At 44.0% G+C, this 60,948-nt stretch overlaps 3 protein-coding genes across 5 annotated transcripts; 1 reads left to right on the top strand and 2 right to left on the bottom strand.

The window, feature by feature from the left end:
* Nucleotides 1-3,308: 3,308 nt before the first annotated feature.
* Nucleotides 3,309-40,775, bottom strand: LOC132779250 (protein KHNYN). Of its 2 annotated transcripts, none has more exons than XM_067469793.1 (8): nt 39,841-40,775; nt 21,003-21,295; nt 17,106-18,922; nt 11,862-11,992; nt 11,027-11,123; nt 7,683-7,790; nt 5,614-5,715; nt 3,309-4,424 (listed from the first exon to the last, which is right to left on the bottom strand). In XM_067469793.1, the coding sequence occupies exons 2-8, from the start codon at nt 21,219-21,221 to the stop codon at nt 4,097-4,099; spliced, it is 2,802 nt and encodes a 933-aa protein (XP_067325894.1). In that variant the 5' UTR covers nt 21,222-21,295; nt 39,841-40,775; the 3' UTR covers nt 3,309-4,096. The 2 variants fall into 2 exon arrangements, with proteins under 2 accessions (XP_067325894.1, XP_067325893.1); XM_067469792.1 differs by lacking the exon at nt 39,841-40,775 and adding an exon at nt 35,877-36,269.
* Nucleotides 40,776-40,977: 202 nt separating this feature from the next.
* Nucleotides 40,978-51,219, bottom strand: SDR39U1 (short chain dehydrogenase/reductase family 39U member 1). The gene is made up of 6 exons (XM_060780120.2): nt 51,117-51,219; nt 48,921-49,027; nt 48,121-48,203; nt 47,709-47,830; nt 44,159-44,302; nt 40,978-41,474 (listed from the first exon to the last, which is right to left on the bottom strand). Exons 1-6 carry the CDS (start codon nt 51,130-51,132, stop codon nt 41,059-41,061), a joined length of 888 nt encoding a protein of 295 aa, XP_060636103.2. The 5' UTR covers nt 51,133-51,219; the 3' UTR covers nt 40,978-41,058.
* A 326-nt stretch (nt 51,220-51,545) lies between these two features.
* EMC4 (ER membrane protein complex subunit 4) lies at nt 51,546-60,432 on the top strand. 2 transcript variants are annotated; one of them, XM_060780121.2, is made up of 6 exons: nt 51,546-51,620; nt 55,412-55,503; nt 57,050-57,164; nt 57,496-57,649; nt 58,692-58,852; nt 60,144-60,432. In XM_060780121.2, the coding sequence occupies exons 2-6, from the start codon at nt 55,418-55,420 to the stop codon at nt 60,177-60,179; spliced, it is 552 nt and encodes a 183-aa protein (XP_060636104.1). In that variant the 5' UTR covers nt 51,546-51,620; nt 55,412-55,417; the 3' UTR covers nt 60,180-60,432. The 2 variants fall into 2 exon arrangements, with proteins under 2 accessions (XP_060636104.1, XP_060636105.1); XM_060780122.2 differs by having other exon boundaries at nt 51,555-51,620; nt 55,388-55,503.
* The last annotated feature ends 516 nt before the right edge of the window (nt 60,433-60,948 follow it).

Consider the following 60,948-nt stretch of genomic DNA (forward strand, 5'->3'; position numbering starts at 1 on the left):
TTTAAAAATAGTTCCTTGTCTCTTCTGGCTAACCTCTGGAATTGCGCATTTAACTGGGTATATCTCCCCTTATCCCTGTTTCCTTTTGCTTTCCTCCTTTCTTGGGCTACTTCCAGTGTCTCAGCAGACAACCATTTTGCCTTCTTGGTTTTCTTTTTCTTTGGGACGTACTTTGTTGCCGCCTCCTGAACAATGTCGCGGACTTCTGTCCATAGTTCTTCTGGGACTCTGTTTACTAAATCTAGCCCTTCAAATCTATTCTTCACTTCCACTGTATATTCGCTAGGAATGTTAGTGAGATCATATCTAACTGGTCTGTGTATTTTCCCTGATCTCTTTAGTTTTATTCTAAATTGAGCAATAAGAAGTTCGTGATCTGAGCTACAGTCAGCCCCAGGTCTTGTTTTCACCGACTGGATGGATGTCCGCCACCTTTGGCTGCAAAGGATCTAGTCAATCTGATTTCGGTGTTGACCGTCTGGTGAGGTCCATGTGTAAAGCCGTCTTTTAGGTTGCGGGAAGAGAGTATTCGTTATACACAGCGAGTTTTCCTGGCAAAATTCTATCAGCCTGCGTCCCGCTTCATTTTGTTCTCCCAGACCATGCTTGCCTGTGATCCCAGTTGTCATTTGACTTCCCACCTTGGCATTCCAGTCTCCTGTAATGAAAATAATGTCTCTTTTTGGTGTATTATCCAGTAGGTCCTGCAGATCCTCATAGAACTGATCTACTTCTGCTTCTTCAGCAGCTGTGGTTGGGGCATATATTTGGATCACTGTAATGTTGAAAGGCTTTCCTTGCACTCGAATTGAGATCATTCTGTCATTTTTTGGGTTGTATCCAAGCACCGCTTTAGCGAATTTCTTATTAATTATGAAGGCTACTCCATTTCTTCGATGTTCCTCTTGTCCGCAGTAGTAGATCTGGTGGTCATCTGATGTGAAGTGGCCCATTCCAGTCCATTTCAGTTCGCTGACCCCCAGAATGTCTATCTTTAGTCTTGACATCTCACCAATAACAACATCCAATTTGCCCTGGCTCATAGATCTTACATTCCAGGTTCCTATGGTGTGTTGATCTTTAGAGCATCGGATTCGTCGTTCACCTCCAGTACCGTCGGCCGCTAGCCTTCCTTTCGGCTTTGAGCTAGCTGCGTCATCACATCTGGGGCTAGTTGAACTTATCCTCTGCTCCTCCCCAGTAGCATTTTGGCCATCTTCCGACCTGGGAGTCCCATCTTCCAATGGCATACCGACATATCTCTGGTTGTACTGGTCCATTTAGTTTTCTTGGCAAGGATACTGGGGTGGTTTGCCGTTGCCTTCCCCAGGGATCACGCTTGGTCTGACCTCTCTGCCACGACCGTCCCGTCTTGGGTGGCCCTTCACGGTTTCGCTCATGACATCATTGAGGTGCTCAAGCTCCAGCGCCACAACAAGGCGGTGACCCTTTGCTGGAGATGGTCCTTTACCATGGTCTAAAATCAAATTCCTGTATTTGATTACTGCACTTTAAAGTTAAAATGGCCCTGTTACAACTGCTCTTTTCCTATGTTGCTATATGTTCTATCCACCTTATTGACTAGCCTATTCTTCACTTGTTTGCACACCAGCCCCCCCCCCCCCCCCAAATCCCCCGGGCGACATCCTTGCAGACAGCCAATTCTCTCACATCAGAAGCATTTTGCAGTTTCTCAAGTCGTTCCCAACACGAAAAAAAGTCTTAAAAACATTTCATTAATAAATAACCGATGAAAACACGTTTATCTTTAATGTTCGAAAACAGTTCCAAGTGCTGTACAGATGCTATAAAAAGCTGACAAACTTACACTTTGATTGGAAATCTGAAAATAATTTTCCATATCCTTTTACATTTAGAAAAAAATAATCTTGAATTTTGTTTTCGAGATGTGGGAAGCGGCAAGTGGAGTAATAATAGGATGCTCAACATTTCAGAATCTACCACAAGTCTAAATTTCAATCTGGATGTCCTTTGAAATTAGGAGTATTGCTTTTTCCAATGACATCCAAACAATTCTTTTAAAATATAAACATAAGTCTACCAATAGTCTCTGGGGGAACCAGAGATAGAACTGAAATGGCTTTTGTTTATTGTCGTTGACCATCGTATAGCCTTCATCTGTCCTGTATGGTAATTTCTTCCCTGATTCAAGAAAAATATTTCAAAGGACTGGTATCCGGAGTAGATCAGTTATGGGCCAACTTGGGCCTTTCAGGTGTTTTGGACTTCAACTCCCACCATTCCTAACAGCCTCAGGCCCCTTCCTTTTCCCCCCTCAGCCGCTTAAGCGGAAGGGGCTTAAGCGGAAAAAGGGGAAAAGGAAGGGGCCTGAGGCTGTTAGGAATGGTGGGAGTTGAAGCCCAAAACATCTGGAGGGTCCAAGTTTGACCATGCATGGACTAGATTCAAAAAGAGGCTACATCTGAACTTTGCCTACTCTAAATTAGTTTGGGCTCCACTTTATAGGACTTTAACACGCATCATTTTGTAGACACTGAGAACCCTTCTGCAAATTCCTCTTACAAAACCATTCCCAGAATTTCTCTGGAGAAGGAGAGGATCGTGGAAATTAAGACTGAATGTCCATTAAGTAGAGACATCTCTACAAAGGGAAATTTCCCACCAGGAGGTTATTGCTCTCGCATACTTTTGGCTGGACGTACAGTAGAGTCTCGTTTATCCGACCTTCGCGTATCCGACATTCCTTCTTATCCGACGCTCCCCTTTTCCTCCAGCATTTCCCCTTCAATTAAAGGAGTGCTCCCCAACTCTCTCTCCATTCCCAATAAGTGAAAAAGGCAAGTCAAGGAAACCACTCCAGGTACCACCAAAAATGTGGTCATCTGACTTTCCTTGCCCACCCTTACACTCCAAACTGTGGACATCAACTGGGTGATTTCCAAAACCAACTCTCTCTCCATTCCCAATAAGTGAAAAAGGGAAGTCAAGAAAACCACCCCAGGTACCACCAAAAATGTGGTCATCTGACTTTCCTTGCCCACCCTTACACTCCAAACTGTGGACATCAACTGGGTGATTTCCAAAACCAGAATTGACATATCATAATTTCAAATTGTATTGGAACAACCACCCCACCCATGGCACTCTACCCCTGGGGCATTGTCTTGCTTTAACTTTTTGAGTCCCTGTTGTTAGTAATCTAGGTGTCTAGCACCACATCAGACAGGTAAAAGTAGGAGACACCCTATTATCCGACATTTTTGTTTATCCGACGTTCTGATGTCGGATAAGCAAGACTCTACTGTAAATGGGCTTTATTGCATGCAGTAACCTGAGTTAAGAGTAGAGACATCACACTGGCAACGAAGATCCACATAGTTAAAGCAATGGTATTCCTTGTAGTAACCTATGGATGTGAGATCTGGACCATAGGGAAGGCTGAACGAAGGAAGATAGATGCTTTTGAACTGTGGTGCTGGAGGAAAGTTCTGAGAGTGCCTTGGACCACGAGAAGATCCAACCAGTCCATACTTTAGGAAATAAAGCCCAACTGTTCACTGGAGGGAAGGATAGTAGAGGCAAAGATGAAGTACTTTGGCCACATCATGAGAAGACAGGAAAGATTAGAGAAGATAATGATACTGGGGAAAATGGAAGGAAAAAGGAAGAGGGGCCAACAAAGGCAAGTGGATGGATGGTATCCTTCAAGTGACTGGCTTGACTTTGAAGGAGCTGGGGGGTGGCCACGGCCGACAGGGAGCTCTGGCATGTGCTGGTTCATGAAGCCACAAAGAGTCGGAAGGGACTGAACAAATAAACAACAACAAAACCTGAGTTATTTCAATGCCACTTTTAAGATTGCCTCTTTCTAGAACTGAGCTTTTGCTACTCGACTGGTAAATGGGACACAATCCATTGTCCAAGGAATGTCTGATTTGGTTGTCAAAGGCACTGAGTGGTGCTACATATCTACCACACCATAAGCAGCCCGTTTCTTCCATCCCTCTCCTCAAAGGGTGGTACCCCAAAGAAGTCACTCCAACAGTCCTGGTGTTCCAAAATTATCTTGGATGCAAATGTCTTCATGTTTTTGAGTGGAACAATTTTCAGTTGCTCAGAATGTGAGGCTGAGAAGTGCCTCTGAAAGCTTGTTCAGGTCTCGACAGCAAGGATCCCTCATGAGTACAAAATCCACTTTCCTGTCTTGGTCCACAAAGATCTCCAGAAGGTCTCTCCTGAGCCTTTCTGTTTCCACATCAGGCCGAAGCGCCTCTTTCTCAGTGGGGGTATCTTGAGGATCCCGCCTTCGGTCTCCAAGCAAAACCCCAGGTGGCTTCCTGTCTCGTAAATGAAGGACCTCCGTCTGCGATGTGGGACGAATGGGGAGGGGTGGAGGGGCCGGCCGGCCACTGAAGGAATGGCAACTTGGAGTCTTGGTCTTGCTGTTGGGAACATAAAGCAAGAAGAGTTTGCATCTGGGCTTTGTAAAGGAATTGGGCTGTTAGGTTCTCCAAATGACTGCTTAGCTATGAAAGTACATTTGGCCAAGCTGGTCAACATTTTTCTGGAGGTACTTAATACAAAACTTTTATTCCTTTGAGATCACAAATTAATTTTCCCTTCTCAAAATCCATGCACCCTTCACTGCTGGCCACATGATGGAGCAGTGCCAATGTTTATGGCAAGATTGTCAAAAATATTTAAAATTAACTAGGTATTTTTAATTACAAACATGTGAGTCAAGCACGGAAAGGATTAAATGGAGGCAATGACTCAGCAAAAGCTGTAGTTCTATATAAACAGGTGTGCAGCTTTGTACCCAGAAAAAAATTGGGGGAGGGGGTTTGAATTTTTTTTTTTATGAAGAGTAGTTCTATAACACAAAATAATTTAAATAGAATGGTTCATTCTATATTTTGTATAGACATTTTGCTTTTCATAGACTTAGCATGGAGATTTGGTTAACCAGTTAAAATTCATGAGTAAACCAGTTTTTTTTTTAACCTGAAAAATTTTGGGGGGTGTTTGAACCCCTAAACACCTCCCCGCCCCCTGCTACAGCCCTGCAGGTAGCATAGTAGGCTTCTATGTTAGTTTGCCTCAGTGGGAGAAAGGTTTCAGACTGTGAGAAGGCCTCACAGTGTGAGGTAAGCCTTAGTCTGTGAGACACTTTGGTGAGAGAAGTCCCAGGTTGAAGGCCATCATATCATCATGTCTTGGCTATTTTAATTCAAAATGGGAAATGTGACTTACAGATGCCATAGAATCAGGGTTAGACAAGACACAAAGGCCTATTTTGCAACCCATGAAAATTTGTGAAATTTTAATTTTTTTAACTGAAAATACAAACCCTGTCTGCCTTAAGAAAACCACTCCAGGTAACACCAAAAACATGGTCATCTGACTTTCCTTTCCCACCCTTACATACCAAACTGTTCGTATCAACTGGGTGATTTCCGAAACCAGAATTGACATATCTCAATTTGCAATTGTATTGGAACAACCACCCCACCCGTGGCAGGAGTAATGTCTCCCACTTCGTCATTAGTGGCTCATTCCTGTTTTAATTTATGCACGACAATCTCAACCAAGCTCAGGATAAGATTATCATTTCCAACTGTGGATGGATACCTTGGATTTTTCTTCAAGAATTCTATTAAGGTGGGTCCTTCTCTTCCTAAGGGGTCATCAGGAACCATGAAGATGTTCCCCACGAAAATGTACTGCAGTAGGCTGGGTGAGACAGAAACAGAGACGTCAAGATGAGCCTGTGAGATTCCACCATTGGTTCAACCACTGCCTTCAAATACCAGAATTTCTAATTGTCTTACTGCTCTGGTCCCAAAACATCAGAAGGATCTAAGTGCTTTCATGATTCCTCTGTGAGACTTTTATACAGTAGGTCCTCCACTTTTGCAAGTGTTCGGGGTTCAAGACCCCTATGAAAGTGGGGAAAACTATAAATAACAAACTTAAGTTTTGCTACCCCCTTCCTCATATGAGAACACCTTTCAGGGTATCTTTACGTCCTCTTAGTGACTCTATGTCAGTGGTTCCCAATCTGTGGTTCGTGGACCACCAATGGTCCACAAGAACTAAAATATGGTCTGTGGCCTCACTGTTACTACACCGTTGCAACGAGAGCGACTGGTCTCGCGAAACCCTCTTTTAGTGCCAAGGCAATGGGGATGTTGGGAGGGGAGAGGCTGACTACCCATGAAAGGCATAACAACAAGCCTTCTGAATGCTTCTCCTCCTCCTCCGTTCCCTGAGTAGAGCCCTTCCATGTGGCACCTGGAAGAAGGGTGCCTTGGTGTCTTCATTTTTAATCCTGTTCCTGGAGTAATTTGGGGTGCTGATTCAGAAAATTACATTGGATAGACCACATCAGCTAGATTATTGAATACGGTTTTCTGTGGTCAAGTAGATGGTGACTACTGGGTGGCATATGTTTTGTATCAGAAACTAGAGCTGATGTGGTCTATTCAATGCAGTTTTCTGAATCAGCACTCCAAATAACCAAACCAAATCTAAAGTTGACCAAAACAGATTCTTATCTCTTTTGGTGCTAATGTTGGAGAGTGGTCCCTGGTCAAAAAAAGGGTTGGGAACCACTGTCGTAGTGACTCTATGTGTCCGAATTCAACCAATAGTGCTATTGCACTATTCTCAGGCGTAACATACAAAAACCACTTTATTAAAAAGAAGTGGCATACAGAAATTGTTATTCAATAGCTCTTAAACCTAACCAAGCTTAACTGACTCGCATATCTCTCTTATTTTATTTATTTATTTATTTATTTATTTATTTATTTATTTACTATATTTGTATCCCGCCTTTCTCGACCCCGAAGAGGACTCAAGGCGGTTTACAACATAGGCAATGATTCAATGCTTTAAAAACAACATACAATTAAATAAACATTTCAATTAAAATTTTAAAATCAAGGTTAGAAAACATTAAAACATTGCAATTACCATTATAAACCACGCTATCCGTAATCATAGCCTAGGTCATTCTGGTAGTCATTGCACATAATTCCAAATCCATCCATTGCACTGTATTATTCTCCAAAGGGTTTGATCCCAAAGCCACATTTTACTCTCTAGCTGATTGTCAGGAGGGAAAGGGCTGATGTAATGTTGCTAGGGAGAGAGTTCTACAACCGAGGGGCCACCACTAAGAAGGCCCTGTCTCTCGTTCCCACCAATTGTGCCTGCGAAGGAGGTGGGACTGAGCGCAGGGGCTCTCTGGATGATCTTAATGATGGTTCATACGGGGAGACACATTATGTATTTCTAAATCTAACTCTTCCCCTAACTTGCTCCTAATTTTGACAGACTTCTGTCTCTTACTCTAACCTCTTGTCTTTCCAACTAAGTGCCCTCCACCTTTTAAGATTTTTTTCCAACATTCAGCCAATCACAAGTCGTTCCAAACATTCCACATGCTTACCTCCTCCCAACAGATCTTTAACATTTTACCTATACTATACCTCACATACATAAACATAACTACATTTTCCTTAATTTCTTTAATAAAGAAATAATATTAGTAATAATAATAATAATAATAATAATAATTTCTTTAATAACAACATTTCCCTTCCCAAAGTCCATAACATCAGCAACTTTGCATTATCGGAGACCAAATCCTATCAAAACAATAGGAAGGTTGAGATCTCCAGGATCTTTCTCACCTTTCCTTGATGATCCTGATCCACTTCTTGGACTCTTTGGCCAGATCCCGAAACTGGTCATTGGTGACAATGACGCCATTTGTCTGTTCTGCTAACTTGAGCATAAACCTAAAAGGGGGATGGGGTATATAGAAGGAACACAGAAAGAAAGAGAAAATTTAGTATGACATTTTTATCTTATTGGTTTCCAAATATTTCTTGTTCTGAGGAAACCTATCATACATTACACTGGCCAACCCACATTTTGGTGCCTTAAATATTAGATATGTATCTAGGTATATTTTGTTGGAGCATGCAAGACATCAGTTATAGTGTGTGTGTCAACTGTCAAATAAGATGCATGAAGCTTGGAGTCTCAGAAACAGCCATGCTCTTGGCTGAGAGGCTGGCCAATCACAGCAGAGTCACCGTCTGTTTCCAAAAAGGAAGAGAAGGACAGGCGGAGAGATCTTCAGCCTTCTCTGCCAAAGGGGTTCCTAAGACCATCAGGAATATGTGTTGCCTGATGGTCTTTGGTGACCCCTCTGAAACCCTCTCACGACCCACAGGTTGAGAAACGATGGGATATAGGCTTTAAAAATGATCAAGAACAACAAGGGTATTTTCCTGCAGGGAAGCGCTTTCTCATTCCTTCTCCTGGTCCACCACAATGGGCTTTTGTTCCTCTGTGCGTTGCATCCACCCAGCACCATGACTCAAAAGTCATGCGTGTGCCTCACCCTCCTGGGCTCCGTCTGCTGGCAGATTCATTTCCTGCTTCTGCTCACAGCCGTGGCTCATGTGACCTCATCAAACCATCAAGGTATCCGGTGCCTTGCAAACTGGAAAGCCCAGCCTGGGGGAAATCCCAGGGACAGTCCAAGTTTGGCCCCAAAATAGATAAGAATCAAAACGGAAGAAGCGTTTTCGGAAGTGTCCACCACCACAAGTTTTCTCAGTCTACATGAGATAATACCAATTCCCACTTTCTGAACATCGCTAAAGGGAACCTTTCTCCCCCTGCGAATCCTAAAATCTACTTTCTGTCTGCCTGTGAGTGCATCTACACTGTAGAATTAATGCAGCTTTTAACTACCATGGCTCAATGATATGGAATTGTGAGAGCTGTAGTTTGGTGAGGCACCAGCCCTCTTTGGAAGAGTTCATATAGAACTCCCAACTATCATGATTCCATAGCATTAAGTAATGGAAGTTCAAGTGATGTCAAACTGCATTAATTCGACAGTGTAGATGCGCTATATGTATCTCTCTTTACCAAACCATTGAATTGTTGAATCTGCTGATCTAAAGGTTGGGAGTTCGAAGCTGCAGGTTGGGGTGAGCTCTCGCTGTTAGCCCTAGCTGATGGTCTTTGGTGACCCCTCTGGAACTCCCTCACGATCCACAGGTTGGGATCTAGCAGTTTGAAAACATGTAAATATGAGTAGATCAAGAGGTACCGCTTTGGCAGGAAGGTAATAAAGGTGCCCATGCATCCATGCCGGCAACATGACCAGGAGGTGTCTATGGACAACAGGCTCCTTGGCTTGGAAATGGAACAAGAGCACCTCCCCATGGCCAGAGTGGAGTACCACCTCCAGAAAGCCGGAGATGAAAGGGGAAGCCTTTATCTTTGTTCTGTGTATTTGTGTGTCATTGTTATTCCACTATATTAAAGGCACTGAATGTTTGTCTATCTGTATATATTGTAATCCACTCCAAGTCCCTTCGGGGAGATAGAGTAGAATATCAATATAATAATATATAATAATAATATTGTGCTATGCTAATAATATAATATATTGTATGTACATATAATATTGATCATAATAATGCAATATAATACTAATAATAATACAATATAATAATATAATTATATGTTATAATAATGATATGTTATGGAGGCCCCAGTGGCTCAATGGGTTAAACCCTTGTGTCAGCAGGACTAAGACCGACGGGTCGCAGGATCGAATCCAGGGAGAGTGTGGATGACCTCTTTTTGTCATCTGTGGCTCCCCATGCGGGGACATGAGAGAAGGATGGTAAAACACAAGGATGGTAAAACATCAAAACATCTGGGCATCCCCTGGGCAACATCCTTGCAGATGGTCAATTCTCTCATACCAGAAGCAACTTGCAATTTCTCAAGTCACTCCTGACACAAAAAAATGTTACTAATAATATTGCAGTATAGTGGTATAATACAATATAGTAAGGGGCCACCTGGTGGCAGCACAGCCAGTTAAACTGCTGAGCTGCTGAACTTGCTGACTGAAAGGTCAGCGGTTCAAATGCAGGGAGCAGGGTGACCTCCCACTGTTAGCCCCAGCTTCTGCCAATCTAGCAGTTTGAAAACATGCAAGTAGATCAATATGTACGGCTTCTGCAGGAAGGGAACAGTGCACCATGCAGTGATGCTGACCACATGACCTTGAAGGTGTCTATGGACAATGCCGACTCTTTGGCTTAGAAATCGAGATGAGCACCACCCACCAGAGTCGAACACGACTAGAGTTAATGTCAGGGGAAACCTTTATCTTTACCGTACAAGATAGTAATATATAATTCCAATATTGTGCTATTCTAATAAGATAATATATTGTATGTACCTATAACTTGTAAGCTGCTCTGAGTCCCCTTCGGGGTGAAAGATGGGGCAGAATATAAATATAGTAAATAAATAAATCAAGTGTTGTTGTTATTTGAAACACAAGAAGTTGAGTCCACAACAGGCACTCTGCTGGCTGTTGTATTGGATCACACATCGGACACTTCCCAAGTGTCTAGGACTGTGTGATGTATCGGCGAATAATGTGTGCAAATCCCAGTTAGGTGGCCTTCTGCAGCTGGCAGATGGTAATTTTGTCAGGGCCGATTGTTTTTAAGTACAGGCCAAGGTCTTTAGGCACTCCACCCAGTGTGCCGATCACCACTGGGACCACCTTTACTGGTTTGTCTTTGCAGTTTGATCTTTAAATCCTCATATCGTGTCATCTTTTCCAGTTGTTTCTCGTCAATCCTGCTGTCACCTGGACTGTGTGATGTATCGGCAAATAATGTGTGCAGATCCCAGTTAGGTGCCCTTCTGTAGCTGACAGATGGTAATTTTGTCAGCGCCGATTGTTTTTAAGTGCAGGCCAAGGTCTTTAGGCACTGCGCCCAGTGTGCCGATCACCACTGGGGCCACCTTGACTGGCTTGTGCCAGAGTCTTTGCAATTATGATGATGATGATTATTATTATTAGACGGCTAATGACAAATAGAAGCAAGGTTGCTCTGTTAGTGACCAAAAAGGTGGAGAGAAATGCTATTTTGAGATGTCGAAATAGGAACCCTCCATTGGGTCTGCAAAAGGTTTCACTGACCTGTCATCGTACGGGACGATGCCTTTCCCGTCTATTTTGCGCGAGGGGGTGAGAGAGAGGATGCTCAGCTTGTGCAACTCGACCAAGTAGTGCTTCTCTGCATTTGGGAAGAGGACAAGGAGGGAAAACCCCAACAAGAGTCATCACCAAAATTGCAGCAACAGAGCCGGGAAGTTGCTATTTCTCGTTCACGCATCCTTTACTTCTTACTAAAGCTGCAGCTGTCAGACCCAATCTCTTATTTCGAACCAAGCTGAACTAATATCAGTAAAATTATGCAAAAGATTGCAGACTTAGATAATATAATGCTGAAGGAAAGGAAAGCCAAGCTGGTACCCTCTATGATTGCAATTCCCATTATCCCCCACCAGCAGGTCTTTTGATACCGTTTCAAACTAGTTTTACTGTGAAAGTTATGAAATCTTGGAACTAGTTTGAGGGTCGGATGATGATTACGCTTAAATGGCTTCGAGGAAAAAGGAATGGGCCTGCGTCTGTTACAAATTGTGGGAGTTGAAGTCCAAAACACCTGGAAGGCCCAAGTTTGCCCAGGTCTACTCTAACAGTATGAGTATGAGTCTACTCTACTCAGTATGAGTCTACTCTAACAGACTGAGTATGGTTCAATGGTATGAAATACTAGAATTTGTAGTTTGGTGAGACACCAGCACTCTTCGGCAGAGAAGACTAAATGTCTTGTAGAACTACAATTCCTATGATTCCATAGCTTTGAGGTATGGCAGTTAAAGTGAGATCAAACTGCATGAATTCTACAGTGCAGATGCACAGTGGGAATATCTTTGTGCATTAGGCAGAAGTCTTCCATTTTTCTTACCTCTCACGTTGGAGTCTTCTTCCATCCGGTGCTGAGGGACTAGGACGGTCACTTCCCGGTGCCCCCGGTCCCAGAAATATTGTACCGCCAAAGCGATGCCTCGGCACGAGAAGAATTGGTTGAGACCGTGCCTAGAAGAACAGAAAGTGCCACTTTAAGGTTCAAGCATGTCCACTCATGTCTAGGAAAAATCCATTTGGTAATTCCACCCCGACTTAAACTTGTAGGGGAATGCAGCATAGAATGGGAAACGCTTCATTGAAAATGTCAACAAACACTACCATGTCTTTTAGACTGAACTACAACTCCCATCACCATAAAGTACCACTGCAAAGCTACTTTAATCCAAATCAGAACGTATATTGGTGACATATAATATTGGATCAGGTTCAAGGACCAAAGGTTCCCAAAGAGAAGCGATCCTTAATCTCTATTTATAAAAACACAGCCTGTGTATGTTTGCGCTCACAAAACTTGAAAAGTAGACTGTTGATTGGCTTGACATTTTGACACAACCTTGCATTCCAACCCCCCATGACCCACTTTACATCCTAGTGCGGTTTGGGGGAGGGTGGACCATGGATGATGGGATTTGCAGTACCTTCACCTGAATTGCCTCCTGCAGACCATTGCGACCCGCATGAATGAGCAACCTGGACCAAACTTGGCACACAGAGCCCCCCCCCCATGACCCACTTTATGTCGTGCAGTTTGGGGGAGGATGGACCATGGATAATGGGATTTGCAATACCTTCAACTGAACTGCCTCCCGCAGGCCACTGCGACCCGCATGAATGAGGGACCTGAACCAAACTTGGCACACAGAGCCCCCCATGACCCACTTTATATCCTGGTGCAGATTGTGGGAAGAATGGGGCAGGTATGATAGGATTTGCAGTTCCTTCACCCGATTGAGGTCCGACAGACCACTGCGACTGACACCAATGGCAGATCAGGACCAAATTTGGCACACAGACCTGCCTCCTCCCCATGACCCACTTCATGCCCAGGTGCAGTTTGCGGAGGATGGACCATGGAAGATGGGATTTGCAGTACCTTCAACTGAACTGCCTCCCGCAGACCATGACGACCCGCATGAATGAGGGATCTGGACCAAACTTGGCACACAGAGCCCCCCATGACCCATTTTACATCCTGGTGTGGATTGTGGGAAGATGGAGCAGGTATGATGGGATTTGCAGTTCCTTCACTCGATTTGGCTCTCACAAACCACTGTGACTCACACCAATGGCAGATCAGTACCAAACTTGACACATAGACCCCCCATGACCCACTTCATGTCCTGGTGCCAATAGGTGGAGGTTAGATCATGAATGATGGGGTTTGCAGTACCTTGGCCAAAGTTATGCAATGGCACATGTTTAGTAATTTAAAAATTGACGAACAATCTAATTAAAGCAACAATTCATAAACGACCAATATGACGTTTGAGTTCAAATGACTTCTATTTCCAATATGCCTTGCATTTGCTATGACTTTCAGTAAAATCTTTGCAAGTGTGCGTTTTGAATTTAGAAAACAAGTGCTTCTCTCATGGGCAATAGTACGTCGCATGCTCCTGAGTCAATAAACCATCAGATTTTTATGTTTATGCAGAAAAATGAGAAATCAAAAATGTAGTCAATCCACTAGCTTTACAATAAAAACCTGATTTCTGGTAAAAACCTCTTTTTCTTTCCTCTCCTTTCATTCCACATAAACACAGCAACGTAAGACAGGGTATTGAATTGAATGATGTGTTTCCTCGGTGAATCTGTGTTCACAACAATACTTTACTTTCACATTCATTTCATATCAGACTAAGCCACAGCAAAGCATGGCCAGGTTTAACCATATATGATTGAAAAACTCCTTGAGCACATTCACACTGGGTATAATTAAACATTACGGATCTTTGGAATGAGGCAGCCTACAAAAATGGTCCAATACAGATATAATAATGCTTTCATTTCCCAATCAGATATGACTCTTAAGGTGCATCTGTAGAATTAATGTAACTTGACATTACTTGAATTGACACAGTTAAATACTATGGATTCCTGGAGATTAACAGTTTGGCGGAGAAGACCAAAGACCTTATAAAATGACAGGTCTCATGATTCCAGAGAAGTGAGCCATGGAGGTTAAAGTGCTGTCAGGTTGCATTAAATCTATAGTATAGATGTATAGTATAGTATAGTATAGTATAGTATAGGCGCATCGAAATACCTGGGAGTCACTCTGGCCCGTGCTCTGACCTACAAGAAGCACTGCCTGAATATCTAGCAAAAAGTGGGCGCTAGAAACAATATCATATGAAAGCTGGCACAACCTGGGGATCACAACCAGACACAGTGAAGACATCTGCCCTTGCGCTATGCTACTCTGTTGCTGAGTATGCGTGCCCAGTTTGGAACACATCTCACCATGCCAAAACAGTAGATGTGGCTCTTAATGAGACATACCGCATCATCACGGGGTGTCTGCGCACCACACCACTGGAGAAATTACACTGTTTGGCCGGTATTGCACCACCTGACATCCGCCGGGAAGTAGCAGCCAATAATGAAAGGACCAAGGCAGTGACATCTCCAGCTCATCCCCTGTTTGGGTATCAGCCAGCACGTCAACGACTTAAATCAAGAAATTGTTTTCTAAGATCTACGAAGACACTTGCTGGAACACCTCAGCAAGCGAGAGTCCAAAAGTGGCAGGTTCAAACCCGGAACCTCAATCAATGGCTGATACCAAATGAGAGACTCCCTCTTGGGCACACAGAAGACTGGGCAACTTCGAAGGCGCTGAACAGACTGCGCTCGCGCACCACGAGATGCAGAGCCAACTTTAAGAAGTGGAGCTACAAAGCGGAATCCATGACATGCGAGTGTGGAGAAGAGCAAACTACAGACCATCTGCTGCGATGCAACCTGAGCCCTGCCACATGCACATTGGAGGACCTTCTTGTAGCAACACCAGAGGCACTCCAAGTGACCAGCTACTGGTCAAAGGACTTTTAATCAACTACCACAAAGCTTGCAAACTTTGTGTTTTGTTTGTTTGTTTTTTTTGTTAAAAATGCAATACAACTGTTTGGTTTGCTCCCGACATGATAAATAACCCTAGGGTGATTGATGGATGGAATGGTTTTCCTAATAGCACCTCCATTCTCTCTGAGAACAAACATGAGGGAAAGTTCAGACAGTGATCATAAGGCCAAAGGAAAGTAGACATGTGCCAAAGGGGAAAATATACACTCATACTGTGACAAAATTTATAAACTCTTTGGAATCTCAAAGTGAAAGAGAAGCAAAACTGACATCATGGCCCATTTCCAAATATAGCGTGGCACATTTTGCCACTAAAGGCACCTGTCAAATTATTGGTTATTTTATATAACTATCATAGCAGTTTATGAGTCAACCATTGGAGCAGCATCATTTTCGCAAAAGTGTAATATGTAAAGCATGCTGGACAGACACTGAACTTGCCAGGCTCCACAGCCTTTTCACACAACACAATTATTGTTGGAGATAGCAACTTTCTCAAGCCTCCTCTATTTGACGTTTGTCTGTTTATAATGGCCTCATCACACTAGAGTAAAAATCCACTTAAAATCTGGTTTCTGCCTCCTCAGAATTCTGGGGTTTGTAGTTTAGGGAGGAGCCTTTAGCAACCTTTAACAGCCTCATTAAACTATGACCCTCATATTCATGTGGGATAAGCCCTAGGTTCAAGTTTGAACAGACTGGTTCAAGAGTGGGAAAGGAATACGACAGGGCTGTATACTTTCACCTGACCTATTCAACTGGTATGCAGAACACATCATGCGACATGTAGGGCTTGACGAATGCAAGGCTGGAGTTAAAATTGCTGGAAGAAATATTAACAGCCTTAGATATGTAGATGATACCACTCTGATGGCTAAAAGAGAGGAGGAGCTGAGGAGCCTTCTAACCAAGGTGAAAGAAGAAAGTGCAAAAGCTGGGTTACAGTTAAACATAAAAAAAACAAGATTATGGCAACCGGATTGGTTGATAACTGGCAAATAATTAGTTCTTCCTCGAGCCTGAAAAAGAACAGTGTGAGCTATTTAGAAGGCTCAAGTGTTGGGAAAACTACACTGGGTTAGCCATGGTCTTCTTCTACTCACCAAATATAGCCTTGTGTCATGATGAAATATGATATATGGTTTGACTGGAATTGTATGAAAGGAATGAATTAATGGGAGCAAATAATTCTGAAGACACCATTCAAAAATATTAAGACCTGCAATGACTACTGCTTGCTAAACTGTAATTAAAAGTTGATTAACTGCTGACATCGATAAGAACTGTGACAGTGATAAAAACTTTTGGGGAAAACAATGTGTTTACATTAATCAGAGACAATGGCTCTTTTAAGCCAAGGTTGTTAAGAAGGAAGTCAGCACAAGACCAACACCTATTAGGAAGAGTCAACATCTGCCCGGAAACTGAGATGCAATCATCATGTTTCAGGCTGGCCAAATAACCTGTCAATAATTTACAACTTTGGGACAACATCAGCAAAATATTGCTATATAAGAGATCTTATTACAGTCCAAAAATTGTGACAGACGGCAGAGCTGCTCACCCGCCATGCTCTGGTCCATGGGAAGGACAGAGAAGGTGTATACCTCCTTTTCTCAAGGGAAGAGGAAGGAGCTTTGGGGTTTGTGCAGGGAAGTCAGGTTCTACTGTATGGAAAACAGAGATCTGATCTTTGGCATTGTGCTTAGAGAAACGATGCATTTTGGTGTTTTGCAGTTTTGAAGTTATGGAACTATGTGATGGCAGATTTGCAAGGAAGCAGTTTGGCCTAAGAGATGTTCTTCATGGAGGAAGAATGGTGAAATGGTGATGTATGCATGGTAATGGATGAATGTTTATATGTAATGTGAATGCAGAGTGAAAATGCAATTCCCCTTTGTTTGCTAGCCAATGTAACTGTAGATTTGTGAATCCATAGAACCTGTATGTCTGTATGTCTAAATATTGTTCTGTAAAAGTTCTGATACTCTTTTTTTTTTTACTGGAAAATTGCAATAAAAAGAACCCATGCTTTGAGTTTTTGAAAAATGATTCATAACACTTGTCCACGATTATTGACACAACCACATGAAATTATTTTAAAATGACTGCTCTAGATATGACCATCTCTCATCCAAAGGACCATCTGAAGAATTAGAATGTCTCCTCAGGCCTCCTCTCACCAGCTCATACTCACATCATGGCTACGTTGCTGCCATCAATGATGACCATCCGCAGGTTCTTCTTCCCAGGTGTGTTGGCCAGCTTGAGCTTGAACTGCGTCTGGAGAGCCTCCTCAAAGCGCTGGGCTCCGGTTACCGTAGACACTGGGCCATGGTGGGAAAGCCCAAAGCTGGTGCTTTCTGAGGAGTGGTTCTCCTCAGAATCTGATGTAGAAGACAAAAAATTACCGGCGGAGGGAATGTCAGGAGAAAAAGCAACAACTGGTGGGTTCGGTGGTGAGGCATGGGGCTCCTCATGGAATGGAGACCCACTGTTCCGCTCAGTATTATTATCACGTTTCCACAGTGAGGGTTCCTTGTGATTCAAAACGGTTGCCCGATGGACACCAGGCTGCCCACCATGTTCTGTCTTCATTGCCGAGGTTCCCGTCGCACCTTCTTGATCTTCTCCTTTCTCATGAAGACGCCTCAGTATATCTGCGAGTGGGGCTCCTGTGTGTATCTCTGTGGAGATCTCACTAGGCGAGTGACCACAGTTGGCCACTGCAGTTCTGATGATCTCCCTCATGTACTCATTTTCATCCTGCATCTTTTCAGGTGAAGGAGGGGGAAACTCTTTCCCCCCAGGCTCTATCTGGGGGAGGACGAGATCTCCTTTCTGTCCTGCTTCTGCCATGTGGACCTTATCCAAGATGGTGGAAGGCGCTTCCCGCACGCCGCCCTCCAAAAGAATCTTCTTAACCACCCGCTCCTCATAGCCCATGGTTTTAAAGAAGTTTAGCCTCATTTTGAACTCCTTCTCTGTCCACGATGACAACTGGATGTCTGAGGACACTTCCTCCTCAGAGGTTTCTTCAGGCAAGCTAGCAGGACTGGAATCCCTTGCACAAAGAAAACTCTTCCCTTCCTCTTGTTTATCCTCCAAAGACTCAGTTAAACCTGCATAACCAGGAAAAGTACATGTTTTATGAGTAGTCCTTGCAGCTGGGATGGGTTGGGGGGAACTCTTAGGAAGCGCTGGCCTTGAAGCACTTGTCTCATGCCAACCCTGAAGACCGTTCAAACCATATCGGAAGTCCTGAGGCCTCGCATTCAATTCAGCCTCAGCAAAGCCCCTGGGAAAGTCAACCCTTGATGCCTGAGGCAAAGCTTGGTCTTGGTCAGTCCTAGCATTTCGATGCCTACTAGAAGAACACTGTGGTTGGGTAAAATCATGGGACTTTGGAGGAGATTCTTGAAGCCTGGCAAAACCTGCTGGCAATTCAACACTACAGTCTCTACTTCTGTTCTCTTCTCGGATTATTGTCAGTCCCATTGGTAACCCAAATGTATTCTGAGGTCTTTTGGGTGATTGTGGCCTGCCACCACCCAGAGTTACTGTTTCCCATTCTAGAGAAGAGTTTTGGTCAAGGCTAGGTGTTGTCCAGCATTCACTCCCTTGTCTGTCTTCCTGACTCTCCTTCACCAAGTTGAGTAGCTCCTCTTTGACCGATGTGGGCAGGATCAAGAGGTCCATTGCATGCTTGTCATCGTAGGTCTCCACCAAATCCCGGAAGGCTCGCTTGACCTGGGCCTCCCGTTCCTCTGGAAGCTTGAGGTTCTTCTGGTGTTTTCCCACAAACTCTTGGATCCGGCTCTGGGCCATGACGAAAGCCTCAGCCAAACCTGAGATCAGCAAGACTCCAGGGCGGAGAAAGGTAATGTGAGCAGACGTCCCTTGGGTGAGGCAGTTCAAGAATAATCCTTGGGCGCCCAAAAAGATGCACTGCATGTCTTTAGGGTAGTAAACCTCCTCACTCAGCTCCGGAGCACAAAGGCCTTTGATGTATTCCTGGAAAACAAAGCATATCTGGATGTGACATTGAAGACATGAAAACATTTTTGGGCAGAACAACATCTTTTGTTATGGGAAATTTCATATTGCAATCATTTTCTATGAAGTCTATTGCAGTCAACCACTCTCTCCAAAAACTAATGAAGTCAGCCCTCCACATTTGCAGGTTTGATTAATATGTGCTCTACAGCAATGGTTCCCAACCTGTGGTCCGTGGACCACTAGTGGTCCACAAGAACTAAAATATGGTCCGCGGCCTCAGTGTTACTACACTGTTGCAAGAACAGCAACTGGTCTGCAAAACCCTCTTATAGTGCCGAGATTTATTAAATATGGTTTTGTGTGGGCGAGCAGATGGCGGCTACTGGATGGCATATGTTCTATATCAGAAACTAGAGCTGATGTGGTCGATCCAATGCAATTTTCGGAATCAGGACCCCAAATAAATATTTTGATTCATTTTTTCCACTTTCAATTCCTGTGAAAGAGAAGGGCCTATTGATGAATTGATATAAAACTTGATCCATGGTATAGTTTCCAGTGCCTCCCTGTTGATTTGTTATTATATTCCAAGAATGGGAATCATGTTAGGTTGTTGGAATGCAGCTCCTGATATACCTTCACATTGGCAATGTTGGCTAGCACCATGGGGATTAGTAATCCTACAAAATCTGAAGCATCATGATTCCACTTCTGGAGAGATTTATTTATTTATTGTGTCAGGAGCAAACTAAACAGTTGTATTGCACTTTTTAAACAAACAAAACAAAACACAAAGTTTGCAAGCTATGTAGTTGATTAAATGTCCTTTGACCAGTAGCTGGCCACTTGGAGTGCCTCTGGTCCTCCATTGTGCACGTAGCAGGGCTCAGGTTGCATTGCAGCAGGTGATCTGTAGGTTTGCTCTTCTCCACACTCGTTCTGGAGAGATGTGTGATTGCCATCCCATGCTATACAAAGCTACATGCTTCATCTCAGAGCCTTCAAACAAAACAAAGACTGGAGACAACCTGACAACCTCCTTGAGAACCTCCTAAACCTGGTGTCAACCTGACAACCTTTTTGAGAACCTCCTAAAGTGGAGGTGGACAAAAGTGGAAGGCTGGAGGTTCTACAGAGGGCCATATCACCATCATATCCTTTCATCACCCAAAACAGAAATAATATGTCACCAAATATCCCCCATGTCCTCTAGGACAGTGTTTCTCAACCTTCCAAATGCCGCGACCCCTTAATATAGTTCCCCATGTGGTGGTGACCCCCAACCATACTTCCTCACTGTAATTTTGCTACTATTATGAATTGTAATGTAAATATCTGATATGCAGGATGTATTTTCATTCACTGGACCAAATTTGGCACAAATACCCGGTACAACAACATTTGAATACTGGGGGGGGGGGGGGGGGGGGTTGGGGGGGTTGATTTTATCATTTGGGAGTTGTAATTGCTGGGATTTATAGTTCACCTACAATCAAAGAGCATTCTGAATTCTACCAACGAAGGAATGGAACCAAACTTAGTACAAAGAACTGCCGAAAGTTCTGAAAGGATTTGTTGGGCATTGACCTTGGAGTTGTAGTTTACCTATATCCAGAGAGCACTGTGGACTCAAACAATGATGGATTTGGATCAAACTTGGCATGAATATTCAATATGCCCAAATGTGAACACTGGTGGAGTTTGGGGAAGATACACCTTGACACTTGGGAGTTGTAGTTACTTGGATTTATAGTTCCCCTATAATCAAAGAGCACCAAGGATAGAATTGGGCCAAACTTCCCACCCAGAACCCCTATGCCTTGAAGAGCCTCACTGGCACGAGCCTCCCTCCAACCTTGTATGCTCTCCATCACCCGCACATGCACACCATGCTGCCATGCGCCAAGCATGCCTGCTCTCACTTCCCCCCATGACCAACAGAAAATACTGTTTGGCGACCCCTCTGACATCCCCTCACGACCCCGCAAGGATCCCGACCCCCAAGTTGAGAAGCACTGCTCTAGGAGGACATTTCTGCCATGTTTTAAGGCTCCCCATGGCCATTCTGGTCTCCAGATGCTTCCAGATCTCTTACCTTTGCTCTCTGTAGGTTGTCTCCATGGCCCTGCAGTTGCAACCAGATCTTCCTGGCCTCCGGAAGGTCCCCGCCAGGGCCCTGGTCCAACCCCAAGACCCCCAGGACATTAAGCTCGACCCCAAAGAGCTGTTCGATGCGGGGCCGATGCTGCGTCACCACCTCTTGCGCCTCCTCGGACACGGCAAATTCATCCAAGGTCCTCCCGCTGGTCGGCATTGTGGGAGGCTGCCGGTTGCAGGGTCACACTTTGTTCAGATGACAGTATCTGCTGCTAGGTGGCTATGGGGCAACTGGAAAAGAAAACCTTTGTTAGCCCAATCAACTAAGAGACCAACGGATTCTAGATGAGAACTTTACTTTGAATACATTCCTCCCTTGACCATCACTGAGATTAGGGACACATGGCTCCCGTGAAAGTGGGAAAACCATGAATTAAAATAGAGTTATTTTTTAAAAAAAAATCATAGAAGACCTCTCTAGAAATCTCTAGGTCTTCAAGTGTTACGTTATAGTTAATGTCCACCATAACATTGTGCTAGAAGACTAAGAAATTCCCAGAGAGGTGTTGTCTCTAAGGATCTTGGGTCCTTCAGTACCATTCCATGGTCAACCTCCGTAGAAGTTGCTGTTGTCATTATTATTATCATCATTATTATGTTTGGTTTTGTTTTTGTGTCAGGAGCGACTTGAGAAACTGCAAGTTGCTTCTGGTGTGAGAGAATTGGCCGTCTGCAAGGACGTTGCCCAGGAGATGCTGGGATGTTTTGATGTTTTACCATCCTTGTGGGAGGCTTCTCTCATGTCCCCACATGGGGAGCTGGAGCTCACAGAGGGAGCTCATCCGTGCTCTCCCTGGATTCGAACCTCTGACCTGTCGGTCTTCAGTCCTGCTAGCACAAGGATTTAACCCACTGCGCCACCGGGGACACCTTATTATTATGTTTACTCCACTTTTTCTTTCCACAAGGAAACTCATAGCGGCTTAGATTAAAAGCATTCAAAATCTACAAATATACCAACAAACAAACATTAAAGCAGAATTAAATATCATTGGTATTAAACACATTCAGTTAAAAACCATAAAAAACATATTCAAACTGAGACTACAAGGACCTACCTCATTAAAAAAATCAATGCATAATCAGATCTGCAGAAATTAAACCCACAAAGTTGGAGGGCTTACTGTATAAAGGTAAAGGTTTCCCCTGACATTAAGTCTAGTCATGTCCGACTCTGGAGGGTGGGGCTCATCTCCATTTCTAAGCCGAAGAGCCGGCATTGTCCACAGACACCTCCAAGGTAATGTGGCCAGCATGACAGCATGGAACGTCGTTATCTTCCTGCCGGAGCAGTTCCTATTTATCTACTCGCATTTGCATGTTTTCGAACTGCTAGGTTGGCAGTTTGAAACCAGCTGGGGTAACAGCAGGAGCTCACCCTGTCCCGCAGATTAGATCCGCAGACCTTCTGGTCAGCAAGTTCTGCAACTCAGCGGTTTAACCCACTGCGGCCCCATAGATATGGGTTGAGCATCCCTTATTCCGAAAACCAAAATACTCCAAAACCCAAAATTGTCCACATGGATGGCTAAGGCGGTGACGCCTTCACTTTCAGATCATTCAGCATACACACATTTTGTTTCATGCACAGAACTATTAAGAATGTTGTGTATAAAATTACCACCGGGTATGAAACTTAAAATTAAATTCATGTTCGAACCTGGGTCCCGTCTCCAAGATATCTCATTATCTACTCACATTTGCATGTTTCCGAAGTGTTAGGTTGACAGAAGCTGGGGCTAACAGTGGGAGCTCACTTTGCTCCCTGTATTTGAATTGCTGACCTTTCAGTCAACAAGTACAGCAGCTCAGCGGTTTAACCCACTGCACCACTGGGAACTCCACTTACTGTATAACACATTATAAAAAAGTAACTCTTAGAAGTAATTGCATCAGGAAGAGGTGGTTTCTCAATGCACAGGAGCACCTTGGGACAGTCCCCACAGTGACCTTTGGAGCCCTTCAAGTAGAAGCTCAGAAAACTGAAAGCCACATTGGAACAGGTAGAACAAAGACACAGCGATTCTGTAAGGTTCCTGGATCTTAATTGATCATTCAAGACTAAAACTTCCCTTTGCAACAATGTGATGTGGTGCCAAAAAAAAGCCAATGGGATTTTGGCCTGCATCAATAGGAGCAAAGTGTCTAGATCTAGGGAAGTAATGCTACCCCTCTATTCCGCTTTGGTTAGATCACACCTGGAATATTGTGTCCAATTCTGCGCACCACAATTCAAGAGAGATATTGACAAGCTGGAATGTGTCCAGAGGAGGGCGACTAAAATGATCAAGGGTCTGGAGAACAAGCCCTATGAGGAGCGGCTTAAGGAGCTGGGAATGTTTAGCCTGAAGAAGAGAAGGCTGAGAGGAGATATGATAGCCATGTATAAATATGTGAAAGGAAGCCACAGGGAGGAGGGAGCAAGCTTGTTCTCTGCTTCCCTGGAGACTAGGACATGGAACAATGGCTTCAAACTACAAGAGAGGAGATTCCATCTGAACACGAGGAAGAACTTCCTGACTGTGAGAGCCGTTCAGCAGTGGAACTCTCTGCCCTGGAGTGTGGTGGAAGCTCCTTCTTTGGAAGCTTTTAAACAGAGGCTGGATGGCCATCTGTCAGGAGTGATTTGAATGCAACATTCCTGCTTCTTGGCAGGGGGTTGGACTGGATGGCCCATGAGGTCTCTTCCAACTCTTTGATTCTATGATAATTTATTTATTTATTTTGGTTGCCCTGACACGACAAATAAATAAATAAATAAATAAATAAAATTTATTTATTTACAGTATTTATATTCCGCCCTTTCACCCCACAGGGGACTACAATGCACATATATATGGCAGACATTCAATGCCATTTAGACATAGAACATATATAGACCGACACAGAGACAATTTAACATTCCAGCTTTTTCCGGCTTCATGAGGGTATGCTTGGTTCCAGACACAGGGGGATCTGCCACTTCACTGTCCATTTGTGACACTGGGTCCTTTGATGGAGTACTTCCTCTTTCTTCTGCATGCTGCTGGAAGGTTTTATGGCATTGTAAATTAGTTAAATTAGCCTCCCGGCATAAAGCGGTACGTAAATTTCCTACTTGACAGATGCAACTGTCTTTCGGGCTGCACCTTGGGAAGCCTGACTTGGCCGTGGTGGTCCACGCTCTTGTTACATTCCAAATAGTCTACTGCAACGCACTCTACATGGGGTTGCCTCTGAAGACTGCCCGGAAGCTTCAACTACTCCAATGTTCGGCAGCCAGGCTGCTCACTAGGGCACTGGGGCAGGGTACAGGGAGCACACAACGCTCTTGAACCATCTAGGTTGTTAAGATCGTCTGGAGGGGCCCTGCTCTCGGTCCCACCGGCCTCTCAGGCGCATCTGGTGGGGACGAGGGACAGGGCCTTCTCGGTGGTGACCCCTCGACTCTGGAGCTCTCTCCCACTGGAGATCAGAACTGCCCCCTCCATTCTGTCGTTCAGAAAACGGGTGAAAACCTGGCTATAGGGTTTGGCTTTCAACGAGTGAATCAATATTTCTGTGATCGGATAGATGACGATGAATGATGGACAACGAATTCACTATGACGACTGACCATTGTTATTATGTGACTGCATTTTGCTGTTGTAACGTTTTAATTGAATATGTTCTGTGATTTTATTGTTGGAAACCGGCCCGAGTCCCCCGATAGAGGGGAGAAGACCGGTATACAAAATTGCTAAATAAATAAATAAATAAATAAATTGTTACGCCAGCTCCACTGTCTGCCTATCAGCTTCCGAGCACAATTCAAAGTGCTGGCTTTGGCCTATAAAACCCTTAACGGTTCTGGCCCAGTTTACTTGTCCGAATGTATCTCCCGCTACAATCCACCTAGGGCCCTAAGATCATCTGAGGAGACCCTGCTCATTGTCCCCCCATTGTCACAGTTGCGTCTAGCGGGGACAAGGGACAGGGCCTTTTCTGTGGTGGCCCCCTGGAACTCCCTCCCGAGTGAAATTAGATCTGCTGCATCCCTCTTGACTTTCCAGAAACAAGTAAAATCCTGGCTATGGGATTAGGCCTTTGGAGAATAGGCTGATCTACTGACGTGTTGACATTTAGAATTGATGGACTGCCCTTGGATAATGAATTAAATCGGTGACCACTGACTATTTGTTGTCTGTTTTTATGTTGTTTTTATATTGTTTATACTGTTTTATATTGTTGTTACTATTACATTGCTGTTAATTGTATATTTATGTTTTGATGTGGGCGCCATGGGGTGCCACTTTGTTAGCCGTCCTGAGTCCCTCTGCGGAGGTTGAGAAAGGACGGGATATGTTGTTGTTGTTGTTCATTCGTTCAGTCGTCTCCGACTCTTCGTGACCTCATGGACCAGCCTACGCCAGAGCTCCCTGTCGGCCGTTACCACCCCCAGCTCCCTCAAGGTCAGTCCAGTCACTTCAAGGATGCCATCCATCCATCTTGCCCTTGGTCGGCCCCTCTTCCTTTTGCCTTCCACTTTCCCCAGCATAATTGTCTTCTCTAGGCTTTCCTGTCTCCTCATGATGTGGCCAAAGTACTTCAGCTTTGTCTCTAGTATCTTTCCCTCCAGTGAGCAGTCGGGCTTTATTTCCTGGAGGATGGACTGGTTGGATCTTCTCGCAGTCCAAGGCACTCTCAGAACTTTCCTCCAACACCACAGCTCAAAAGCATCGATCTTCCTTCGCTCAGCCTTCCCTAAGGTCCAGCTCTCACATCCGTAGGTGACTACAGGGAATACCATGGCTTTGACTAGGCGGATCTTTGTTGCAAGTCTGATGTCTCTACTCTTCACTATTTTATCGAGACTGGACATTGCTCTCCTCCCAAGAAGTAAGCGTCTTCTGATTTCCTGGCTACAGTCTGCATCTGCAGTAATCTTTGCACCTAGAAATACAAAGTCTGTCACGGCCTCCACGGTTTCTCCCTCTATTTTCCAGTTGTCAATCATTCTTGTTGCCATAATCTTGGTTTTTTTGACGTTTAGCTGCAACCCGGCTTTTGCGCTTTCTTCTTTCACCTTGATTAGAAGGCTCCTCAGCTCCTCCTCGCTTTCGGCCATCAGAGTGGTGTCATCTGCATATCTGAGGTTGTTAATGTTTCTTCCAGCAATTTTCACCCCAGCTTTGCATTCATCCAGCCCCGCACATCGCATGATGTGTTCTGCATACAAGTTTAAAAGGTTGGGTGAGAGGATGCAGCCTTGCCGTACGCCTTTCCCAATCTTGAACCAGTCTGTTGTTCCGTGGTCAGTTCTGACTGTTGCTACTTGGTCCTTGTACAGATTCCTCAGGAGAGAGACAAGGTGGCTTGGTATGCCCATCCCACCAAGAACTTGCCACAATTTATGATGATCCACACAGTCAAAGGCTTTAGAATAGTCAATGAAGCAGAAGTAGATGTTTTTCTGAAACTCCCTGCCTTTCTCCATTATCCAGCGGATATTGGCAATCTGGTCTCTCGTTCCTCTGCCTTTTCTAAACCCAGCTTGAACATCTGGCAACTCTCGCTCCATGTATTGCTGGAGTCTTCCTTGCAGGATCTTGAGCATTACCTTACTGGCATGAGAAATAAGGGCCACTGTACGGAAGTTTGAGCAGTCTTTCGCATTTCCCTTTTTTGGTATGGGGATATAAGTTGATTTTTTCCAGTCTGATGGCCATTCTTGTGTTTTCCATATTTGCTGGCAAATGGCATGCATCACCTTGACAGCATCATCTTTTAAGATTTTAAACAGTTCAGCTGGGATCCCATCATCTCCTGCTGCCTTGTTGTTAGCAATGCTTCTTAAGGCCCATTCAACCTCACTCCTCAGGATGTCTGGTTCTAATTCATTCACCACACCGTCAAAGCTATCCTCGATATTGTTATCCTTCCTATACAGATCTTCTGTATAGTCTCGCCACCTTCTCTTGATCTCTTCAGCTTCTGTTAGGTCCCTGCCATCTTTGTTTCTTATCATACCAATTTTTGCCTGAAATTTACCTCCAATGTTTCTAATTTTCTGGAAGAGGTCTCTTGTCCTTCCTATTCTGTTGTCTTCTTCCACTTCCATGCATTGCTTATTTAAAAATAGTTCCTTATCTCTTCTGGCTAACCTCTGGAATTGCGCATTTAACTGGGCATATCTCCCCTTTTCACTGTTTCCTTTTGCTTTCCTCCTTTCTTGGGCTACTTCCAGTGTCTCAGCAGACAACCATTTTGCCTTCTTGGTTTTCTTTTTCTTTGGAACGTACTTTGTTGCCGCCTCCTGAACAATGTCGCGGACTTCTGTCCATAGTTCTTCTGGGACTCTGTTTACTAAATCTAGTCCTTCAAATCTGTTCTTCACTTCCACTGTATATTCGCTAGGAATGTTAGTGAGATCATATCTAACTGGTCTGTGTATTTTCCCTGATCTCTTTAGTTTTATTCTAAATTGGGCAATAAGAAGTTCGTGATCTGAGCTACAGTCAGCTCCAGGTCTCGTTTTCACCGACTGGATGGATGTCCGCCACCTTTGGCTGCAAAGGATGTAGTCAATCTGATTTCGGTGTTGACCATCTGGTGAGGTCCATGTATAAAGCCGTCTTTTAGGTTGTTGGAAGAGAGTATTCGTTATACACAGCGAGTTTTCCTGGCAGAATTCTATCAGCCTGCGTCCCGCTTCATTTTGTTCTCCCAGACCATGCTTGCCTGTGATCCCAGTTGTCATTTGACTTCCCACCTTGGCATTCCAGTCTCCTGTAATGAAAATAATGTCTCTTTTTGGTGTATTATCCAGTAGGTCCTGCAGATCCTCATAGAACTGATCTACTTCTGCTTCTTCAGCAGCTGTGGTTGGGGCGTATATTTGGATCACTGTGATGTTGAAAGGCTTTCCTTGCACTCGAATTGAGATCATTCTGTCATTTTTTGGGTTGTATCCAAGCACCGCTTTAGCGAATTTCTTATTAATTATGAAGGCTACTCCATTTCTTCGATGTTCCTCTTGTCCGCAGTAGTAGACCTGGTGGTCATCTGATGTGAAGTGGCCCATTCCAGTCCATTTCAGTTCGCTGACCCCCAGAATGTCTATCTTTAGTCTTGACATCTCACCAATAACAACATCCAATTTGCCCTGGCTCATAGATCTTACATTCCAGGTTCCTATGGTGTGTTGATCTTTAGAGCATCGGATTCGTCGTTCGCCTCCAGTACCGTCGGCCGCTAGCCTTCCTTTCGGCTTTGAGCTAGCTGCGTCATCACATCTGGGGCTAGTTGAACTTATCCTCTGCTCCTCCCCAGTAGCATTTTGGCCATCTTCCGACCTGGGAGTCCCATCTTCCAATGGCATACCGACATATCTCTGGTTGTACTGGTCCATTTAGTTTTCTTGGCAAGGATACTGGAGTGGTTTGCCATTGCCTTCCCCAGGGATCACGCTTGGTCTGACCTCTCTGCCACAACCGTCCCGTCTTGGGTGGCCCTTCACGGTTTCGCTCATGACATCATTGAGGTGCTCAAGCTCCAGCGCCCCGACAAGGCGGTGATCTTTTGCTGGAGGGACGGGATATAAAAGCCCTAAATAAATAGGTCAACAGCAAGCTAGACTATTAGTGATCGGGAGCTCATTCCGACCCGGACTAGCTTCGAACTCATGACCTCTTGGTCAGTAGTGATTGAATGCAGCTGGCTACTAACTAGCTGTGCCACAGCCCAGTCCAATGTCCAATACAATACAATGAGGGAAGCGTATTGGAAAACAGAAATATTAGCATAAGAGGAAATTACCTACAAAGCCACAGGTAAAGCTGTTAGCAACCCACCATGACATGGCATGTGGAGAAACTGACTTGCTTTCAAAACCAAGCCTTTCAAGAATGTCAACTTTCTGGTTTGCTTTTGTTCATTTTTATTTAAATAGAAGGATCACGTTGCTAGTCCTTATGTCTATACGTATTTATTTCCAAGTGGCTGGGCCACACTTGCAAAAGCCAAACAGATTACTGTGTGTTTCCAGAGATTAAGAGCTAGGGTTTCCCCATTTCTACCATCCGCCCACTTGCCTCACCTTGCCACAAAGTTTTCTGAAAGCCGTCACCCACAAAAATGCAGAATAGTCCCATAGTAATAAAGACGACCCTAGGAAACATTTCCTCTATCTGCACACTTTATCCAGGGCAGATGATTATACGTATTATTTGGAGGATTGCAATCAGTATTTCACACGGGGCTGATCAAGCTCAAACATATATTTCCTCCATTAAACCATGCCAAGAGAAAGTGAAAGCAACAAAACAAAGGGTGCGACTTCACTATATAATAGTTTGGATCGGGTTGCGGCGCAATTGGTTGGTAGTCAATTGCATTAAAATCAAAACTGACTGAAGGTCATGGGTTTGAAGCCAGCCTAGGTTTGAATAAGCTCCCGACCATTTGTCTAGCTTGCTGTTGACCCAAAAGATAGTTGCTTCTTACAGGGAGCACTCAACCCTCCTGTTTAAGGAGCTCCACTGGCTGCTGTTCATTTTCCGGTCCCAATTCAAGGTGCAGGTTCTTACCTACAAAGCCCTGAATGGTTTGGGACCCGCCTACTTGCGTGACCGCATTACTGTGTACAAACCCACACAATCTCTTCGATCATTGGAGAAGCCCTGCTCACGCTCCTTCGCAGGCACGATTGGTGGGACGAGGGAGAGGGCCTTCTCTGTGGTGGCCCCTCGACTCTGGAATTCACTCCCTAAGGACATCAGACATGCCCCAACACTGGCAGTCTTTAGGAGGAGCCTGAAAACGTGGTTGTTCCAGTGTGCCTTCCCAGACTAAGGCAAACTCTTAGCAATATGTCCTCAAATGCACTTTAATGTTGATTTAGGATTGTCTGTGTGCCCTCATCTTTCTCTGAAAACCCTATCCCAGTTTACCTCCTTGTTCATGTCCAGCATTTTAAATTTGAATTATTACATTTGGCCCGGCCATAGGTTTTTAAATGCTGTATGTTATTATTGTTATTGTTTATTGCTTATTGTGTATTTTTTGTTTTTGAGTTTTATTTATTTTATTTTATTCTAACTGTTTGTATTGATTATTTGTTATTGCCTTTGTTTATTGATGTGCTGTGGGCTTGGCCTCATGTAAGCCGCACCGAGTCCCTTGGGGAGATGGTAGGTAAAGGTTGTCCCCTGGCATTAAGTCCAGTCATGCCTGACTCTGGGGTGTGGTGCTCATCTCCATTTCTAAGCCGAAGAGCCAGCGTTGTCCATAGACACCTCCAAGGTCATGTGGCCAGCATGACCGCATGGAGCACCGTTACCTTCCCGCCGGAGCGGTACCTATTGATCTACTCATATTTGCATGTTTTCAAACTGCTAGGTTGGCAGAAGCTAGGGCTGACAGCGGAAGCTCACGCCGCTCGAGATGGTAGCGGGGTACAAATAAAGTATTATTATTATTATTATTATTATTATCTGTCAAATAGGAAATTTAGGTACCGCTTATGCGGGGAGGCTAATTTAACTAATTTACGATGCCATAAAACCCTCCAGCATGTGCAAAAGAATGAGGAAGTACTCCATTGGTGTCACAAGTGGGTGGCGAATTCTCCCGGTGGCCAGAATTCGAACATACCCTCATGAAGCTGGAAAGTTAGATAGCCTCTTTGTGTCTGTCTATATATGTTGTATATATGTTGACCTTGAAGGAGCTGGGGGTGGTGACGGCTGACAGAGAGCTCTGGAGTGGGCTGGTCCATGAGGTCACGAAGAGCCGGAGACGACTGAACGAATGAACAACAACATATATGTTGTGTGTCTATGGCATTGAATGTTTGCTATGGATGTGTGCATTGTGATCCACCGTGAGTTCCCTGCGGGGTGAGAAGGACAGAATATAAATACTGTAAATACATAAATAAATAAATAAATAAATTCAGTTTGACACCACTTTAAACTGTTATGGCTCAATGCTGTGGAATCCAGGAAGTTAAAAGTTTAGAGACGAACCAATGCTCTTTAGCAGAGAAGGCGAAATACTTAGCTATACTATAACTCCCACAACCAATTGCAACTAAAACAAAAACTCTAACTCCCTTGCAATGAAGAAGAAACAGCCATTATTCAAAAAATATTGCAGATCTAACTAAATTCAATTTATTGCAAGTACCCATAACCACAGGATTATTATAATATTGTCAGACTCCTCGCTCAAAAAGTTCCAGCCTTTTGGGAAGCTTCAAGTGGACTGTCGCTCCAAATCCACACTGTTGACAATTCGGGCAAAGTCCGCAACCTTAGCAACCCATTTGCCCGCACGACGCAATGCTGTTGTACTCTAGCACTTCCTATCTAGTGTTTAGATACACATCAGTAACAACAGTGGCTACCATAGCGCTTCGGACACCTGTATGTTGTAACACCAGCCAACTTAAAATACAGGTTGGGTTGGGGGGAATTAACTGAGGATGATGGGAGTTGTAGTCCACCCACATCCAGAGAGTTGGGTGAGTTCCACTGATGATGGATCTGAACTTACCCAGCACACAAATTCCCTTCATGACCACAGGTCTTTCTAGATCAGTGTTTCTCAACCTTTCTAATGCCATGACTCTTTAATACAGTTCCCCATGTTGTAGGGACCCCCCCCCCCCCGAATTGTTACTACAATTTTGATACTGTTATGAATTGTTTAGATATATAATAACCTGTTCAAAGTGTAGTTTCCCATGAGAATGATCCTACAGGGTATCGGGATGATGGCTTACTCCCTGAATTGCTCCCAGAGAGCTCCCAGGATTTGGAGCTTGAAAACAACTCGTCACCTGCAGAAACTAGTGAGCATATAGATAGGTGGGCGGAAATTAGTCAAAACAGACAGGCCGAGCAATGCCTTCGGCATTCTGCTAGGCTTCACCAGAAAAAGCTAAGGGCCACTCAAGGAAAGCAAAACCAATTTCTGAGTGCTTGGAAAGGCTTAAAAGTTCCAAGCATGGAAAATACAGTCAGATGAAGCATCGTTTAGAATCATGCTAAGTTCTTGTCCTTGTATTAGAGAAGCCTTGCTTTGAAGATTCATGCTTAAAGATTTCTTGTTTCCTGGTTTGGGTTGTGTCTCTTGTGATTACCTGCTCATGCCTTGGACCAATGTTTCCTGGTTCTTTGGATTTTGTTAGAGAGTTGTGGACTTTGTTTTTGGTCATTGTTGAACTCTACCTTGGACTAATTTGTTCCCGCTTATCCTTTCACCTAATTGGATTTACCTATTCCTTTAAAGTGTTTTTCTTTACTTTGCTGTTTTTACTTATCTATATAAATAAAAATGTAATGTTCGGTTTTGGGATTAACAGAACTCAAAAACTACTGGACGAATTGCTGCCAAATTTGGCAACAAAACACCTACTAACCCAAGGAGTGACCATCACTCAAAAAATTGATTTTGTCATTTGGGAGGTGTAGTTGCTGGGATTTATAGTTCACCTACAATCAAAAAGCATTCTGAACTCCACCAATGATGGAACTGAACCAAACGTGGCGCATGGGACTCCCATGACCAACAGAAAATACTCTCTCCTTGCTTCTGCCTCACCCTCGGAATGCTATATAGCGTCCCTACTTTTTGATTTTTCAGTTTTTGCGGGTGGTCCTGGAATGTAATACCTGCAATAAGTGATTCTATGATTCTGTGACTCACGAGAAAAGTCAACAATGCTTCAGTGTAGGGGAAAGGGGAGACTGCATTCCAGATGATAGACTCAATCAAGGAAGTGAAGACGTTTGCAAAAACTGGTGATGTCAGGATGACTTGGAAGTCTCTTATCCATGGGGTTACCACCATAAGCCAAAAGTTGCATTGACTGCCATTAACAGCAGCAAAGATAAAGTCAAGTCCAAACCCTCCCTAGAGAAGAGAAGAGATGATTCCCTTGAAAAGACAGTAACTCCCAATAAAATAGAAGGGAGTCGGAAAAGAGAATAACCGTGTTACGAATGGATAGATTCAATCAAGGAAAGCATTGGATCTGGCAATAAATGTTTGCCATCTTTGGTGTAAATCTGCCCTAAGTCCCCTTGGGCAGAGAGGGTGGAATATAAATAAAGTTTTATATTATTGACACAAAAGCACAGTATGTCACAGCAAACGAGATCTATAGGCTGAATTTCGTATCACAAAATCACAAGTCAAACACTTCCCAAGAGTCTAGGACTGTGTGATGTATAATATTTATTTTTATTATTATTATTATTATTATTATTATTATTATTATTATTGCGATGAGTAGGGCTAATGATCCTTCCTGTGGAAGCAGAGCTTTCCCAATAATCCATAATACGGCCTTTCACAACCTGGGGATCAGGACCTCTTGGGGGGTTGCGAGGGGGTTTCAGAGGGGTCACGGAAGACCATCAGATACATATATTTCTGATGGTCATAGAAACCCCTTTGCCAGAGAAGGTTGAAGATCTCTCCACTTATCCTTATCTTCCTTTTTGGAAACAGACAGCCAGCCTCTCAAGCAAGGGGAAGGCTGTTTCTGAGACTCTAAGTGGGGAGAGCAGGAGCGCATGACAGCACAATGCGCATGCACGAGCAAGGGAGAGCGTGCAAGGCTTGAAGGAGGCTTGCGACAGCAAGTCCCTTCAAGGCATGGGGTTCTGCGTGGGAAGTTTGGCCCAGTTCAATCGTTGCTGGGGTTCAGAATGCTCTTTGATTGTAGGTGAACTATAAATCCCAACAACTACAAATACCAAATGTCAAGGTCTATTTCCCCCAAACTCCACCACTGTTCATATTTGGGCATATTGAGTATTCCCTCCAAGTTTGGTCCAGATCCATCACTGTTTCAGTCCACAGTGCTCTCTGGATGTAGGTGAACTACAACTCCAAAGCTCAAGGTCAATGCCCACCAAACCCTTCTGTTTATTTATAAATAATATAATTTGTTTATTTGTCAATAATATAAAACTTTATTTATAATATTTGTACCCCGCCCTTCTCTATCCCCAAAGCGGGACTCAGGGCCGCTTACCATTGATCATGGGAGTTCTGTGTGCCAAGTTTGGTTCAGTTCCATTGTTGCTGGGGTTCAGAATGTTCTTTGATTGTAGTTAACTATAAATCACAGCAACTACAACTCCCAAATGATAAAATCAACCCACCCACCCCCACCCCCCCAACCAACCAATATTCATATTTGGGTGTATAGGGTATTTGTGCCAAATTTGGTTCAGTGAATGAAAATACATCCTGCGTATCAAATATTTACATTACGATACAAAACAGTAGCAAAAGTACAGTTATGAAGTAGCAATGAAAATAATGTAATGGTTGGGGGTCACCATACATAACTGTATTAAGGATTGAGAAACACTGCCATAATAAGAAATGATCAGGCTGTGAATATAAATAAAGTGTATTATTATTATTATTATTATTTTACTGACACAAAAACACAGTATGTCACACCAAATGAGATCTATATGCTAGATTTCGTATCACAAAATCACGTCGAACAATTCCCAAGCATCTAGGACTGTGTGATGTATTTTTGAATGATGCTTGCAAATCCAAGTAAGGTGGCCTTTTGCAGTTGTTGTTGTTATTTGAAACACAGCAAGATAAGTCCACAGCAGAGAGAATCACTCTGCTGGCTGTTGTATTGGATCACACGTCGGACACTTCCCGTGTCTAGGACTGTGTGATGTATCGGTGAATAATGCATGCAGATCCCAGTAAAGTGGCCATTTGCAGCTGGCAGATGGTAATTTTGTCAGTGCTGATTGTGTTTAAGTGCAGGCCAAGGTCTTTAGGCACTGCACCCAGTGTGCCGATCACAACTGGCACCACCTTTACTGGCTTGTGCCAGAGTTGTTGTCATCATCATCATAATCATCATTATAGTGATGACCAGGACTAATGATCCTTCCTTTGGAAACTGGGCTTCCCCGATAACTCATAATAGGAAATGATCAGGCTGCGACAGGTAAGGCATATCAATAAAGGCTATCTCGGGCTTCACAACGTAAACAAACAGAGCTTTAGTATGTCCCACCCATAGAAGAAAAGCGGGGTAAAAATAAATACGAATAATAATATTGAACATAGATTCATAGCGTTGGAAGGGACCCCAAGAGCCATCCAGATCAACCTCTGGTTGTGATAGAAAGCATAATCAAAGCACTCCTGACAGATGGCCATCCAGAAAAGGCAACTCCGAGGCAGAATATTTCACTGTCAAAGAGCTCTTACTGTCGGGAAGTTCTTCTTAAAATTTAGGTGGGATCTCTGGTATTTGAATCCAAAACAGGAGTAAACAAGCGGCTCAATGTGACATCCCATGAGTTGTGAGTTTTCCCATGAGTTGTGAGGCTTGGGCAAACTTGGGCCCTCCAGGTGTTTTGGACTTCAACTCCCACCATTCCTAACAGCCTACCGGCTGTTAGGAATGGTGGGAGTTGAAGTCCAAAACACCTGGAGGGCCCAAGTTTGCCCATGCCTGGCTGATGAATGCAGCTGAGGATGTCATGGTTCAAATGCTATGGAATCAAGGGAATTGTAGTTTGAGCAAGTCTTGCCTTTGCAAAACCTGAATTGGTGCCTGATGTCAAGATGAGTTGGGAGATCTCTCATCCATAGTTTCAGGAGAAAGTCAAAGACAGCAACAAGAAAACATGAAGATAGATAGATAGATGGATGGATGGATGGATTGCTAGCTAGCTAACTAGAAATATAGATAGATAGATAGATAGATAGATAGATAGATAGATAGTAGGTAGGGAGAAGAAAGGACTTTCCAAGGAAGGATGGGAATCCTCTTCTTCCTCCTCTTCCTTACCCGAGTCTTGGAGGCCAAAGGGTGCCAGGATCTGGTCCTCTTCTCCTTCCAGCCATCCTCTGCTGCCTCCTCTTTAAGTTTTGCTTTTGTTTCTCGAAGAGCCCCAGAGGCGGGTGGTTTTCCTTTCTTGCAAATCCTTCAAGCCTTTGCTCCCATTTTGGAGGCAGGCGGAACAAGGCAGGCTCGGAGTTTCCCGAGTGGGAGGTGCATCTTGGGTCAGGTGGGGAAAGGAGGAGGAGGAGGAGGGCTGGCTCTTGGCTGCTTCCTGGCAGGCAAGCTAGGACTCTGCACCCAGCCTGGGCAAATGTGCTAACCTTGGGAGCCGAATGCTAGCACTCCCTGCAAGAAAGACTGGCTGCCCGGGGAAGGAAGGAAGAAAGCAAGGAAAGGGAGGAAGGAAAGAGAGAAGGAAGGAAGGAAGGATGAAAGGGAGGAGGGGAAGGATGGAAGGAGAAAGAGAGAGAGGGAAGGAGGGAAGCAAGAAGGAAGGAAGGAAAGGCAAAAGGGAAGGAAGGAGGGAAGGAAGGAAGGAAGGAAGGAAGGAAGGAAAGATAAAAAGGGAAGGAAGGATGAAAGGGTGCAAGGAGAAAGAGGGAGAGAGGGAAGGAAAGAAAGATAAAAAGGGAAGGAAGGACGAAAGGGTGGAAGGAGAAAGAGAGAGGGAAAGAAAGATAAAAAGGGAAGTAGGACGGATGAAAGGATGGAAGGAGAAAGAGGGAGAAAGGGAAGGAAAGAAAGATAAAAAGGGAAGGAAGGATGAAAGGGTGGAAGGAGAAAGAGGGAGAGAGGGAAGGAAAGAAAGATAAAAAGGGAAGGAAGGAAGGGTGGAAGGAGAAAGAGGGAGAGAGGGAAGGAAAGAAAGATAAAAAGGGAAGGAAGGAAGGATGAAAGGGTGGAAGGAGAAAGAGGGAGAGAGGGAAGGAAAGAAAGATAAAAGGGAAAGAGGGAAGGATGAAAGGGTGGAAGGAGAAAGAGAGAAGGAGGGAAGGAAGGAAAGATAAAAGGGAAGGATGAAAGGGTGGAAGGAAAAAGATGGAGAGAGGGAAGGAAGGAAAGATGGAGAGAGGGAAGGAAGGCCAGATGAAAGGGTGGAAGGAGAAAGAGAGGGAAGGAGGGAAAGATAAAAGGGAAGGAAGAATGAAAGGGTGGAATGAGAAAGAGGGAGAGAGGGAAGAAACTGCAAGTAGCTTCTGGCGTGAGAAAATTGCCCATCTGCAAGGACGTTGCCCAGGGATTCCCAATGTTTTATCATCCTGTGGGAGGCTTCTCTCATATCCCCACATGAGAAGCTGGAGCTGACAGATGGGACCCGGTGTCCAGATTCAAACTGCTGACCTTTTTGTCAGCAGGCCTGCCGGCACAAGGGTTTAGCACTTAGGCTGATTCCTTATCAGGATGCATCTGCACCATAGAATGAATGCAATCTGATGTCATTTTTAACTGCCATGGCTCAATGCTATGGAATCCTTGGATCTGTAGTTTGGTGAGGTGCCAGCACTCCTTTGCCAGAAAAAGGCTAAAAGACCTTGTAAAACTGTATCTCACATGATTCAATAGCAGTTAAAGTGGAGTCAAACTGTCAAACTAAAGTGTAGAATGATGCACCTTGCGGCTGGGTCGAACTGCATTATATGGTAGTGAGGATCAAGTGTATATCACCCAATGTTTGGGTTGGTTGGAGAGGACAAGGAAAGCCGTTCCTTTTACTGCTTCCTTCACTTTTTACAAGTTCTTCCTGGCTTACTCAAACACCCTCAGCACTGTTCAGACATGCGGTTGCACCCACAGCCGTCAACGGGGAAATTCCAGATTGCAAAATCCACCCGGCCCAGAGATAGGTGGAAGGCCGTGCGACAAAGCGCGTCTGCGTTTTATTCTCGACTGTCATCGCTTTTCAGAATTTAATCTGCATTAGTAAAAAAGGAAGTCACCCCAAGGCTGATCTCACTCACCCCATCATAGTTTGGAGCTTATGATGATGGCACAGTTCCCTTTTTTAAAGATAGCCATGACACCTGTGGGTTAATATTGCTCCTTTTAAGGTAAATTCAAAACAAGGAAATAAGCAATCATCATTATCATCGATACATCTATACATTGGACTGGGTTCTGGCACAGCAGGTTGGGAGTCAGCTGCATTAAAAATAACTACTGACAGAAAGGTCATGAGTTCGAAGCCATCTTGGGTCGGAGTAAGCTCCCGACCATTTGTCTAGCTTGCTGTCAACCTTTACAGCCCAAAGACAGTTGCATCTGTCAAGTAGGAAAATTAGGTACCATTTATGTGGGAAGGCAAATTTAACTAATTTACGACGCCATAAAACTCTCCAGCAGAGTGCAAAAGAATGAGGAAGTACTCCAGCGGTGTCACAAGTGAAGCAACAACTCCCCTGGTGGCTGGAATTCAAAAAGCATACCCTCATGAAACTGGAAAATTAAATAGCCTCTGTGTGCCTGTCTATATATGTTGTGTGCCTGTGGCATTGAATGTTTACCATGTATATGTCCATTGTGATCCGAGGGTTGACCATGGATGATGGGACTTGCAGTATCATCACTCACTTACTGAAACCGCTGCGATCCTGAACCAATGACTGATCAAGACCAAACTTGGCACAAAGAGCCCTCATGACCCTATCTACATCCTGTTTCAGTTTGGAGAAGGGTGGATCATGGATGATGGGACTTGCAGTACCTTCACTCACTTGTTGAAACCACTACCACCCTCATCCAATGACTGATAAAGACCAAACTTGGCACGCAGAGCCCCCATGACCCACTCTATATCCTGCTGCTGTTTGGAGGAGGCTGGACCATGGATGATGGGACTTGCAGTACCTTCACTCACTTACTGAAACCACTACCACCCTCATCCAATGACTGATAAAGACCAAACTTGGCACACAGAGCCCCCATGACCCTATCTACATCCTGTTTCAGTTTGGAGGAGGGTGGATCATGGATGATGGGGCTTGCAGTACCTTCACTCACTTACTGAAACCACTACCACCCTCATCCAATGACTGATAAAGACCAAACTTGGCACACAGAGCCCCCATGACCCACTCTATATCCTGCTGCTGTTTGGAGGAGGCTGGACCATGGATGATGGGACTTCAAGTACCTTCACTCACTTCCCGAAAACAATGCAACCGTCATCCAATGACCAATAAAGACCAAACTTGGCCTACAGAACCGCCATTACCCACTTTCTCTAATAACCCAGGCAGCGCCGGGTTCCCAAGCTAGTACTGTAAATAAATAAATGACATCTATACACACAATAAAGGTGAAAATCTGCATATGGAAAAACTGGGGTTTATATATCTGTCGAATAATGTCCAGGGTGGGAGAAAGAACTCTTGTCTGTTTGAGGTAGATGCGAATGTTGCAATTGGCCACCTTGATTAGCATTGAATGGCTTAGCAGTTTCAAGGTCTAGCTTCTTACTGCCTAGGGGAATCCTTTGTTGGGAGGTGATTAGTTGGCCCTGATTATTTCTTGTCTGGAATTCCCCTATTTTTGAGTGTCGCTCTTTGTTTACCCCATTTTCCTAGTTTCCAACAGACCTCACAACCTCTGAGGATGCCTGCCATAGATGCGGGCAAAACATCAGGAGAGAATGCTTCAGGAACATGGCCAAAAAACCCAGAAAACTCACAACAACCCAGTAATTCTGGCCATGAAAGCCTTTGACAGCTCCAGAAGCGATCTCCAATGGGAATAAAGTTTGTGAAAGGCATTTAAAGATACGTTCATCCACTCTTTTTCTCTCTCTCCCCATGTTCCTCTTGCATTACTATTTCATTTATCGCAAGGCGAAAGGCAGGTTTTGAAGTCCCACCCTGTGGAACGCCTTAAATCAATACAGATCTGTCTCGAAATTTGGAAAATGTAAGCGACACATCAGCCTTAAAATGTCACTTGAGGTTCTGCCCTTGGTTTTCCGTTCCTGGCGTCTTACCTTGAAAATCGGAGTCCTCTTCTTAAAGTCCCTTCGTCCCTGTGCTGAAAAAGTTATAAACAAGTCCAGATGTGGGGCAAAAGAAATGACTGTTGTATTTGTTTGTTTTCTCTGGGAAATTCCCTTCATAATTTATCGCCCGCCCTCTTGGCCTTCGAGGACGTCCGGCAACTGTAGTGCCATCTAGTGAAAGCCTCGGCAAGAGATGCCTTCGACAATACAATGCCCCAAATAGACGAAAAAGGTTTCTTAACAACCAAACCGATGTCTCGGTTGCTGTGAGTTTCCCAGGCTGTATGGCCATGTTCCAGAAGCACCCTCTCCTGACGTTTCACCCACATCTATGGCAGGCATAGAATCATAGAATCAAAGAGTTGGAAGAGACCTCGTGGGCCATCCAGTCCAACCCCCTGCCAAGAAGCAGAAATATTGCATTTAAATCACGCTTGACAGATGGCCATCCAGCCTCTGTTTAAAAGCTTCCAAAGAAGGAGCCTCCACCACACTCCGGGGCAGAGAGTTCCACTGCTGAATGGCTCTCACAGTCAGGAAGTTCTTCCTCATCCTCAGAAGTTGTGAGGTCCGTTGGAAACTAGAAAAATTGGGTTTATATATCTGTGGAATAATGTCCAGGGTGGGAGAAAGAACTCTTGTCTGCTTGAGGCAAGTGTGAATGTTGCAACTGGCCACAGGGGAATTCCAGACAAGAAACAATCAGGACCAGCTAACACCTCCCAACAAAGGATTTCTCCAGGCAGCAACCAGCCAGGCTTTGAAGTTGCAAGGCCATTCAATGCTAATTAAGGTGGCCAATTGCAACATTCACACATGCCTCTAACACATAAGAGTCCTTTCTCCCACCCTGGACCTTCCACAGATATATAAACCCCACTTGCCTAGTTTACAACAGACCCTTCAACCTCAGAGGATGCCTACCATAGATGTGGGTGAAACGTCAGGACAGAGTGCTTCTGGAACATGGCCATACAGCCCGGAAAACTCACAACAACCCACTCATTTATTACCATTTGAAATATAGTGAAGATGAAATGTATTCTTTGCTGTATCTCTGCTCTATAATGGTAATATAATGATCTTTGGACATATCCATGGCTTCAAGTAAATATAATCTTACAGTATAATGCATCTGATAATTTATAACACACCAGCAGCAGCATTATATATAACTGATACCGCCTAGGTTTCTTTTTTATCAGCTCAGACTAAGATATCCCGGAGGGCAGAGGGAAGATCAGGGAACGCAAAGCTGTAGCCGCTCTCCAGAGTCCGCTTGGGCTCCACTCGCTGCCCTTCCAGCAACATGATGCTTCGTTCGGGGCCAAAAATGGCCGAAATGGCAAAACCCGGCAGGGGCAACAGGGCGGGCCGCCTGAGCACTGACCCCATCACTTGGGCAAAGTCCTTATTTGTGGTGGTAACAGCAGTTGGTGAGACGCCGTTCAGGATCCCGCTGACTCCTTCCCGTTCCAACGCATGGGCCAAAATGCCCGCCAAATCCGCCACGTGGATCCAAGGAAAAGGCTGGCGGCCAGAGCCGATGGGCCCTCCCACACCGAGGCGAAAGGGCCACAGCATTTGGGCGATGGCACCGCCGTCTCTGCCCAGCACAACACCTGTGTTCAAGTAAAGGAACAATAGCCATTTAGAGAGCAATGTTTAGTTCTGAGAACTTTCCACATCACTTTATTTATACTCCGCCGCATCTCCCAACAAGGGACCCAAAGCAGCTTATGGTCATAAAACATAGTAGATAACATAAAACAAAATAAGTAACATATCAAATGTATTATTATTATTATTATTATTATTATTATTATTATTATTTTACTGACACAAAAACACAGTATGCCACAGCAAACGAGAGGAGCCCCCGGTGGCACAGTGGGTTAAACCCCTGTGCCAGCAGGAGTGAAGACCGACAGGTCGCAGGTTCGAATCCAGGTAGAGGCGGATGAGCTCCCTCTATCAGCTCCAGCACCTCATGCGGGGACATGAAAGAAGCCTCCCACAAGGATGATAAAAACATCAAATCATCCGGGCGTGCCCTGGGCAACGTCCTTGCAGAAGGCCAATTCACTCACACCAGAAGCAACTTGCAGTTTCTCAAGTCACTCCTGACATGACGACAAAAAAAAAAAAAAAAAAAGCAAACAAGATCTATATGCTGGATTTCGTATCACAAAATCACAAGTCGAACACTTCCTAAGCATCTAGGACTGTGTGATGTATTTTCAAATGATGCACGCAGATCCAAGTCAGGTGGCCTTTTGCAGTTGACAGATCGTAATTTTGTCAATGTTTATTGTTTCCAAATGCCGCTGAGATCTTTTAGCACGGCACCCAGTCTGCCGATGACCGCTGGGACCACCTGTACTGGTTGTGTTGTTGTTGTTATTATTATTATCTTGTCAGCGCCAATTATGTTTAAGTGCAGGTCTTTAAGCACTGCACCCAGTGTGCCGATCACCACTGGGACCACATTGACTGGCTTGTTATTGTTGTTATTATTATTATTATTATTATTATTATTATTATCTTTTCAGCGCCAATTATGTTTAAGTGCAGGCCAAGGTCTTTAGCCACTGCACCCAGTGTGCCGATCACCACTGGGACCACATTCAGGTCTTCAAGTTCTTTCTGAAGACTGCCAATGTAGGAGCCTGTCTAAGATATTTGGGGAGGGTGTTCCAGAGTCGGGGGGCCACCACGGAAAAGGCCCTGTCTCGTGTCCCCACCAAACGCGCTTGCGACGCAGGTGGGATCACAAGCAGGGCCTCTCCAGATGAACGGAGAGAGCCTGTGGGTTTGTAGACGGAGATGCGGTCATGCAGGTAGGCTGGTCCCAAACCGTTCAGGGCTTTGTAGGTAAGCACCTGCACCTTAAATTGGGCTCGGTAGATAAACGGCAGCCAGTGGAGCTCCTTGAACAGGAGGGTTGACCTCTCTCTGTAGGGAGCGCCAGTCAACATCCTGGCTGCTGCTCGTTGGACCAGTTGGAATTTCCGAGCCGTTTTCAAGGGCAGCCCAACGTAGAGTGCATTACAGTTCCGATGTGCCTTTCCTGAATAGGAAACCTCCATTACCAAGTCCCACAAGGACTTTATTAAAGCCAAGACGGCCGCACATTGCACACTGCACTTGTCCATGAGCCTCATTTCCACCTGTCACATCAGCACTTTTAACCCTTGTACCCTTACTCTGGCCCGGCCCAGTTTTATTGTGCCTTAGTGGATTGTTCATTGCTTGTTGTTTTAGATTGCTTTAATTGGTTTAATTTGCCTAGGTTTTGTTGTATTGTTTGTTGAGGCCTTGGCCTTTGTAAGCCGCATCGAGTCCTGTGGGAGATGCTAGCGGGATACAAATAAAGTTTAATAATAATAATAATTCACTGGCTTGTTGTTATTATTATTATCTTTTCAGCGCCAAATATGTTTAAGTGCAGGCCAAGGTCTTTAGCCACTGCACCCAGTGTGCCGATCACCACTGGGACCACATTCACTGGCCTGTTGTTGTTGTTGTTGTTATTATTATTATTATTATTATTATTATTTGAAACACAACAAGATGAATCCACAACAAACAAGATCACTCTGCTGGCTGTTGTATTGGATCACACGTCAGACACTTCCCAAGTGTATAGGATGGTGTGATGTATCAGCGAATAATGCGTGCATATCCCAGTATAGTGGCCTTTTGCAGCTGACAGATGGTAAATTTGTCAGCGCCAATTGTGTTTAAGTGCAGGCCAAGGTCTTTACGCACTGCACCCAGTGTGCCGATCATCACTGGGACCACCTTTACTGGCTTGTGACAGAGTCGTATTATTATTATTATTATTATTATTATTATTATTTGAAACACAACAAGATGAATTCACAGCAGACAAGATCACTCTGCTGGCTGATGTATTGGATCACACGTTGGGCACTTCCCAAGTCTCTAGGACTGTGTGATGTATCGGCGAATAATGCGTGCAGATCTCAGTAGGGTGGCCTTTTGCAGCTGGCAGATGGTAATCTTGTCAGCGCCGATTGTGTTTAAGTGCAGGCCACTTAAATAATTATTGATAAATAAATAATTCGGTAAATAATTATTAATAATTTAATTAATTAATTAATATTAGTAAATAAATTAATATTAATAAATAAATAGATCATTATTATTATTATTATTATTATTATATATCAAATTTAAAACAATCACAAAATTAACACAATCCAACCAATGTATCAATAGAGGATGCTCAACCCATCCAATTATACTTTGAGCAATCGGCCTATCCTGTGCTTCGTCTCACCAGATCTCACAACTGCTTGGCGTGTGACGTCACCAGGGATTCGAGCCACTGCTTCCCAGCGAGTTACTAGGCGAGAAAAGAAATCAAAATCTCCACCAGGACTGTCTTCTGTGTATTTTGTGGTGTGGCTGGGCCGGTAATATCCTAGATAAAACATTTCACAAGCATTTTATTAAGGTACATAGGAGACCTATCACCTTGCACTGCTGCACATAGATGTTTTCTCTATAATTGTGACTTAATTACCTTGTTTTTCTTAACACTCTTAAAACAGGAAGCATTTCGTAAAAGGAGCTTGCAGCAAAATAACAGTTCAGTTAATCACAAGGTGGTGATTTGTCCCCAGAAAACACGATAGCCCTAGGGTTGCCAAAAGTTGGAAACAATTTGAAGACGCACAACAACAGGTGATCATGAACTTTTCTTGGCATTTGTTCAGAGATGATTTCTGTTAGGAATTGTGGGAGTTGAAGTCCAAAACACCTGGAGGGCCAAAGTTTGCCCATGCCTGCTTCAGGTCCTTGTTGTGTTCTATTTCAAATGTATGGTGTTTACTTGTTAACAGCAGAAGCAGCATGACCCATGTAAGAAAATTAAGCGGAAATCAACAGGAAAGTGGGGAAAGTCTAATTTCACACTTTTGCACCATAAACTTATTTTTCTTGTTGTCCCCGTTACACTTTTTCCAGACTCGTGTCTTCAACCACATCACCTTCTGTCCTTCTCTGTTTCGCAACCCCTATTTCCTTTCAGTTGCCTTGCGTATCTTCCTTCCTGTTGACTTCACGGCATTACCCTTTGTCCCCAGGTGTTTTCCTTGGTTTCCTTCCTCCAAAGCTTCCCCTTATATAACCTGTGCCATTGGTCAACACTCTTCTAATAATACCTTCAACCTCAGAAGCTGGAATATCCGGAAGCGTTCCAAAACATCACAGCAATTTGTTTAAAGGTTGGCTTTGGCCAGAAATAGGCAAGTGACATTTGAATTTTAATACGCACCTATCGTTTTGGCTAAGTCTCTTTGGTTTTTCTTACAGGATACATCAGTAGTTGATTCAATAGTGGAAGAACCATATGGGTTGATATCTCTAACACAGTTTCTAACTGAGGGTGTATCTACACCAGTGGTTCCCACCAGTGGTTCCCAACACAGTTTCTAACTGAGGGTGTATCTACACCAGTGGTTCCCAACCTTTTTTTGACCAGGGACCACTTTGACCAGGGACCATTAGAACTGAAAGGGTAACGAATCAGTTTTTGGTCAACTTTAGATTCGGTTTGTTTATTTGAGGTGCTGATTCAGAAAATTGCATTGGATAGACCACATCAGCTCTAGTTTCTGATACAGAACATATGTCATCCAATAGTCGCCATATGCTCACCCACCATCTATATAAATAAAAATGTAATGTTTGTTTGTGGGATTAACATAACTCAAAAACCACTGGACAAATTGACGCCAAATTTGAACACAATACACCTATCAGGCCAACAAGTGACCATCACTCATAAAAGCACTGAAAAACACAGCAGAAGAGACTTAAAAAGCCAAAAAATAAAAATTACATTATAATGCATGCGCAAAACCACATATACACAAATATATACACACACATATAAACACACAAAACACATATACATAGACTGGGCCACAGCAATGCTTGGCAGGGGATGGCTAGTATTTAAGAAGCCTCTGCACTATAATGAGATTTTGCAATACCAGTCACTCTCGTTGCAACAGTGTAGTGACAGTGAGGCTGTGGATCATATTATAGTTCTTGCAGACCACTGGTGGTCTACAGACCACAGGTTGGGAACCAGTGATCTACACTGTGGAATTAATGCAGTTTGACACCACTTTAACTGCCATGGCACAAAGCTAGAGAATTCCAAGAGCTGCGGTTCTACAAGCTCTTTAGCCTTCTCTGCCAAATAGGTTTGGTCCTTTAGCAAACTAAGTCTCTCATGAGTCATGGTACTGTTCCATGGCAGTGAAAGTGCAGATGTCTCCTGCATATGTCATCAGTTGGGGACCCCTCCTCCCAGAGTGGTTTGGGCCAGAGTGAAGAGAGAGGGGGGCAGAAGGCAGTTCCACCTTGTCTCTTGTGCTATGCTAATAATATAATATAATGTAATGTAATGTAATATACTGTATATACATATCATATTTATAATATTATAATGAAATGCAATATAATACTACTAATAATATGATATTATGATTATATATTTATATTACATGTAATAGTACTAATAATATTACAATATAATGGTATATTGTAATATTATTAGTACTATTACATGTAATATAAATATATAATCATAATATCATATTATTAGTAGTATTATATTGCATTTCATTATAATATTATAAATAATATTACAATATAATATAATATAATATAATATTATAAATAATATTACAATATAATGGTATGAAACATTAACAACCTCAGATATGCAGATGACACCACCCTGATGGCCGAAAGCGAGGAGGAGCTGAGGAGCCTTCTAATCAAGGTGAAAGAAGAAAGCGCAAAAGCCGGGTTGCAGCTAAACGTCAAAAAAACCAAGATTATGGCAACAAGAATGATTGACAACTGGAAAATAGAGGGAGAAACCGTGGAGGCTGTGACAGACTTTGTATTTCTAGGTGCAAAGATTACTGCAGATGCAGACTGTGGCCAGGAAATCAGGAGACGCTTACTTCTTGGGAGGAGAGCAATGTCCAGTCTCGATAAAATAGTGAAGAGTAGAGACATCAGACTGGCAACAAAGATCCGCCTAGTCAAAGCCATGGTCTTCCCTGTAGTCACCTACGGATGTGAGAGCTGGACCTTAGGGAAGGCTGAGCGAAGGAAGATCGATGCTTTTGAGCTGTGGTGTTGGAGGAAAGTGCTGAGAGTGCCTTGGACCGCGAGAAGATCCAACCAGTCCATCCTCCAGGAAATAAAGCCCGACTGCTCACTGGAGGGAAAGATACTAGAGACAAAGTTGAAGTACTTTGGCCACATCATGAGGAGACAGGAAAGCCTAGAGAAGACAATTATGTTGGGGAAAGTGGAAGGCAAAAGGAAGAGGGGCCGACCAAGGGCAAGATGGATGGATGGCATCCTTGAAGTGACTGGACTGACCTTGAGGGAGCTGGGGGTGGTAACGGCCGACAGGGAGCTCTGGCGTGGGCTGGTCCATGAGGTCACGAAGAGTTGGAGACGACTGAACGAATGAACAACAACAACATAATGGTATAGTACAATATTGTAATATTTAATACTGATATTGTACTATGTTAATAATGTAATATATTGTATGTATATGTGTGTGTGTGTGTGTATGTATGTGTATGTGTGTGTATATATATATATATATATATATATATATATATATATATATATCTTGTAAGCAGCTCTGAGTCCCCTTCGGGGTGAGAAGGGCGGCATATAAATGTGGTAAATAAATAAATAAAAGTGGTGCCAAACTGCAGTAATTCTACAGTGTAGATGTACCATTTTGGACAAAAAACCATTTCTGATGACACTCAAGTGGTTACCTACGCCGGTGACCAGGACCCAGGCTTGAGGTGGGTGTTCAGCCCCAGCAATGGCTTTTGCCAAGGCTTTTGTAGTCTCTATCCGGCTGGCAACGACCTCCTGGCGAAAGGATTCATTCCATCTGCAAGAGCAAGAAAAACAATCAAGGAGCCACATCTTGTATTATTTGGTTTTCTACTCCCAAACAAAACAAAAGAGCAACTAACCCACCACTATTTATTATTTGTTTTAGAAACGATATATAAACCCCATTTGCCTAGTTTGCAACAGACCTCACACATCTGAGGATGCCTGCCATAGACAGGGTGAAACATCACGAGAGAATGCTTCTGGAACATGGCCATACAGCCTGGAAAACTCACAGCAACCCAATCCCCTTCCATAATGTTTCCCAAGCGTTGATGGACTTACCTTCGGAGGGGGTTGAGGACATTTTCTCCAGAAAGGTTGACCACACCTTCACATGGAGGGAGCCCCAAGCGGGAAAGTTCATCCTGGGAAACACGGAGGGAGAAACAGATCGTAACACAGAAAACAGGCTTTACACAGGTTCAACTTCACTAATACTGGCAATCTTTTAATTGCTTCGAGGTACACTTTATATTGGAGCCCCTGGTTAATTGCTGAGGTGCTGAATTTGCTGACCAAATGGTTGACAGTTCCAAATCCGGGGAGCGGGTGAGCTCCTGCTCTTAGCACCAGCTTCTGCTAACCTAGCCATTGAAAACATGCAAATGTGAGTAGATCAATAGGTACTGCTTTGGAGGGAAGGTAACAACGCTCCATGCAGTCATGCCAGCCACATGATCTTGGAGGTGTCTATGGACAACGTCAACTCGTCAGCTTAGAAATGGAAATGAGCACCAGCCCCCAGAGTCAGACACTACTAGACTTAACGTTAAGGGGAAACCTTTACCTTTTCCACATATGGCTCCATGTGCAATGGCCATTTAATGCAGTTTCAAACCAGTATTGGAGAAAGTGGCTTCGCTGTGCAGATGATTAAATCACAAATCCCAGAACTAGTCAGAGGACTGGATAGTGATTATACATACCACAGAACATTAGTGCACATTAAAATCTTTCTGTCCTGCTCTTTTGTGGGAGTTTGTTATCTGGTTGCCACAGCTTGAAGCTAACTTTGAACTGCATTAAATAGTTAGTGTAAATGGGATCACAGTTCCAGGTAGAATCAAAGCCATGCCACATACCCAGGTAACTCGGTTCTTTCCAGGACTGCGGGAAACCAGGGTAACTTCATGGCCTCGGTCCTTCAACAACCGCGTTAAGGCTCTGCCAACAAATCCAGTCCCACCACCTAATGGAAACAGATGTATGTAATTCATAAATGGCATCAAATGTAATGTTCTATGAATTGATGTGTCCTTTTGGTTTTAGCTGGTAGATATAATTTTTGTGATTTGTTGTTTAGAGAACTTTGCATATACGTTGTTGTTCATTCGTTCAGTTGTTTCCGACTGTTCATGACTTCATGGATCAGCTCACGCCAGAGCTCCCTGTTGGCCTTCACCACCCCCAGCTCCTTCAAGGTCAATCCAGTCACTCCATCTTGCCCTTGGTTGGCCCCTCTTCCTTTTTCCTTCCATTTTCCCCAGCATCATTGTCTTCTCTAAGCTTTCCCTTCTTCTCATGATGTGGCCAAAGTACTTCATCTTGGCCTCTACTATCCTTCCCTCCAATGAGCAGTCAGGCTTTATTTCCTGAAGTATGGACTGGTTGGACCTTCTCGCTGCCCAGGGCACTCTCAGAACTTTCCTCAGAACTTTTGCATATATGACTATAGATAAATATATAAAGCTTTGGATCTCTTTTTAGAGAGATAAAGCAGGATAGAAACAACATAATAAAATTAATAGGTTCCTGATTTATATTTACTACAGTAAGAAAAATATCATATAAATATTTTCAAGAGTTCTTATGGTGGATAATGGGATCAGCTCAGCAGACAATGCAGTGCATCCACGTTATAGAATGAATGCTGTATATGTAAATACTTCCATACATAATAAACTTTCTGCTTGCAGAAAATTTGCTAAAGCACACTACAAAACTCTTCTACTCACTAGCTTTTTGCCTGAAGGGATATTTTTACCATTTTAGATGGGTAAAACTGTCATATTAGTGAATGATGCCATTGCCAGAAATCCTAGCTATAGCTAACACTCCACTAGTTTTTCTGGTCTCTATTCCATTTAACTATAACAGAAGAACTCATGCAATATATATGTGTTTGCATACATGCCACAAATCACCTTTCAATTTATGCTAACCCCATAAGTTTTCTTAGGCGAGAAATACTCAGAAGTCGGTTTGCTAGTTCCTTCCTCTGAAATATAGTTTGCAACACCTGGCACTTATAGTTGGTGGTCTCCCATTCAAATAATAACCAGGGATGACTCTATTTAGTGTTCAAAACCAGACAAGACTGAAAGCACCAACTATTGTGATCATTAGCCATCTTGAGTCCCTTAAGGAAAAAGGAAAGGTATAATAATAATAATAATAATATATCACCTTACTTGGATCTAGGCGCATCATTCGAAAATACATCACACAGTCCTAGATGCTTGGGAAGTGTTCGACTTGTGATTTTGTGATACGAAATCCTGCATATAGATCTCATTTGCTGTAACATACTGTGCTTTTGTGTCAATAATAATAATATCACAATCATAATTGGTTGCTGTGAGTTTTCCAGGCTGTATGGCCTGGAAAATCCATAATAACAAGTCATTATCATAATCGAAAACATGTCGGGTTTCAGCCATTGTAGATAAGAAGGATTCAACCTGTATTGAGTTTTGGAGATTAGGACAGTAAATAAAGAGCAACACTAAAAAAAAAAAAACAGGGGTATTCCAGACATGAAACAATCAGGGCCAGCTAACATCTTCCAACAAAGGAGTCCCCAGGCAGGAAGCAGCCAGACTTTGAAGCTGCCAGGCTTTATCATAAACGAAAACATGTCGGGTTTCAGCCATTGTAGATAAGAGGGATTCAACCTGTATTGAGTTTTGGAGATCAGGACAGTAAATAAAGAGCAACCAGACTTTGAAGCTGCAAGGCTATTCAAAGGTAATCAAGGTGAGCAATTGCAACATTCATACTTGCCTCAAGCAGACAAGAGTTCTTTCTCCCACCCTGGGCATCATTCCACAGATATATAAACCCAAATTTTCTAGACCTTACAATGTCTGAGGATGCCTGCCATAGATGCAGGCGAAACGTCAGGAGAGAATGCTTCTGGAACATGGCCATACAGCCCGGAAAACTCACAGCAACCCAGTGATTCCAGCCATTAAAACCTTTGACAACACATGCTTATTCTATTTGCAAAACAACATCAAACCCTTTGCATGCATGAAACTTGTTCCTAATTCACTCACCAACTAACACTCTCATGGTGGAAACAGCTTAGCCGCGCATGCGCAGGGAGGGCCCCTGAGTGCACCACCAAGAACACAGACTTGGAGAAAAATCGAACAAAGGATACTCTGAAGTCAGTGCATTGGCGTTCATCTATACTTCATAGATCTATGGCTCTGTTTGAGAAACTTTTGTTTTCATAAACATAAGAAATTAATTCTTCAGCCAGGTAGTTTCAATGATTTTAAAAAGTGATTTTTTTACTCCCAAATTCCCATTAGGCTAATTTTATTGAAGTATTTACATTATTCTGGCATTTGGACTTCAATTCCCAGAATCCTTTGTCATTGGAAAAAACAGCTGAGGCTCCTGGGAGTTGAAGTCCCAAATGGATAAATAGAGACAAACCTTGAAATTGGAGGCTCTTGCGTGACGTCAGCCGGAAGCAGGAAGCGGTGAGGGGAGCAAAACAGGAAGTGACGCAACCAGTAGGGAGAAAAAGACGAGAAGGCAAGACACAAGTGGTGAGTCAAAAGAGATCATTCTTCGCGGTTATTTATTGAAAGGGCCCAGTGCCTGCAATATGTGTTAGTATTTTTAATACTGTGAAATATGTCCAAATGTCTTGAATGTAAACATTCCTAGAATAATGTCAAAAGAATATAGAACTGTTTAGGAACAGCATATAGCTTTTTATGTGAGTTCACATGGTCTAATAGGGCCCTTCCACACAGCCAGACAACCCATAATATCAAGGCAGATAATCCACATCCTTTGAACTGAGTTATCTGAGTCCACACTGTCATATAACCCGGTTCAATATAACGCCAACGCCTTAAATCAAGAAATTTCTAAGATCTGCAGAGACACTCACTGGAACACCTCAGCAAGCAAGAGTCCAAAAGTGGCAGGCTCAAACCCAGAACTTCAAACCATAGCTGAGACCGAATGCGAGATTCCCTCCTGGTACCATGAGATGCAGAGCCAACCTTAAGAGATGCTGAGCCAATTCCAATACAGTGGAGTCCATGTTTGGAATTATATTCCCAAAGATATGGGCGATTTTACTATAGCAGCATTAACTAGAGCACATTAATAAGACATGCTGCATTATCACGGGGTGTCTCCGCCCTACACCACTGGAGAAATTACACTGTTGAGCCAGTATTGCACCACCTGACATCTGCCGGGAAGTAGCAGCCAATAGTGAAAGGACCAAGGCAGTGACATCTCCAGCTCATCCCCTGTTTGGATATCAACCAGCATGCCAATGACTTAAATCAAGGAATAGTTTTCTAAGATCTGCAGAGACACTCGCTGGAACACCTCAGCAAGCAAGAGTCCAAAAGTGGCAGGCTCAAACCCAGAACTTCAAACCTTAGCTGAGACCGAATGAGAGATTCTCTCCTGGCACCATGAGATGCAGAGCCAACCTTAAGAGATGCTGAGCCCATTCCTACACAGTGGAGTCCATGTCTGGAATTATATTCCCAAAGATATGGGCGATTTTACTATAGTAGCATTAACTAGAGCACATTAATGAGACATGCTGCATTATCATGGGGTGTCTGCACCCTACACCACTGGAGAAATTACACTGTTTAGCGGATATTGCACCACCTGACATCTGCTGGGAAGTAGCAACCAATAGTAAAAGGATCAAGGCAGTAACATCTCCAGCTCATCCCCTGTTTGGATATCAACCAGCATGCCAATGACTTAAATCAAGGAATAGTTTTCTAAGATCTGCAGAGACACTCGCTGGAACACCTCAGCAAGCAAGAGTCCAAAAGTGGCAGGCTCAAACCCAGAACTTCAAACCATAGCTGAGACCGAATGCGAGATTCCCTCCTGGTACCATGAGATGCAGAGCCAACCTTAAGAGATGCAGAGCCTATTCCTACACAGTGGAGTCCATGTCTGGAATTATATTCCCAAAGATATGGGCGATTTTACTATAGCAGCATTAACTAGAGCACATTAATGAGACATGCCGCATTTTCACGGGGTGTCTGCACCCTACACCACTGGAGAAATTACACTGTTTAGCCGATATTGCTGGGAAATAGAGGGAGAAAATGTGGAGGCCATGACAGACTTTGTATTTCTAGGTGCAAAGATTACTGCAGATGCAGACTGTGGCCAGGAAATCAGAAGACGCTTACTTTTTGGGAGGAGAGCAATGTTCAATCTCGATAAAATAGTAAAAAGCAGAGACATCAGACTGGCAACGAAGATCCGCCTAGTCAAAGCCATGGCATTCCCTGTAGTAACCTACGGATGTGAGAGCTGGACCTTAGGGAAGGCTGAGCGAAGGAAGATCGATGCTTTTGAACTGTGGTGTTGGAGGAAAGTTCTGAGAGTGCCTTGGACTGCGAGAAGATCCAACCAGTCCATCCTCCAGGAAATAAAGCCCGACTGCTCATTGGAGGGAAGGATACTAGAGACAAAGTTGAAGTACTTTGGCCACATCATGAGGAGACAGCAAAGCCCAGAGAAGACAATTATGCTGGGGAAAGTGGAAGGAAAAGGAAGAGGGGCCGACCAAGGGCAAGATGGATGAATGGCATCCTTGAAGTGACTGGACTGACCTTGAAGGAGCTGGGGGTGGTGACGGCCGACAGGGAGCTCTGGCGTGGGGTGGTCCATGAGGTCACGAAGAGTCGGAGACGACTGAACGAATGAACAACAACAGCCGGTATTGCACCACCTGACATCTGCCGGGAAGTAGCAACCAATAGTGAAAGGACCAAGGCAGTGACATCTCCGGCTCATCCCCTGTTTGGATATCAACCAGCATGCCAATTACTTAAATCAAGGAATAGTTTTCTAAGATCTGCAGAGACACTCGCTGGAATACCTCAGCAAGCGAGAGTCCAAAAGTGGCAGGATCAAACCCAGAACCTCAACCAATGGCTGATACCAAATGAGAGACTCCCCCCTGGGCACACAGAAAACTGGGAGACTTGGAAGGCGCTGAACAGACTGCGCTCTGGCACCACAAGATGCAGAGCCAACCTTAAGAAATGAGGCCACAAAGTGGAGTCCATGACATGCAAGTGCAGAGACAAGCAAACCACCGGCCACCTTCTACATTGTAGCCCGAGCCCTGCCACATGCACAATGGAGGACCTCCTTATAGCACCACCAGAGGCACTCCAAGTGGCCAGCTACTGGTCAAAGGACATTTAATATAATGCCAAGTTTTCAGACTTTGTGGTTTTTAACTATATTACCACTGTACCCTTGGTTCGCTCCTGATACGATAAATAAATAAATACCCAGTTCAATGTGAATTTTATACAAGGTTCCATCCTGGGCCTGGTACTATTCAGGATCTTGGTTAATGACTTAGGTGAAGGGTTAGACGGCAGGACAATCAGGTTTGCAGATGGGACCAAATGGGGAGGGAGAGTCAGTCCTCCAGAAGACAGGAGCAGAATTCAAAACTATCTTAACAGATTAGAGAGATGGGCCAAACTAACCAAATGGAGTTCAACAGGGACAAATGCAAGATACTCAACAGAATGTGGGACAGTACCTGGCTCGACAGAAATACATGTGAAAAAGATCTTGGAGTCCTCGTGGACAGGAAGGTGAACATGAGCTAACAATGCCATGCGGCAGTTACAAAAGCCAATGGTATTTTGGCCTGCATAAATAAGAGTCTAGTGTCTAGATCCACAAATGTCATTCTACCCCTCTATTCTGCCTTGGTCAGACCACACCTGGAATCACACAGTGCCCAATTCTGGGCAATGTAATTGAAGGGAGATGTTGACAAGCTGGAATGTCCAGGGGAGGGTGACTAAAAGGATCAAGGTTCTGGAGAACAAGCCCTATGAGGAACAACTGAAAGAGCCGGGCATGTTTAGCCTGCAGAAGAGAAGACTGAGAGGAGACATGTTGAAGGCCATATATCAAAATGTGAGGTGAAGTCATAGGCAGGGGGGAGCAAGCTTGTTTTCTGCTTTCCTGGAGACTAGGATGCAGAATAGTGGCTTCAAGCTACAGGTAAGGAGAGTCCACCTGAACATGAGGAAGAACTTTCTGTGAGAACTGTCCAGTAGTGGAACTCTCTGGCCTGGAGTGTGGTGGAGGCTCCTTCTTTGGAGGCTTTTAAACAGAGGCTGGGTGGCCATCTGCCGGGGGTGCTTTGAATGCGATTTTCTTGCTTCTTAGAAGGGGGTTGGACTGGATGGCCCACTAGGTCTCTTCCAACTCAATGACAGTATGGGGATGGAAAGGATGCTTTGGTATGTATTGTTTTCTTGATGTTGTTATTATTCAGGGTCTCTCTGCACATCTTTGGCAGGGAACGATGAGCAACCCAGGAGGGTTGGTGACCAATCGCGGGCGGCGTTTTAAATGGGCCATTGAACTCAGTGGACCTGGCAGCGGAAGCAGGTATGTCCCTTGGGTGAATGTGGGTGCATCTACACTGTAAGAACAAATGGAGTTTGACACCACTTTAATTGCAGTGGCCGAACACTATGGAATCATAAGGAGTTGCAGTTTTACAGGGGTTTTAGCCATCACAGACGAAGAGGGCTAGTGTCTCACCAAACTCCATCTCCCATGATTTATGTAATATTGCGCCGGCCAGTTAAAGTGGTGTCAAACTGCTTTACTTCTGTGTGTTGTTGTAGGCTTTGATGGCCAGACTCACTGGGTTACTGTGAGTTTTTCGTGCTGTATGGCCATTTTCCATTTGCATTCTCTCCTGACGTTTCACCTACTTCTGTGACTGGCATCTTCATCCAGGCGTCCCCTGGGCAACATCCTTGCAGATGGCCAATTCTCTCACACCAGAAGCGACGTGCAGTTTCTCAAGTCGCTCCTGACACGACAAAAAAAATCTTCAGTTATTCTGTTGGCAGTGAAGCAAGTGGAGTTATACATATCTGTGGAAGGTCCAAGGTGGGAGAAAGAACCCTTGTCTGATGAAGCACCTGTGAATGTTGCAATTGATAAGCTTGAATAGCATTGAGTAGCCAAGAAGCTTCCAAGTCAATCTGCATAGCCTGGGCTTTGTTGCCTGGAGGCATCCTCTGTTTGGGAAGTGTTAACTGGCACTTGATTTTTTTGCTGTCTGGAGTTCTCCTGTTTCTGAGGGCCCTTGGACAAAGCCATATAATCCAGAATATCAAGGCAGATAATCCACAATATCTGCTTTGAACTGGGTTATCTGAGTCCACACTGCCGAACAACCCAGGTCAAAGCAGAAAATGTGGGATTTTCTACAGAGTGTGGAAGAGGCCTGAGTGGTGCTTTAATTCTGCAATGTAGATTGTGGCCTGTCTATGTAAGCCAGGTATGAGGAAACTTCAACCCTTGGATGTTTTGGACTCTAACTCCCACAATTCTTAACAGCGGGTAGGTTATTAGGAATTATGGGAGTTGAAGTCTAAAACACACAGAGGGAGGGCCAAAGTTTGCCCATGCCTGATGTAAGCAGATGGCTGGATCGCTGGTGGATATGCAGGCAGTCCCCAAGTTACAAACAAGATAGGTTCTGTAGGTTTGTTCTTATGTTGAATTTGTTTGTAAGTTGGAACAGGTATATTTTTGAAAATGTAACTCCTTTGAATTGAATACAGAAGGGTTAACACCCCTGTGGTGCTTGTTTTGCTGTCTGCACCCCTGTTTAGAAAATTTCACCTCAATTTCTATACTTGTGATCATTGGATTTTGAAAAATATGTCTTGTGGGAACAAGGATTGGTGATCAATCTTCAGTGGAGACCCCTTTCTCCCATGATAATAACTCTTCCAGGATTGAATTTCCCTTTCATAGGGGGAGATTTCTCTCACTTCCTGTTGTTTATTATTTATTTCCTATATTTATAAAGGGGACTCACCCTGCTCCTGACTATGAATGGGATGTTTGTATCCTGGGGACTGCCTGTACTCTTTGTTTTCATTCAAAGTGTCACTTTCTCATGTCTCTGCAGGAGCAGGAGTGACCGGAGCAGTGGTCAGGGGGACACTCTGTATCCCATAGGTTACTCAGACAAGCAGGTGCCAGATACGAGTGTCCAGGAGACAGATCGCATCCTCGTTGAAAAGGTAGCGTATGGCTAGGATTGGAGAACTGTTGGATTCCGTCATGGAGTCAGGAGCCCATATATGACCTCGAATATCAGTAATTCCATGAGCATAGAGCAGGCATGGGCAAATTTCAGTCCTCCATGTGTTTTGGACTTCAATTCCCACCATTCCTAACAGCCTCAGGCCCCTTCCTTTTCCCCCTCAGCCGTTTAAGTGGCTGAGGGGGAAAAGGAAAGGGCCTGAGGCTGTTAGGAATGGTAGGAGTTGAAGTCCAAAACACCTGGAGGGCCAAAGTTTGCCCATGCCTGCCTTTTGACTTCTACCTTATTCTTTTCTATCCTTTTTCTAGCGCTGCTGGGATATCGCCCTGGGTCCCATGAAGCAAATCCCCATGAACTTGTTCATCATGTACATGGCAGGCAACACCATCTCCATTTTCCCCACCATGATGGTTTGTATGATGGCCTGGAGGCCCATCCAAGCCCTCATGTCCATCTCTGCTAGTAAGTACATTTGTATCTCTGCCTGGTCGTCTTCTTGTTCTTATGCTCTTCTGTCTTACTCTGGCCGTATTCTAATGATTACTTGCTAATATTCTAGCAAGTAATCATTCACAGATGCAGGAGAGTAGATGTTAAAACTTAAGTGGGTTAGTCTAAGGACAGTAGTGTGCAGTAACTTCCAATTTTAATTTTACATTTGGCCTTCCCATAGTTTTTAATCGTGTGGTCTTATTGTTAATGTTGCATTATTGTATTGTCCATGTTTATTTTAATTGCTTGTATTGTTGTTATTATTGCTTGTATTGTTGTATTTGGGCTCGGCCGCATGTAAGCCGCACCGAGTCCCTTGGGGAGATGGTAGCAGGGTACAAATAAAGTGTTGTTGTTGTTGTTATTATTATTATTATTATTATTATTAACTGAAATCCATATCTGTGGTGTCACTTACCTAGAAAAAAATGATATAAGAATTTGCTAAATAATATAGGCCAGCGTTTCTCAACCTGGGTGTCCGGACACTGGGGGGGGGGGGGGGGTGGTGGTCACAAAGGGGTTTCAGAGGGGTTGCTCTCCAGGTGTTTTGGACTTTAAAACCCAGAAATCCCAGCCATCTTACCAGTTGTTAGGAATTGTGGGAGCTGAAGTCCAAAAATCCCCAGAGGACCAAAGGTTGGGAGCCACTGCTCTAGATCCTCCAATGAAACTCTATGTTATGCTGGGGCCAGAAGTAAGCTAATTGAATGATGATCTGTTATGTGTCCCTGGTTTCAGATAATTGCAGTTTGGCTGGGAATATATCCTCCATGAATCCAGGTTTTTGCTGTATATGGATTGTGTACTTGGGCTGGGTTTTGTGTATATGTTGGACAAACTGGGGAAAAGAGTTTGTATTCTGTGTTGGCCTGTAACTCTGCTGATGGCGACGTCCAGGTGATGCTCCTGTCTTACTGACAATGTTATCAACTCAAAGTAATGCACTGGGGAGGTGAAACTCAGTCGTGTACCCTGTTGTTCTTGACTTTTTGTGCTATTTCCTCTGCAGCCTTCAAATTACTGGAGAGTTCAAGCCAAAAGTTTCTCCAGGGTCTGGTGTACTTAATTGGAAACCTCATAGGGCTGGCCTTGGCGGTTTACAAGTGCCAGTCGATGGGCCTGTTGCCAACTCATGCTTCTGACTGGCTTGCTTTTATTGAACCACCGGAGGTGAGTATAAGTTGGGGCTTCCAAGAGTAAATTAACACAGGGAGGGATTCATCTTCCTTTTCACTTATGGACATATCCTAAATGCTCTGGATATTTTTCTAAAGGGTGGGAAAATGGCATCAGATTTGTTTCCCTCAGTGAATGTTGAGTTCTTGACTCCATGAAAATGAAAATAATTTAACAGATGCTCAGAAATGGTGGGCTGTGTGTGTGTGTGAGTGGGTAGATAGATAGATAGATAGATAGATAGATAGATAGATAGATAGATAGATAGATAGATCGAGATAGATAGATCGATCTCAGGAGCCCCTGATGGCACAGTGGGTTAAACTGCTGAACTGCTAAACTTGTTGACTGAAAGGTCACAGGTTCAAATCCGGGGAGCGGCATGAGCTTCCGCTGTCAGCCCCAGCTTCTGCCAACCTAGCAGTTTGAAAACATGCAAATGTGAGTAGATGAATAGGTACTGCTCCAGCGGAAAGGTAAAATAAAAATTATCTGCCCCTTTCCTTTCATGGGAGCCTCCGATGGTGCAGTGGGTTAAACCGCTGAGCTGCTAAACTTGCTAACCAAAAGGTCACATGTTTGAATCCAGGGAGCTGGGTGAGCTCTCACTGTTAGCCCCAGCTTCTGCCAACCTAGCAGTTTGAAAACATGCAAATGTGAGTAGATAAATAGGTACCGTTCCAGCAGAAAAGTAACGACACTCCATGCAGTCATGCTGACCACATGACCTTGGAGGTGTCTACGGACGACGCCAGCTCTTCGGTCTAGAAATGGAGATGAGCACCAACCCCCAGAGTCGGACACAACTGGACAATATAGGTAAAGGGAAACCTTTACCTATATTGGTCATTTTCTATTTGGGATCCTAGCTTTAAGAATAACTTAGAAGTTAGTGTTTGTTTAGGTTTATGGCTCACATTATGAGGCCACAGAGGGGCAGTGGGTTAAACCGCTAAGCTGCAGGACTTACTGACCAAAAGGTTGGCAGTTCGAATCTGGGGAACAGGGAGAACATTGTTAGCCCCAGCTTCTGCCAAACTAGCAGTTCGGAAACATGCAAATGTGAGTAGATCAATAGGTACTGCTTCTGCAGGAAGAGAATGGTGCTCCGTGCAGTCAGGCTGGCCAAATGACCTTGGAGGTGTCTACAGACAATGCCAGCTCTTTGGCTTAGGAATGGAGATGAGTATTACCCCCCAAAGTCGGACATGAGTAGAGTTAATGTCAGGGGAAACCTTTATATTTACTTATGGCTCACATTTCCTTTCTTTCTCCTTATACCCAGCGCATGGAGTTCACAGGTGGGGGTCTTATTCTATGACCCTAGTCAGAAACCAGTGACTGCATTAAATGTCTGGATCACAGGATGTCCTTTTCTCATTCATCCCGATTCCCTCATAAAGCTGCCGATTAAGTGAACTGTGCTAAGGAAGATGAAATGACAAAGGCGGAGACTGAAGGAACAGACTGCAAAGGACTGATACGTTCTGCCTGGGGAGAAGCAGGAGGCTCTTCCCGACAGGATCTTTTCGCCGTTCCCCTCTGTTGAAAGCGGAATAAAAGTTGCTAACACATCCCTGTTTTCAGAGCTTTTCTGGAATGGTGTACTGGCTAGAGCAGGGCTGCTTAAACTGTGAATCTCAACCTCAAAAAGGATTCCCTGAGCTCAGTGTTGGAATCCCGAAAAAATTGACAATAGTAAGTTTTCTGAATGCCACTCTGCTGTTTTAGACATTTACACAAATCTATTGTGCAGTTTTTACAGTAAACTCTGCAGAAGCTTCAGCTGGGTTGCTGTGAGTTTTCTGGGCTGGATGGCCATGTTCCAGAAGCATTCTCTTCTGACGTTTCGCCCACATCTATGGCAGGCATCCTCAGAGGATGTGAGGTATATTGAAAACTAAGCAAGGGAAGTTTATATATCTGTGGAAGGTCCAGGGTGGGAGAAAGAACTTAGGGCCAGCTAACACCTCCCAACAAAGAATTCCCCCAGGCAGGAATCAGCCAGACCTTGAAGCTGCAAGGCTTTGTGATGCTAAAATATTTGTGATACAATATAATGGTATAATACAATATAGTAATATATAATA

This window comes from Anolis sagrei, chromosome 6, assembly GCF_037176765.1.
Source record: "Anolis sagrei isolate rAnoSag1 chromosome 6, rAnoSag1.mat, whole genome shotgun sequence".
Classification (NCBI taxonomy): Eukaryota; Metazoa; Chordata; class Lepidosauria; order Squamata; family Dactyloidae; genus Anolis; species Anolis sagrei.

Excerpts from the sequence above, each read along its gene's own strand:
- LOC132779250 (XM_067469793.1), bottom strand. The coding sequence starts at position 21,221 with ATGCCGACCAGCGGGAGGACCTTGGATGAATTTGCCGTGTCCGAGGAG. Across the intron at positions 7,791-11,026 it reads ATCGTCCCGTACGATGACAG|GTTTATGCTCAAGTTAGCAG; the intron begins GTCAGTGAAACC and ends TCCCCCTTTTAG. Across the intron at positions 5,716-7,682 it reads ATCAGGATCATCAAGGAAAG|CCTACTGCAGTACATTTTCG; the intron begins GTGAGAAAGATC and ends TGTCTCACCCAG.
- SDR39U1 (XM_060780120.2), bottom strand. Across the intron at positions 47,831-48,120 it reads GTCCTCAACCCCCTCCGAAG|ATGGAATGAATCCTTTCGCC; the intron begins GTAAGTCCATCA and ends TTGCTCTTGCAG. Across the intron at positions 41,475-44,158 it reads CCAAGCAGTTGTGAGATCTG|GTGTTGTGCTGGGCAGAGAC; the intron begins GTGAGACGAAGC and ends ACTTGAACACAG.
- EMC4 (XM_060780121.2), top strand. The coding sequence starts at position 55,418 with ATGAGCAACCCAGGAGGGTTGGTGACCAATCGCGGGCGGCGTTTTAAA. Across the intron at positions 55,504-57,049 it reads GGACCTGGCAGCGGAAGCAG|GAGCAGGAGTGACCGGAGCA; the intron begins GTATGTCCCTTG and ends ATGTCTCTGCAG. Across the intron at positions 57,650-58,691 it reads CCTCATGTCCATCTCTGCTA|CCTTCAAATTACTGGAGAGT; the intron begins GTAAGTACATTT and ends TTTCCTCTGCAG.